The sequence below is a fragment of the Polypterus senegalus genome, chromosome 3 (assembly GCF_016835505.1).
Source record: "Polypterus senegalus isolate Bchr_013 chromosome 3, ASM1683550v1, whole genome shotgun sequence".
Taxonomy (NCBI): domain Eukaryota; kingdom Metazoa; phylum Chordata; class Cladistia; order Polypteriformes; family Polypteridae; genus Polypterus; species Polypterus senegalus.
Genome location: NC_053156.1, coordinates 238,213,453 through 238,285,541, shown reverse-complemented (window position 1 = coordinate 238,285,541; position 72,089 = coordinate 238,213,453).

Sequence of the window (72,089 nt, the reverse complement as noted above, 5' to 3'; positions counted from 1 at the left end):
CATCCACTGAACAGTATCATCTCCAGACAGAGGAGCAGCATCAGCGACAGACAGCTGTCACTGTCCTGCTCCAATGACAAACTAAGGAGATTGTTCCTCCTCCACACTATGCGACTCTTCAATTCCACCCAGGGGTGGGGGTAAAGCGTTAACATTATACAAAGTTATTGTCTGTTTTTACCTGCATTTTTATTACTCTTTAATTTAATATTGTTTTTTGTATCAGTATACTGCTGCTGGATTATGTGAATTCCCCCTTGGGATTAATAAAGTATCTATCTATCTATCTATCTATCTATCTATCTATCTATCTATCTATCTATCTATCTATCTATCTATCAGTATTTGTCCCTATTTGATATTCAGCCTGTCATCAGTGAGCTAACATTAAATACAAATAACTCAATATTTTAATTCTGATTTTAATATATGGTAATAGGGAGGCAGATATTATTCTGACATCATCATTTTCATCATTTTCATCATTCTCATCATCATCATGGCAGACACCAATAATGAATATGTTAACAATCAGTACAAGGCACACATATACACTTACTTTTCCTGTTTTTAAGCAAATGTGATATTTCCAAACTAAGTAAAGAAAAAGCCCTACTTGGACAGGATTAATTTTAAACCAGGAGGTGGGATAAAGTAACACTGCACAACAAAGTTTTTGCTTCTTGGACACTATTGGGTGTTTGTTATAGATTTTTGGGTGCTGATCACGAATATCAATTCAAAATTTACCCATCACGTACCGTTTCTGATTTTTTCTTATATTTGTATCCAAACATTTTCGCTCCCGTAAGTGACTTATCAACAATGGTTTGTGAAGCCTGGGCATGTCCAGGCATGGAATCAGGCAAGGTTGGAAGCTGTTCTGTGGAAGCTGACATCCTGGGCATCCAGGCTGTGAACGAGCTTGACGCTGTCTCAGCATGCTATAAAGGTGGCTTGCATACATGGATCCTGCTCATTTGGTTTATATCGATAGTCAGTGTGTATGTATAGTATCAGTATAGTAAAGTATAGTATCTATAGCAATATAACAGTAAGTAAGCTTGATGCTATAGGCGTTTTGGTGTCGGACGATATGTCTCATCAATGTCATAACAGCCACAATTCATTCTGCTATATCTGTAGCGAATACACACTTGCGTCTCAGAGACGTTGGATGACCTCTATTGTGATTTATCCAGGCGAAGATTCAACTTGTGAACATTGCAGTCTACCTCCACTCTCACTGGGCCACGTGTTTCGGGCATGCACCAAATTAACATTATTCTGGACAAAAATCTTTGAATGCCTACCAGACAGTATTGGTGTTACAATCACTCCTAACCCATTAAGAGCTGTGTTCAGTGTAGCGCCAGATGGGCTTAAAATGAAGAAGGACAAATTGATTGTAATTACTTATACCAAACTAGAATAAGGTATTATGGTGGGGTGATGAGACAGAAGCCACTCTTAAGTAAAAGTCATATGACCACCTGATTGGTGTTTGCCTAATGCCATTTTAAAGAACGCAACAAGCACAAGGAAAAAGATGCTCTAACCTAATGAGATAAAAAGTGAACTCTTTGGGCAGAACTCCAAACAATATGTCTGGTGAAGGCCTGGCACTGCTTATCACCTGCCAAATACCATCCCTACAATGAAGCATGGTGATGGATTTAGGAAGCTCATGTTTTTTTTGCCTGTCGCTACTGAAACCTTGGCAACTTAGAAGCATATTTTGGGCTTTTAACAACAAGTGTGCTGTTTGTTATTTGTCTATGTGTGTGTCAGAGTGACCATTAAAAAATGTTAACCATGTAACTATTTAGTTTACCTTTTTTCTTTTCATTGACTTTTCAATTTCCATTCCCTTGTGCTGAAGTGACAACATCCAGTTATTTCTGAATTTGCTCTACCATAAATGAGCCTCAAGGACAAACATTTGAACGGGTAATTCATCTTAGCACTTTTGTAGTCAAGATAACCATAAAATACTAGAGTTTACATTAATCAAAGTGGCTCATAAGATTACTTGATAAGTCATGAAGAGATTCTAGACCTACGCAAAATAGTAAAAAATCATTTATTTGTAAAAGTGCTTTGTTTATTTTTGTGTACTTTAGAGTTGTTACTCAAGGGGCTACGAGTTGACATTAAATAATAATGGCCAAGGCCATTCTCCTCTTTTTCCAGCTCTAAAATGTACTCCCTCTTTATTTTTTCTCTGTATAGTTTTAACTTGTATTTGCAGTAGCCCTGCAGTTGTCTCCGGCACATTTGTTAAAGTTAATAATCTCTGCAGTAATCCAAATATTTATGTTTGCATTAATGGATACAGAGTGCTTTAAAACATCTATGTTTAAAAAAATACTTTCATTACCATTTTTGTGAGTTTTATGAAAATCTTAATGTGGTGTATCAATGCTATTGTTTATTGTCATTAAATCCCAAGTCATCACAGTAGAGATCAGTCACAAATTATTAGTTACAGTGTTTCACTGTTCCTGGATACAACACATTTGTGATAACATATTTAATTTACTGTACTTTACATAACTACTGGTACCTGTACTATCCTGAAGACTGGAGATACTATTTTAAAAGAGAGAGGACCAGAAGATGAATCGGAGAAAAGACGTGTGCCAATTTTACTAAAGGGAGGTCAAAATTATCTTTTAGCCAGAACCAAAACCGAAGAAAGTCAGAGCAAACAAAGCAAAAGTCAAAAACCCAGGAATCAAAGAAATCTGTTATCAGAATCAAAACATGATCAAAAATTCAGAGTCAAAATACAAGAACAAGTATTCATTAATCAGGAAATAATCCAAATGAAAGTCTTTGAAGCAATATTTCAATGGTTTATCTGTCAAACTCGGAAAACACCTGGCAGCCAAAAGTGACGTTTTAACTGTTGACCTAACAAATGTCATTACCATGACCTCTCTGAACATGAACCTAGCAACTCTGTCACTCATCATAGCAATGATTGACCATTCAACACAATGAAAAGCAGGGCTGTGGAGTCGGAGACAATTTTGGAGTCGGGGTCGGAGTTGGCAAAAATGTACTGACTCCGCCTCCTAATAAATTTAAATTGTAATGAAAAAAAAACCCAGCAAGTTCAAATATCCCATTTCACAAACAATAATTAAGTATTTCTCTGATGTAAGAATAAAGCCCAGTGCATAGTTGTTTTACTACTAGTGTGAAGTTCAGCTGAGCTATTATACAACCTGACATTCACATATTGTAATCTGCATTATGGTACATTACAAAAAGTGTTTTCATTTTATTTCAGATATAATGTGTTTAACAAGTTAATTTGAGTGTAAACATGTGTAACAATGTAGGTGGAGGTCTATTCCATGGCCTGATGTGTGTTCAGAGGTTCTTGTCTTTTGTTTAAACTGGCAAATATGGTAGAGATTCAGCTTCCTAGCCAGTAGTTCTGTGATTAAATGACGTGTATGTTGCCTTCCTTCAATCAACATGGAAAATATATTAGCATATTAAATACCAGGGAGTCGGAGTCAGAAGTACCGGAAAATAAGGAGTCAGAGTCGAAGGATTTATCTGCCGACTCCACAGCCCTGATGAAAACTCAGCTTTGGGATATAAATTTACTGGGGTATGACACAGACTTTACAAATGGAATAAACATCCAGAAGTTGTTGAGAAAAAATTATTTCACCTCTGCCACCATCATCTAACAGTGAGCTGCTCAGCTCAGATTCAAGATTCAGTAAGGACCATTGAGCTGTTCCCATCAAAACCTTTCATAGTTGTCTGATTGCTACAGTACTTGTGCTAGTCTCAGTAGACTTTATATTTATTTATTGTTTAAAATAAGAAGAGCAGGGAGGATGGTTTATAAATATTTTAAATCCTTTTCATCATTTGTTATAATGGGATCACGCTTCATGTATTACACACCTAAATGGGCCTACCCATTAATGGTAACCAGAAACAGAAAACTAGTTGATAAACGGTAATATATACAGCATGTACTGTATTTTTCATCCTTTTTGTTAATAATGGAAGCATATATGGTTTGCCTTTTCTCCCTCATGAGATAGTGTTGTTAAGCTAAATCTTGGAGAATGCAAATGGGATTAGCTGTTGTGATTTGGAGTCTAAAGAGCAATACACAGCAACAAAGTGCCAATACAAATCCAGAAATCAAAAACTGTACACAGATGCAAAATTCAGAAATTCAGCAGAACAATACAAATGTCATATTTACAAAGTAAAACTCAAAACACTGCAAAAGGACATACAATAAATCCCAAGGATTTCACTTTCCTGGCCTTCCTTCAAAGGATGGGGGCAGTTCCTTAGAGGTGAGGTATGGGTGGTCCTGCCTCTTCAGGCTCCAGCCACAAACACAAGTAACATGCCCTATCTATGATTAATGTTTTACATTCTTCGGTGCCTGTGTTGTACTTTGTTGATGATACTTCTCTTGCACCATCAGTGAATTTCATAATTAGTCTTAGCTGAAGTTGAAAAGGCAATGTCATTCATGAAAACTCTAACAACAATGCTGTTTTAGAACCCCTCAGTATTAAACCTTACCCAATGCTCAACCCCACCTGCCTGCCTTGTATATATGATATTTTCTGCACATATACTAATGTTATTACTGCAGAAGTAAGCTGTGTGAGAAGGGCATCATCTGAAGGGAGTTAGCTGAACAGAGCAGAACAATATCAGGCACACTGACCATGTTATGTTGCTGCATTCACATGAAACAAACATAAGGAACAATATATGCCAGTGATAAAGATGGAAAATACACAAACAGCAATGAACACACTCATGTTGTCCAGAGAACACTACAGCATAAGTGCCCTGAATTGCCCCTGTGTTTAAGTGTCTGTTCTGCACTATACATACTGACAGACATATACTGTAAGTGCAATATATAATTCACCATGTCTAATTTTAATTGAATGGTACATGTTGGCTTTTTAACTAAAGCTCAAAATTTTATGTTAACAACGGCTTTAAAATGTCTCTTTTTATTGTAATTTTTTATTTCTCTACAAAAATCAAATAATCATACTGTATGTGCTGTAAAAAATAGAAAAATAATTGTTATTGTAATTTAAAGGAACACATTTTGATCTTCTAACCAGTTTACATGAACTGACTTGAACTTTTAATGATTTGTGTTTGGCCACGTACTTTAAGCTTTAATAATATTATCCATTTCTGGAGAATTTTTGTAAATACAGTAGACCCCTACGCAGTCGCAGTTCAGAGTTCGTGGCCTCAGCTGTTCGCAGATTTTTCCTTAGAACCTAACTAATAATTGTTAGCCCCAACCACAAATATCCTAATTTTTTTTACGGCTTTTTTTGTGGCAATACTATACTGTAGAGAGAGAACACAAAGAAACCGTAAAGGAAAAGCCGGCAAGGGATGGTAAAAGTAGCCAATCCGAGAGCGTAATTCATTTCTCCTTTCTACTGATTGGCTGCTACTCTGTGACGCATTTCTAGCAGATGCAGCCCAGCATTCCCGTATCATAACAGTTTACCACGTGTAGCTATTGCAAGTGTTTCGCTGAGTGTTCTCGTGTTTTTTGTTTTGTTCTCCTTAAAGCCCTAAGATGCCACCCACATGCCCTGCACCTTCTAAGACTTCTGGCAATGAACCTCAGCGCCAGAAAAAGTTAAAGACACTCCAGGCGAAGGTTGAACTACTGGATTTGCTCCCGGAACTTAAAAGTTATGCCACAGTAGCCACCTGAGGAGCTGTAAATCCTCTGTTCTTGCTGTGCAGTCATTATCTTCATTACATACCTTCATTGTACTGCACAGCAAATTCATCATCATCATTATCATCTTCAATCAATATCATTCATTATTGGTGAGTACCCGTACATTTTACTGTATTTTTATTAAATTAAATTATTACGTATTTACCCTCATTATACCAAAGAAAACACGCTTGCATGAATTACAGTACATATAGGGGTAACATCGGTATTTTACACAGTGGGAGACATAGCAGTACAGTTACTGTACAGTATACGGGTTTTCCTTTACATCCTTTTATTTAGGGTAATGTATTATGCTGAGTTTGAAATGAAATTAAAGTGTTTTGGGGGCATATTCAGGGTTTAAACTATAAAAAATAGCCATTTTTTTTTTACCACATCCAAAATTTGTAGTTTTTCACAGGAACGTAACCCCCACAAATTTCAGGGGTCATCTGTATTCCTTGTTGCTGCTGAGGCATCTCACTCCAAAAACGATCAAATGTATTTGTTTGTAGCTTTGGCAAGATGATTTTTGCTTATGTCAAAACAAACAAAATCCAATAAAGAAATTCATTTCCCATCAGCTGTTTTTGCATCTGTAAAGCTGAGTTTAAGAACCTGCAAAAACATATACTGTGCTTAGTCTGAGCAAGTATTTAAAATAATTAAGCCAAATGAAAGTAAAACCACAAATGTACATGAATGTAGTTTGTGGTGATTGAATCACAGCACTAGAATCTGGTGTCCACATTCATTCCATGGTCGTATATTTTGTTGTGTTACTATTTTGGTTTCCGATGACAAGATAAAGAAGAGTATGTTAATGGTCCTGTGTGAGAGAGGCAGCATGTCTGTCATGGACTGGCCTCCCATCCAGACTCCCAAGACCCAGAGCCCCTAACTAAACTGATGAGCTTTCAGAAATTGATAGATGAATGAATTCAAGTAAATAACACATTTGATATTAGTTATAAAATGTTCATTATATTATAGGCAACTTTGTCCTAATGTAGAGACTTGTAAGAATATCAATATTTAAACAGAGTGGTTGACAGTGCACAGAAATAAATAAAAAATACAGTTGCTGCCACTTAGATTTTATTCATGCTTCAAGTAACTTTATGTAACATTTTTTTCACAGACTACAATGTCACATGGTTCCATTAAAAATGCCAAAAGGAAAATGCATCTATAATCAAGGCATGATGCACTTAAGCATAAAGAAATGCAGCTGAATATGGGTCCTCTGCATTACTATGGAGCCTTGTCTCAGACTACATTTTGGTTCACCATTGTGAGCCATTTTTGTCATGTATAAAATTAGTGGACGTTTTAATGTTTATTTTTACATAAACCTTAAAGTCTGTTTTTGCTTATTTGTTAATTTATAATATTGTTATGCCACAAATTTAAGTGTAAAGAAAACATTCTATCCTTAAAAAATGCTTTTCTTGAATTAGTCATTAGAATATTGATATTGGTTATAAAAATATCTGCCTATATAATATAAACATAGATTCTGGTATACTGTAATTTAATTTAATTAGTCAAAAACACTTAAAAAGTGTTAATATCATTCAAAGGTAATGTTCAGAGAGCTAGGGCAACAGCTAGTCTTTTCACAGCAAGTATCTGGATCAAAAGGCCCAGCCCTGGAATGTTTTGATTCTTACAGTTTGAATTTTGTACTTATTTAATTTTGTCCCCAGCTCTTTTCTTTTCCTTAATGAAATGTGTCAGAGCTATATGTTTCTATTTCTTCTGCTTTCACTCCAAATATTTTAGTCATGTTAAGCTATTAGCTTGGCTATAGACAACATATAAAAAATGGAAAATAAAAATTAAATTTACTTCAAATGTCTTGCCACTTATCACTTGTCACACATATACACATATACATGTATACATGCTTTATTAAATGAAACACTTACACACTTACTATCTTTGAATATGCTGTAAGAATATCATGGCTGTTTTTCTTAATGTCAGTTTTGTTATACGCACCAAGTGACTTAGGAAAATTGGTTTATAGTGAGGCAGTTGACATAACAATAACAGTTCATATAGCAGCAAAGAATTTAGACAGAAAATATTATAGCAGTGAACGAATATATATATTAGCATTTGAGCAGATGATGAAAATTCTAAACTGGCATTTCTGATTTAAAAATGTGTGTGAGCAGAATGTGTTCCTGTATTTCCTATAATCCTAAACATACAGTATCTGAAATAGGACTGTCTTCAAGCTGATTAGGACTAATAAACAGAATTAGGCAAACATTAATGACCATGGCTTCCCCCTCCTGACTACACGGGCTGCGGCTTTTTTCTTCTTTAGGCATCTTTCATTGTTGAGTTACTGCTTCTTTTTATTTATGTGCCTCTTTCTTTATGGCTCCTGTGCAGAGCAGAGCTCTAAATGTCTTCTCAGGGCATATTGATTTTGGTCATCTAGTTTTGCCATTTTGGACCTCATTATTTGCTTAACTTACTATTTTCGAAACCCTCTTCCTTTATTGAAAATGCTACCTAATTCTCTTTCTCCTTCAACGAAAGGTAAAAATACTTAAGACTATTCTGTTTTTGACATCAGTATGTACATTTTTACACAACCATTTTAATATTTAAATTGCCATGAAGGTTAAGCACTGTCAATAACATCAACTGAACTTTTTCTTCTTTCAGCTGCTCCCGTTAGGGGTTGCCACAGCAGATCATCTTCTTTCATATCTTTCTGTCCTCTGCGTCTTGCTCCGTCACACCCATCACCTGCATGTCCTCTCTCACCACATCCATAAACCTTCGCTAAGTCCTTCCTCTTTTCCTCTTCCCTGGCAGCTCTATCCTTAGCATCCTTCTCCCAATATACCCAGCATCGCTCCTCTCCACATGTCCAAACCAACACAATCTCGCCTCTCTGACTTTGTCTCCTAACCGTCCAACTTGAGCTGACCCTCTAATGTACTGAACAAAAAGCAATATTGGGGCACATTTCAGTCCTGGAATTATTGATGTGCATAGAGCTATTTACAGTGATCTAAAAAGTCCCCAGCACAATGAACGACAATTAAATGTTAAACAGAATTCTTTTTTACTGATATTTTAATCAACTGTCTGATTTTAATGTGGGGGGTTATGGTGTCTCATTGCTTACCAGTGTTCCCTCACATCATTGTGTGTGTGTACTGTTTCTCCAGGTGATTTGCTTTCCTTCTATACCCTAAAACACTGCAGGAAAACATTTATACATCCATTTAAAATTCAACCACACAGTTCAGTATGAAGAGTACCGTTAATTACCTGTTTGTGTTAACATGTATCTGTATACAGAAGGCAATCAAAAGTAAAAGCAGATAACAGTTGTTATCATATTTTGTTAATCAAAAGACAAGGGTCTGAATAAAACTGTGTGCAATAAAGTTTCAAAAAAATGTTCAACAGTCAGGGTAAAATAAGTCATCCCCTCCTGCGATTATTCTTCCGAAGTCACTTTGCATTGGCTGTATTCCAAATAACAGAGAAAAATCAAAATGGAACTTAAAACAAATAGCAATTCACGCATCTACAAGCAATTTGAGGTTAAGTAGAACTACGAAAGCCTGCATGAGTGTAATGTTTCATTATATTGATCAGGAATGTACTCTGAATAGCAGATACTTGCAATGCTGCTTCTCTTACTGAGTGCACCTTCCATTATGAGACTTCCAACAAGAATCAGAACGCCGCTGCTCAAGGACAGTGTGACGGCCACAGGTAACAGTGTGTTATTATGTAAATACGTCTGAAGCACATTATTAATTAATATTGCTACATTTAATTCTTCTACGGTTTATACCAGTACACCAGACCATCAGGTTGTGTTTACATTGAGTTTTTTTTTTTATCACATGTTGCTACCATTTAAGATTTTATCATGTACTTTAATTTTTACATACACAGGCAGCATTTGTTTTTCTTGCAGCTGAACCCCAATTTAACTGTCCTATGTTTAATGTTAAAGGAGGAATATTTGTGTTATAGTTAAATTTTATAAGATAAATATTTGTACATCAGTAATTTACTGTATTTACTGTGTTAAAAGAGTGCCACATAATTTATAAGTGTGTTGTATCTTTATTGTAGTAAACAAAAAAGGGGCATTATTAAACACTTTTATTTTTACTTTTCAACTAATCCAGCATTTTTCAGCTTTCTGTACATTGATGGTTGTATTGAACTGTACACAAAGACAATACAAGATATGCATTTGGGAAGATAAGGGACATTTTTCACTGTACTGTTAATTGAAATTAATACTTACAATTATAATACCATTGGCAATTTTTTCATAATCACACCTCTATTAAAACATTCAAATTCAGTGCATGTGCCATGTAAATATGAATCCTGAAAAAGTACAAAAATTAAAGTAAACCACGAATCAATGCATATGGTATTGCTTTTGATCTAAACCCTCCAAAACGTGGTAACAGTTGTCATGAATCCAGATCACCCACTAGCAAAAGTCTGGCCTAAAAACAAGATCAGCCAGAGATGGGCTGCAGAGACTCAAATAAACAAATCCTAAGATTGGCTTGTGATGATATAAATGCCAATTTAAATTTAAAAGGGGAGTAGTTTTCTGAACATGAGGGTTTCAGTGTCAGACCACAGCTGTTTGTGAACTAAGGCACAAGGAACTGAACTTTTGAACTGTTATTTTTGAGTAAGTGACTTCAGGGAAATTGTATACCAGTGCAGAAGGGAAAGTCGGTAGGACAAAAATTAATCAATGAATGGAGGATCTGGGCAAAATATTTCTTATATAAGCAGAATGGAATTTCTAATAGAGTAGGTCATCATAAGTATAAACAGGAAACTCTGAATCTTCGTCATTGATACTAAACTGCTGTAAGAATTTTTTTCTATTATTTACATTTTTGCATTTTTAATCTTCTAAATGTGTATTTTATTTTTGTGCTTTAATAAATATGCTAAGCACTTTTAATATTAATTCTGGCCTCATAGTTTCAGGTGGGGGGTTGGCACCTTAGCGGCCTCATTGAAAGGCTAAGCAACGTTAGAGATGTTAACTACAGGTCTGTGAGACAATGGCCTGCAACAATTAACCAAACTTTAAAAGACTCGACACCAGGTGCTAGGACCAGAGATCTGGTGAACCTTGAAGGGCCCTAAGGTCATCATTGCCTCCACATGTCTTACCCCTTAGCCTGGGAAAGAGATAACCTGGGCATCTCTCCAGGCCCGGTTTTAGACAGGATTACAGAAAGCTGCCACTTTTAAAGGATCTGCTACATGATAAAATTACATTTATACCCAAAATTCCTACTGTTCCTACTAATTTTCAGTTTTGATTTCAATTTCAACTCAAAACAATACCTTTGCAATGACCATTAACAAAAGCCAAGGTCAGTCACTAAGAAAGGAATGAATTGATCTGTAACAGGAATGTTTTAGTTATGGCAAAATGTATCTAGAATACTCCAGAGTGAGGAGCTCCAGTGAACTAATAATATATGACCCTGGTGAAAAAAGGAATAAAAAAAAATCAAATGTTATACACAGAAACAGGCCCATTATCTCTGGAAACACAGATAGTTTTTTTTAATAAATGCAGAACATGCTTGTTCTATTCCAGTTTTGACTTCAACCTACCTCTGAACGTTCTTCCCATGTTCCCAGACATTTGCATTTGTGAATGTGCTCGATTCAAGTGTTGTCAATTCTACTATTGATCTTAATCCTTTTTTGATTTAAAACCATGGCCTTTGCTTTCCGCGCATTTAAATTAAGATACATTCAGATGCTTGCATCTGCTACTGCGTCCAACAGACCTTACAGCTCTTTTTCAGCACTGGCTAATGTCACAGTATTGTCTGTATAGCTGATGTTGCTGAGAAGTGATCCATTCATTTTATTCCTTCTGTTTTCATCCATGATTCTTGTATAATTTTTTTCTGAGTAAATGTGAAACACAGTATACAGTTTAGAAAGGATATTTGTGTAGAACTTAAATAGTACAGCATACTGCTATTGTCAAACAGAGCAGAACTAAAGATGACAATACAAGTTATGTCCATTCAAAATGTTTTCTTCTATACTGACAATTTCAAAGGCTAAAAAAAGTTTTTATGAAAACTGAGAGAAAATTATCCCAAGGTTACAATTAAAAAGTGTAATATTCAAGCCACTGTCTCATTATGTGGTAGTTTCCATGTAATAAATAAAATATTTCATATAAATCTGAATTTGTAGTTATTTGATTTTTTTTATGGAGACTTTCTCATCAACATTGGACAAATTTGTATCCTATATACTATATATCAGCATTTTTTCAGAAATCCATTTTAGTGTGACTTGCTGAATGTCACACTACAGGACAGGCTGGAATGTAACTTGAATATTGTCATTTGTAACTGTAAGCTAAATGGCAATTACAGAACTTGCTGCACAGAACCTGCACCACAGAGATAAGACCAGCAAAAGTCCGTAGTTTGTGAAGCAAAACGAAATGCAATAGTGATCCTAGGATTCTTTAACATGTTGAGCCACTAATATGGTATACACTGGATGCAGAACTGCACTGTGTTTAAAATATATTCAATTTACATAATGCAGAAATATTATACAGCATACTATCTAAAGAACTCAGCTTGGTTGGAAAATATGATATCTTATAATTAATATACAAGAAAATGTTCAAGATGAAGTTGGTAAATTTTGCAAAACAGATTGTGGAACATAATTCTATTGCAACAAGGAAGAAAATGTGAATATTGTTTATTTTACATTTAGAAACAAAACATGCAGTAACCACAATTTTCTTTTTGGTTTTTATTTAGAAGTCTTTTTATTGTAACTGACTTTCTCTATTTTGCTCCATATATTCTAATACCTGAATAATGCCATGGAGGCTAAAAGTATGCAAAAAGAATAAGCTGATCAAAATTACTTTTCATCATTAAGGTGACACAATAATGTGATTATTTCTGGTGAAATGTCTGGTTATCAAAAAGTTCAACTTTTTATTTATCTATTCTATTTGTTAATGTAATTAACATTAATCTTTACCAGCACAAAAACACAATGCAATGTGCCAGATTTTTTATTGAATATAAATGTGTGCTGTGACTTCCGTTCCTCTTTTATCTGCTCTCACTTTTTCACGTTCCACATCATTTTACAGCATCTCCCTAGGAGAATATACAGTATATTGTAGCAGGGGGGCTCATGTAACATCTGTGTGGTATGTAAATATACACACAAATGTGCTATTTTAATTAATAAACATGCAAGGTTTGGTGATGGGAGTGCTTAAAGTACATAAACACAAGATGAACAAAATCCCACTTCTCCTTTAGACCAACTTTCATAAGCTTTAAAATCCTGTCTACTAGTTGTCCACCACTCCAGTACCACCAAATAATTCTTTCCTTTCTAACCCTAACCCTTCCCCAAACTATTACTCCCTCCGTATTTGATACATATATATAGTATATAATAGGGAATCCATTCCCAGATGGGTTTATCCATTCCCGGGAATCCCGGCCTCCCGGGGGTTGACACAGTGCACGGGCATCTCACATGTGAACGGTTTTAGAACGACCAACACTTATTTTTAATAAAACTACTGCAATATGTTGACACCAATAAAATGCTAACCTTATCTACAAGCAGTTCATGCTGTCATATAAGTACATGTATCTAGTTCAGGGGTGCCCACACTTTTTCGGCTTGCGAGCTACTTTTAAAATGACAAGGTCGAAATGATCTACATACATTAAAAATGCTATATATATATATATATATTGCATAGTTTTACTGTCAAATAATGCAAAGAGTACGTGACACGTGTTTCTCCCTTTACACTGCGCCACGACGTGTGGTTCGTTTATTTGACAGCATGTAGATCGGGGTAATTACATTCATGGCATTCGTAGTCTGAATCACAATCTGATTGTATGGGTGGTTACCTACCAGGTAACGCTAGTGTCGGCAAACATTCGCCACAGTGCCCTCTTCAGTTGCAAGAAGCAGATCATAGAATGTTGCAAAGTTTTACTGTCAAATAAAGCAAAGAGTACACGACACGTGCTTCGCCCTAATTCTGGGCTCATCAGGCATATACACTCACTGCACATCAGCGTCAGAGGCAAAGCCATGGCATATGGTTCGTTTATTTGACAGCATGTCATGGCATTTGTAGTCTGAATCACAAAGTGATAGTATGGGTGCATGTGGGATGACCAGTGTGTTAGAAGGAAAGATCTCAGACTGGCCGCCCTGTATGTCAATCAAGTGGCAAATGCCATAGGGAGGATATATGATAGACTAACATTTAAAAAAAATTTTTTTGAATACAACGTGATCTACCTGATCAGATACTGATACACTTGTTCTAAACAACGCCCGCGCTTGCCGTTGCTCTGAAACACCGCCATTTCAGCTTTTACTGATGCATCCAGTTTCTTGTCATCATTCTGTGATGGCAAGTTTCTTGGCACAGATAATACGGATGCAACAGGCTGACGCATTGCAATTTTAGTTTGCTGTTCAAAGCTGTTGTCTGACATCAATGAAGTCTGCCCTGTCCCGGCATTTGTGAGCTGCCGAGTGCAGACTCCTCTCAGTCCACTATACTCAGTGGTGACTGACGACTGCTGTTGGTTGACTGAATCAATCTGCAAAACACTACACCGTGGGCCAAAAAAACGTGCCACTTAATTATTTTCAACTATAACTCTGTTATGTCTTGATCGATTTTTACACTTTTACACGCTATATATGCGAGCTTGGCCGTTCCTGGTTACCTGGGAATTACAGCAGTTTCATTCCCGGGAATGGATTCCCTAGTATATAAGTACATAGTATAATATTTGTTCTGTTAACAATATATAGTCAACGGCCACTTTATTAGGAACACCTTGCTAGTACTAGTTTGGACCCCCTTTTGCCTTCAGAACTGCCTTAATTCTTCATGGTATAGATTCAACAAGCTGCTGGAAATATTCCATAGGAATTTTGGTTCAAATTGACATGATAGCATCATGTGGTTGCTGCAGATTTGTATGCTACACATCCATGATGTGATTCTCCCATTCCACCACATCACAAAGGTCCTCTATTGGACTGACATCAGGTGACTGTGGAGGCCAATTGAGTACAATGAACTCAATGTCATATTCAAGAAACCTGTTTGAGATGATTAGAGCTTTTTGGCATGGTGTGTCATCCTGATGGAAGTAGCCATCACAAGATGAGTACACTGCAGTCATATAGAGATGGACATGGTCAGCAATAATACTCAAGTAGGCACTGTTATTTAAACGATGCTCATTTGGTAAGAAGGGACCCAACGTGTGCCAAGAAAATTTTCCCCACACAATTACACCACTACCACCTGCCTAAATTGTTTATAGAAAGCGGGATGGATACGTGCTTTCATGTTGTTGACGGAAAATTCTGTCCCTACCATAAAATATCGCAGCAGAAATCCATACTCATCAGACCATGCAATGTTTTCCAATCTTCTGTTATCCAATCTTGTTGAGCCTGAGTGAACTGTAGCTTCAGTTTCATGTTCTTAGCTGAAATGACTAGCACCTGGTGTGGTCTCCTGCTGCTGTAGCCCATCTGCTTCAAATACCTCGGTTGTAACAAGTGGTTATGTGAGTTGCTGTTACCTTTCGATCAGCTTGAACCAGTCTGGCCATTCTCCTCTGACCTCTGACATCAACAAGGCATTTTTGCCTAGAGAACCGCCGCCTTTTTGGACCATTCTCTGTAAACCCTGGAGATGGTTGTGTATGAAAATCAAAGTGAATCAGCAGTTATTGAAATACCAGACCAGCCCGTCTGAAAGCAACAACCACGTCAGGTTCAAAGTCACTTAAATCATCTTTCTTCCCAATTCTGATGCTTGGTTTTTACTTTGTCACACACGTGTGCATGGGGGGCAGCTGAAGGGCTTAGAAAATACTGATTATTCATCTGCCCAGGGGGGAGCGGGGTACGCTGACGCTCTTTCTGAGTTCTCTGCAGGTCTTACCCGGGAAATCCCACCAGGAGCCGCCATTTCCAGGAAGGACACATCACTTCCGGTTCCGGCCCCAAGGATAAGGTCATTTCCTGTTCCGGCCCCAAGGATGATGTCACTTCCAGCTCCGGCCCAGAGGACGACATCACTTCCGCCCTCTGTACTATAAAGCCCACTGCTTTTGCTCTGGCAGGCAGTTCTGTTTTGGACTCTGTTGTGTAAACTTGACTATGATGTCTCAAGTACGTTTGCAGCCAGGAAACCGAATTAAACGGGTGGCTGCCCAAAACCTTTTCACGCCTCAAGTCTCAACTTATTACAACTTCAAAAGGTTTTCTTGACAGTGTCTACATGCTAAAATGCATTGAGCTGCTGCCATGTGTTGGCGGAGGAGATATTTGTGTTAACAAGCAGTTGAACAAGTGCACCTAATAAAGTGACCAGTGAATGTGTATATATATATATATATATATATATTGTTTTCACAGCATACTTAATTAAATATCAATAATTGAATAATTTGCTTGAATTTAAGATAAGCAAAACAGTTTTTTTCTACTTTTTTTAAACAGTTATTAAGTACAATGACCACCGTTGGCTCATATGTGCGGACCTGAATATTCTGTGTGCTTTCCTGTGTCAGCAGTCAGGGCATACAAAATTCCCACTTTTCCCTGTGACTGGGACAGCGGGAACATTGGGTTCAGAAGGAATTGTCAGCTACAAAAAAGCTACAGCTTGGTGCCAAAAACATTGTCAGACCTAGCTTGGTGGTTCCACATAAAGCTCTCCTGCAACCCCTCCCATTTTGAGCTTGGTTTAATGAAGCAGTTTGTCAAAGCAATACCAATAGAAGGAGCCCGTCTGATGTATTCGTGCCTAATGTTTTTGGGTTTGCCAGCTAAATTTAAAGAGGGCATTTTTGCCAAACCTAAAATTGGAAGACTGATTTCTAACGCTGAGTCTTATGGTGCATTGCTGAGTCTAATGGTGAACGAGCCTGGAAAGAGAAGCTGGAATATCATTCAAACAAATAATTTGAAAGTCTTTCATTAACAGTGAAGATCCAAACAGGAATTAAACTGCGAAAAAATACATTGTTAATTTGAGGAATTGGGTTGTTACACGAATGTCAAAGTTTATTTTGTGGATTCGCATTTGGAATGATATCTGGAAAATTTTTACAGTGATGAATGAAGGGCAGGGTGAAATATCAAGTACATGGGAGGAAGGTACCAGGGACATTGCGATTTAAGTTAAATGGGGAAACTGCTGCAGGGTGATTTGTACGGACGCTACAGAAAAAGTGAGCAAAGACAGGCAGACAAATCAATTTTTGGTTTATGAAAACAATAACACAAACTCATTGGCTTACTTGTAACTTATGTAGTTTTTGTCAATTCTTAGTTTTCCTGATGCCAAACTTCAGTTGTTACTATTGAAACAACAGGATGCTCAAAGGAAGTCTGCCCTTGGACCTTCTCTGCTACAAAATCACATCACTTTGTATACTGTGGAAGACTTTGCCAGAACAATGCCATAGGGGAACCATTTTTGGCTTTTGCTGCCCTAAATCCAATAACATAGTCTATTAAAAACATATAGACATATTAGAAAGTTTTTCAAAGTACAAAAAAAACAACTTCATATGCAAAGAACCATACCCAGAATGAAATGGTTCTTTGCCAAGAAATGGTTTCTATGAGGAACCACACAATCCAGTAAATAATCATATAGTGCCATTAAAGAAGCATTATTTTTTGGAATGTACCACAAAGTCACACATGCTTTCAGATATGGCTTTCTGGAAGCTCGTCCCTGACAGAACAACATTGGTCAAGTATGTTTATGATGATTATAACAAAGTTGAACACAAGCTAAAATTACTTTTGAGTAGGTTTATTTGTACTACTGCAGACATTTGGACGATTCTAAGCTAGAGCACAAAAAAACTGCCACTGTTTGCAGGTGTATTTGGGGCCAATACATCTATGATGTGATTGCTAGTGAAATTCGTAAGGCACATACTTTATATGAAAATTGCAACCAGTGTGGAATGTCTTTATCAATTTCTAAGAAGTATGTATTTTCTTACAATACAAGACAAACCTCTCATCTGGTGCTACTGTTTAGTTATGGAAGTCTTAGGATCAGCTCAGACCAAAGAGAATCGTCTTTCAGAGTTTCATTCTGAAAGTATTCTTCTTATGACATAAGGTAGAAGACTTCAAGTGTTTCAAAGAATAAATATGAACACATACGTCCCTGATATTTTGGGGAACCTGGAAGAACCCTTGGGAAAGGCAGTTCAAAGAAAGACCCCTTTCCAGGTAGGTTGGGCGTGCAGTGGGTGTCAAAAAGAAGGGGGTCAATACAATACAGTACAATACACAGAACAGAACAAATCCTCAATACAGTATAAAAAATAAACATTTTAGAAGTATGGAGTAGAACTTAACAGTAGATGATATCACATAACATGATTTGGATTTGTTTAGAGTCCTGGAGACCTCATCTATCAAGCTGCCTCCCCATTTGGCCATTCCACAGCTGAAACAGCGCTAATCCAATGAAAGGACCCCTCTTTTCCACGATTCCTGCGATCCTCCATTAGGGATGACTTTACCTTAGGCAGGCAAAACAACTTGGCACCAAGTGCCACATTTGAGTATCGAGAAGAGAAACAGAATAGGTGAGGGTTAGTATCCAATTATAACTATCATGTTACTTATGTTTTAGTGCTAATGACTAAACATATGTAATATTTAATGTATTACTACTTCACTCATTATGGGCTATAGAGTGTAGACTGTAGACTGACAGACAAACCTTGCGCAAATGTATCCATTTCAAATTAAATCTAGAACACCATAAAGTGTGCAAAAATTGAAGAGGTCTGAATACTTTCTGAATCTTCTATATTTAAGATTTGATAACAAACTTGTTTGTATACTCCTTTGAAAATATACAGCACATTCCTGTGTATACCATAAAACAAAGAGATGCATTGTATATCTTTAAACTCTATTCATCTGGTTTATTTGCATGTATTTTTGCAATGTTTTAAGCTACTGCATTTCTGCAATATGTGCACAAAGTTATAATTTAGAGATATTTACTGTATACCTTGCTTTTTGGAGAATAACTGCCTTATGTTCTTGGAAAAGCAGGCTAAAGGAAAAAAATAAACTGTTAAAAAATTCATTTTCATTCGCTCTTTCCCGATACTATGTACCTAGTAAACTTAAAATGTTTAGCAGGCATACCACAAGGCACATAGCAATGAAAGCAGTAATTAGCCGTTGATACGTGCAGTCTTTGGCTAACCCCGTTGAAGGGAATCTTGCCTTACCAGCCTAACTAGAAGTGGGTGGTGTTTGGCTTTTAACTATTTTGAAACATAAGCACTTTTTTCAATAGGTAGCTAAAGTGTAAATTAAAAAAGTAAGTTAAAAATTCATCAGTCAAAGGTAATGTGATCATTGAAATGGTAGTTCTACTTTAAATCACTGCAGATCTTTTGTAACTGGAATCTACAAATTAGGGTTAAAATGGAATACTTGGTGAATTATCAACACAAAAACTCTGTGATATCAAAATGAAAATGTCTTTAGGACATAGTTTTTACTTGCATATGTATTAAGGAACTGTAGGATTTCCCAGATTTTGAAGATTTGAGCTAAACATACAAAACATTTGAGTTTTATTCACTAATTATGAAACAGAAGTTTATTTATGTGGGATAGAACAAAGAGGCCAAGGCAATAATGGAATCAGCCATGTATTTTTTTTAGTTCATAGTTCATTTAGTGCTTACTTAAAATGGAGTTTTGTTGTGCTGACTATAAGAACATATCCCGCCTACATACTAGTTTGGATGCCATGGAATATAACAAAATTTAAATATTTTGATCATATTTTCATAATGGACACATTCCATCAAGGAGTATCTTTGTTAACATTCTTATGACAAAAGGTTTTTACTGTACTACATACACAGTAAAACTGATTTTCTTTCTATTTGTTTTTCATTATTATTCTAATACAGAGTTGTAGGGAATCTGAGCCTGTCCTGACAGCGTCAACCAATCCAAATCAAATGGATGAACACCTCTAAATTGCCATGGTGTGAGTAAAAGTGTGTTTATGTGTGTGTGTGCCCGTGCATGCATGTGTGTATGTGTGTGTATGATGGACTGATTCCCTCATCCACAGTCCCTGGATTGCACCTTCTTGTCTATATAAAATTAAAAGCACATCTATCTATAAAGATTTAACTTAGTCTATTACTTGTAGTTCTATGTCATGCAAGTGCATATTGAAGTATTCTGATCTATCATTTGTGGTATTTATTCATTCTTTTTTATCTATTTCTAATTTGTTTTCCTTTCACTTTTTCTTTGACATTCTGTAATGCACTTTGAGCCACATCCAATATATGAAAATGTGCTATAGAAATAAATGCTGTTGTTAATCCTGTATTTGTAATGAATGGATTGACAGTCTACACTTTTAATGTGCTAGGAACCTTTGGTAGTCAGTAGAGAGCTATTGATAATGTGAAGAATGGGTACTGATTTTCACCCAGAGATAGTGGATTCCATTTTAGACATTATGGTTTTCATTTCCTACTCTGTTAAGTCACTAATGTAATGATTTTGCATGGTACTTAAAATGACTTTTAATCAGTTTAACAACTGTCATAAACAGTGCATGAATATTACTACTGTTTCCTCTATTAAAACACTGATGCCCACAGTGTTTGCAAGACCTGTCATTTCATTGTTCTGTATCTACATGCTACTGGTAAACTAAGACACACTTCTTCACATATTACTCACCTTTGGTGGAGAAGCTACAGTATGTCAAGTCTCTCTCAGAAACACATTACACAATAGGTGTATCTCACTTGTTTTGTATTTTCTATTTTCGATTTCCAATTTTATAAATTTTCAAAAACATTAACCAGTGCAATACTCAATAAAATTAATTTATTAAATAAAAATGTAAAAAAATAAAATAAAATAAAGGTTAAAACACCAATATACTCACACATCAATAATTTCATATTCGGAAGTTAATTTCATAATTTAAGAAATGAAAGATTAACTAATCAAGAAAAGCTATAAATTGAAGAAAAATCTATAAGTAGTAAGCAGGAAAATAACATGAAAGAACTTCTCAAAAATTGAAATAAGTAATAATAAAAAGTATACCAGAATACCAAGCCCATGTGAAAAATCTGAAATCTAATAATCATAATAAGAAGGTATAATATAATCAAAAGTTAGAGAATCCGTCTTGACCAGCTACATCACCGTGTGGTATGGCAGCACTACTGCTATGGACTGCAAACACCTGCAGAGTGTGGTAAAGACTGCTGAGAAGATCACCAGGACCCCACTGTCCTCTCTGCAGAGCATCTACAACTGTAGAGTCTGAGGATCCTGCCTTGATCCTCAGGGACCCCACCCACCCCCAACACGAACTGTTCACACTTCTACCCTCAGGCAGGAAGTATAGAAGTATGAAATGCAAGACTGCCAGGCTAAAGAACTCTGTCTTTCCCAAAGCCATTAGACTCCTAAATAACTGACTGGAGTTTATAACCATGGTTCATCTCATTCTAATAACCTCACACAACTGTATTTGAATTGTTCATCCATCTCACACCTACCTGCACAATTACACTTTATACTTCTATTCTGTTTTTATACTTTATGCTGCCTCTGTTACTTATTATCTATCTGCTACTTATTATTTATGTTTATCTTTATACTGTACGTTGGTTTTGTCATTTGATGTGGACAGCAAAGAAAGAATTTCATTGTACAGGGAAATGTGTTTCCTTACTGTGCACATGACAATAAACTTTGAACTTGAACTTGAAAAGCTTAAGACAGTGAACCTTTATAAAAGGATTCCAAAAACACAGTTACCAAGACAGGTGCCTTATATGGCCTTCTCAGTTAATTAAAGTTTGAATTAAAGCAGCACCTGCAAGTTATTATTCATTTATTTAGCAGATGCCTTTCTGAAAGGCAACTTAAAAAGCAAGTTATCTATACTAATAAAAGGCAAAGCCCTCACTCACTCACTCACTGACTCACTCACTGACTCACTCACTGACTCATCACTAATTCTCCAACTTCCCGTGTGGGTGGAAGGCTGAAATTTGGCAGGTTCATTCCTTACAGCTTCCTTACAAAAGTTGGTCAGGTTTTATATCGAAATTCTACGCGTAATGGTCATAACTTGAAGCAGTTTTTCTCCATTTACTGTAATGGAGATGAGCTTCAACGCCGTGGGGGCGGAGTTTCGTGTGACATCATCACGCCTCCCACGTAATCACGCAGTACATAGAAAATCAGGAAGACCTCAAAAAAGCGCTGAAGAAAACATGCATTATATAATTGAGAAGGCAGCGAAACAATAAGAAGCGAGCGAGTGACATATACAACCATATTCATGAGTTCTGCTACTTCGGAAACAAAGCACGATGTAAACCTACACTTTAAATTAAGTTCATAGACAGGCTGCGCTGGCGTTTGTAATTTAGTGCCTGCCCATATAAGGCCGTCCGTCAGCGGCAATCCAATAGCAAACTGCCACGGGTAAATATTCACGGGTGAAGGACTGTGCTTATGGAGAGGAAGATGAGATGGTCAGGGTGGTGTTTGACACAAACTCAGCGAAACTGCGAGAGAAAGTTTTAAGTGCCAGGACTAAGGTAACATTAAATAAAGCTATGGACATAGCACGAGATGGCACCAGCACAGCTGGGAACCTTCGATGCAAGTACACCGAGTGGCTCACGTGAACTGACGCAGTGCACAGATAAAAGCAACAGTTCCAAAGAGCTGAACAAAACCGAATTACACAATTGAAAAGGCAGCAAAAATATGAAGCGTCTGATAAGCATATTCATAAATGCAGCTACTGTGGAAACAAAGCACACGGTGGAAAAAGTCAATGTCCCGCTAAAGGAAGACAGTGTAAAAAACCCGTGCATGCAGTGTGTCAGGTCTCAGATAAAGAAGAAGACGAGCTGTTTATTGATGCAGTAAGAAACGAATCGATGAATGAAACCTGTCATCTTTACAACGATTGACAAACACGGAATGTAACTTGAACACAACACATCCTACAAATACGAACCTGATTGAAAGAAATAATGATAATCAAATCCTTGATGACAGCAACACTCAGTAACACTCACAAAACAAATACTGTATATTGACAGTCATGTTACGTTATTTTTAAAATGTTCCCTTTTCTTTTTCTAGCTTTTTTAACACACTACTTCTCCGCTGCGATACGCAGGTATATATATATGTATATATATATATCCCGCTCTACATACTCGAATAATGGATACTTTATTCACCATCAATGATTGTTTTGGTAAAGCCATACTCAGTGTATTCATTAGATGAACGGTAAAAAAGTAAGAGCGAGGGGAGGATGACTCATTGAGGCATGCAGGCTGTAGTCGCGTCAACTCTATCTGAATTGCGATCACATTTGAAAAATATATCTTTTCAAGTTCTATTTAGTCCATATGTGTCAAACTCAAGGGCAGGGCCACATCCGCCCGGCGTAATTATATCCGCCCGAGATCATTTTATATACTGTATTATTGTTATTAAAGCCCGGGTATATGAAGCGCTGGTAACACAATAAACTACAGATCCCATAATGCAATGCAACGCTTCAGCTGCCTTGCCGAACACTTACTGCGTTAATCAAGTCTACCTTATGATGCTGCAAGTTATTGCGAAGCTAGAGTTATTGCACACTGAGTTTGCACGGCGCTTTGGTGACTTTGAAGAACAAAAAAAGTCCGTCTACATGCGGCTCGAACCTTGTGCATGTTTGGTAGCACATATCTGTGTGAGAAGCTCTTCTCAGTGATAAAGACTAACAAAACAGCACACAGGAGTCGCCTCACTGATGAGCACCTGCAATCCATCCTAAGAATCTCCACAACACAGAACCTCACACCAAACAGAAACGAACTTGTGGCCAAAAAAAGATGCCAGGCGTCCAGCTCTAAAATGACATATGAGCAAAGACAACTGAATGATTTGATTTTTTATTGCACGTAAGAGCGGGAGTCAACTGTTTTAACAAACAGCGTATTGCACTGATACGAAATAGCTGTGTGTGTATATATGTAGATATGTATGTATATGTATATATATGTTTATATATGTGTGTGTGTATGTATGTATATGTGTGTATATATGTGTGTGTATATATGTAGATATATATGTATGTATATATGTGTATATGTATAGATATGTATATATATATATATGTTTATGTGTGTGTGTGTATATATATATATATATATATATATATATATATATATATATATATATATATATATATATATGACAACAACACTCATCACTCACAACAGTGACAAAACAATTACATTGACAATCAGGTTACGTTATTTTCAAAATGTTTCCTTTTCTTTTCATTGCTTCTTTAACACACTACTTCTCCGCTGCGAAGCGCGGGTATTTTGCTAGTAATTCATAAAAGAATGAAGGTCAGTCAGTCATTTTCTAACCTGCTTAGCCCTGAACAGGGTCGCTAGGGGTGCCGGAGTCTATCCCAGCTAGCACAGAACACAAGGGAGAAACAAACCCTGGACAGGGCACCAGTCCATTGCAGGCTGACCACACACACACATACAAAAAGCGAACATAAGAGAGTAGAACTGCTACATAATTATTACAACTAGACTAAGACAAAAACAGTATCCTAAACTCTGTAAGTACAACGGCAGCTATCCTGTGGGAGAGAAGCTAAGCAGATCCAAATTATTTAATGAAAAGGTGTGTTTACAAAAGATGCCTAAACACAAGTAAATTGGGTGTAGATGAAATAGCCAAAAGGAGATCACTCCAAAAGTGTGGGGCTAAAACAGAGAAACATTCTCTAGTCTAGGACATATCGCAAGAGGAGAGATGGTCAATATTCAGGCAGAGGAAGAACAGAGACATGTTGAAGGAACATATGGAGAGACCAAGGATTGGAGATATTGAGAAGAAGACCTGATCAAAGAACTAGAGGTGAAGACATAAGTTTTGAATCACTGCAGCAGCAGGAAGCCAGTGAAAAGAATTTCTAGATATTGTGAAGAAGAAATGACATGAAATGGTCATTAAAGATGTGTTCAATGAATGAATGAATGAGATGGGTCCACAGTCACAACAAGATTCATGAACATGACAGATGGTGAAAGGGTGACATCTTCAAGGGCAATGCTTAGAGACAAATCTGAGGAAGAAGAATCAAAGGGCAAGGGCAAGTACAAGATATCTGACTTTGAATGGTTAAGTTTAAAGTGATGATCATTTATCCAAGATAAGATGGTTGGAGATCTGGGCTAAAACTTGTGGGTTATAAGAAGAAAATGAGACAACTATTTGTGTGTTATCAGCATAAAGTTCCAATTAACAAAGGATAGTGATAATATACTTTTCCTGAAGGAACAGTATGCCAGCAGTGTTTTGGAGGTGAAAGGAGTGTCGAACAGAGTAAAAATGCTGAAGCTGGTTAGGGTAATAAAGGATAATGATGGAAACATTCTCACAATGAGAGGCTGATGAATAAAAAGAAAGAGAGTGAGAGTAGGTTGGATGATGTGGAGATAGTGAATCAGGAAGTGCAACGGATTAGCAAGGAGGAATTAAGGACAGCTATGAAGAGGATGAAGAACGGGAAGACTATTGGTCCAGATGGCATACCTGTGGAAGCATAGAGGTTTTTAGGAGGAATGGCAGTGGAGTTTTTAACCAGATTGTTTAATGCAAACTTGGAAAGTGAGAGGATACCTAAGGAGTGGAGAAGAAGTGTACTGGTACCGATTTTTAAGAATAATGGGGAGGTGCACAACTGTATTAACTATCCATCCATCCATAGTCTAACCCGCTGAATCCGAATAGGGTCACGGGGGTCTGCTGGAGCCAATCCCAGCCAACACAGGGCACGTGCCGCCCTGTATTAACTATAGAGGGATAAAACTGATGAGGCACATGATGAAGTTATGAGAAAGAGTAGTGAAAGCTAGGTTAAGAAGGAAGGCGATAATTAGCAAGCAGCAGTACAGATGAGTACAGCACTACAGATGAAATGTTTGCTTTGAGGGTGTGGATGGTAAAGTATAGAGAAGGACAGAAGGAGTTACACTGTCTTTGTGGACTAAGAGAAAGCATATGACAGAGAGCCTAGAGAGGACTTGTTGTAATGTACTGTATGAGGAAGTCAGTAGTGTCAGTGAAGTAAGTAAGAGTGGTACAGGATATGTACAAGGGAAATGTGACAGTGGTGAGGTCTGCGGTAGGAGTGACAGATGCATTCAAGGTAGAGGTGGAATTACATCAAAGTTTGGCTCCGAGTCATTTCTTATTTGCAATGGTGATGGACAGGTTGACAAACGAGATTAGACAGGAGTCCCCGTGGTCTATGATGTTTGTAGATAACATTGTGATTTGTAGTGAGAGTAGGGAGCAGGTTGAGGAGACCCTGGAGAGGTGGAGATACAGTATGCTCTAGAGAGGAGAGGAATGTAGGTAAGTAGGAACAAGACAGAATACATGTGTGTGAATGAGAGGGAGGTCGGAGGAATGGTGTGGATGCAGGGAGTAGAGTTGGAGAAGGTGGATGAGTTTAAATACCTGGGATCAACAGCACAGAGTAAAAGGAGGTGTGGAATAGAGGTGAAGAAGAGAGTGCAGACAGGGTGAAGTGGATGGAAAAGAGGGTCAGGAATGATTTGTGACAGATACCAACAAAAGTGAAAGGAAAGGTCTACAAGACGGTAGCGTGACCCACTAGGTTATATGGGTTAGAGATGGTGGCACTGACCACAAAACAAGAGACAGAGCTAGAGGTGGCAAAATTAAAGATGTTAAGCTTTGCACTGGGTGTGATAAGGATGGACAGGATTAGAAATGAGTACATTAGAGGGTCAGCGCAGGTTGGACAGTTGGGAGACAACGTCAGAAAGATGAGATTGGATGGGTTTGGACATGGGCAGAGGAGAGATACTGGATATATTGAGAGAAGTATGTTAAGAATGGAGCCGCCAGGTAAGAGGAAAAAAGGAAGGCCTATGAGGAAGCTTATGAATGTGGTGAGAAAGGACATGCAAGTAGTGGGTGTAATAGAGCAAGATGCAAAGGATAGAAAGATATGGAAAAATATGATCAGCTGTAATGGGAGCAGTCAAAAGATGAAGATGTGTGTGTATTTCCATACTGATTTAAGAACTAAGTAATCCAGATGTTATACTAAACAGTAACTCAAACACTACTTAACAGCAGATAGTCCAACAACTCAATCCAAGTAAATGAAGTGCCCTTTTAAGGCTGCTAACAATAAAGGTACACACTGTCATGTTGAATGTTAGGAAGGCACTTATTGGCTGAAATTATTTATAGCAATTTGTCCTAAAAGGGAAGTGCCATATAGCGATCAGAAATGAAAACACAGTATTGTGTGTTATATTTTTCTACAATATAAATTCAGTAGGGTACCAGCGTCTCGAAACACTCAAATATGAAGTTTAATGTTTTACAGTGAAACTCTTAATATATGTTTATAATATAAAATAATATATCTTAGACACTATGTATCAGACAAAGTAAATCACTGCAAGCCATAGCAATCATGAATTTTCAGCAACTACCTGAGTTTCAGTCTGTCACTGAACTTTATCAACTGAAGTGTGTAATGTCAATACAAATTACAAAATATCACTAGAGGGTTAAGTGTTAAATGTTTGGTATCCTTGCAGCAATGTACAGCATAATGGCTTTGAATGTGTCAATGCTTCACAACGTGTCCAATGAACTGTGTATATCAGCTCAGTCCTTTGAACCGCACTTCACTCTTCATTCCCAATGTGCAAGTCTGCTCAATGTTTTGAACAGCGCTCCATGGTTCATTCCCAGTGTGCATATCTGCTCAGTGTTCCAAACCGTGCTCCACATTTCATTTGCAATGCGCATGTCTGCTCAGTGCTTTGAACCGCATTTCATTCCCTGCCCACATGTCTGCTCAGTGTTTCAAACTGCTTCATACCCAGCACATGCTGTTATTATGCTGTGCTGTGACTAAGGCGACTTTGTACTGATCGCCTATGTGGACCTTGGAGAATGTTGGAGAATGTGTTCATGAGGGATGACTTTTGCTGGTAAAGTCAGATGGTCTTTGTTGCCGTAGCACTCAAGTGGATCTTTAATGCTGACCTCCATAGGTTTCGTCAAGTTCTCCTTTTACCACAATGGTGTCTACAGTGGCTGCTGTTGATGTCCATGGCACTATTTCTGTTTAATTAGTTTTAATTTTAATTAGTCATGTAGCATGTACTTTTATTCACATTACACTTTACATATAAATTAGATTTACAGATCACTTGAAACTAACAGCGCTCACCTTGGAGTATCCTGTGCATATGTGAGACAGTGTGCTGTGTCTCTCAGCCTCTCTTGATGTGCTCTGGATTGACACATTTGAATTCTGGGTCCAGCAGAACAAATTCAACCTTATCTGCCACAGTGGGTTTCTTATAATACTTTTCAATGTCGTGATTCATAGTCATCAAGTGGTAATGAATACAGGATGGATTATGGTAAATATGTGAGCTGTCTTCTGCCAATTAGTCATCACAGTTTTGATGGCGATTCTAAGTGGCAATGATTCCAGAACAGATCTTTTATGCGATCCTTCCACAGTATCTCTCAAAATTATTTTGTCAGTTCAGATTATAAATATATCACACCTGATCATTTGTTTGTTTCTTTTTCATTTAGATGACTCTTTAATTTGACTTGACCCTGGGTTTGCACTACACGCAGAATACGAAAAGCACCCATCTTAGTCAGTTGAGCCACAGGATGGCATAATCAGGGTTTGTGATAAATTTGACGGTGACTGCCTCCTTTCTTCATAGCAATTTCACTAATTTTGAGTTCCACAAAATATTCTAAAGTATTAATACTTGAAATATCCAATTATTTGATAGAATAATAACGTCTGTTAATTTTATTTTCTTCCTCAAATGTGCTCGCCTATAGCATCGCAAAGCAGATTCTTAAACCTTTATTTTCCATTTACTCAGTTTTAAATAAGTCAGAACAAAGAAAACATTTAAGGACAAATGACAAGGCTCGTTTTCAATTTATTTAGTTATTTTTTTTAAACCTACAACATTAGGGCTGTGGAATCCCAAATGGCAGTCAATTAAATTTGATCTCAAGAGAAGCGGTGGGCTAATAATAATATTAATAACATGAGCAATAATAATCATACGATGTTAAAGGGGAATAAAAGAACCAGGTCATCTTTTATTTAAACCCTCCTTGTTTGTTGTATAGTATATTCCATCTATCTGCATTAGTTTTATCTTTTTAGACATCAGAAGCCGCTGACTGACCCTTCTCTGCGTTGAAAATCTATAGCAGATAAACATAAAACAATTAAAACTTTAACATACATCATTGAACTGTTTTATGTAATAAGTTTGTTCAACATTAATGCATATGGCCAAGAGATGTAACTAGATAGGTAAGCATCAAATTGGAAGCTGCAACACAATTTTTTCCAATTTTTCGGTGCTTTGTGAGGCTTCACATATCATTATGTCCTTGTCAGTTAAGCCTTTTCTTATTAATTAGTTTACAAGTGAATTTTATACCAAAACAGCTGCTTCCCTTTAGTATTCAGTGCCTTTTGCACCTTCATCTGTACTGCTCATCTCTAATCATCAGTAGTTGGATGCAATTAAGGGAGTACACTCCATGAGAAGAGGTGAATATAGTAAAAGAAAGGTAACCTTTAAAGATATGGCAAACATTATACATTTCTGAATTTTGTTTGCATGTAAATATTCTAGTACATATTTCACATATTTCTGAATGCAAAATAAGAGAAGAAAATGACTAATTAAACAATTAATTAACTAGTTCCACAGGACTGAACATGGGAAGCCCTGCTCTAGACTGTTTGTATGGTACTTTTTAAAATGACTCGTTGAGAAAGATGGCACTCTAACAATCCTCATAAAATACCGCTGCTGACTTGTGCCTGCTTTAAATGTTCATCCAAACATCTGTTTTCTAATTGTGTTTTCACTTCTGGATCACTGAGTGGCTGGGGCCCATTCTGGCAGCATTTGGGTACAAAGCAGGAACCAGTACAGGACATTCTATGAAGTGATTTGCTGCAGAATTTCTCTAAGACTTTTTTACAGTGTGATTTATTCTATTTACATTAAAGACTGAAATAATTTTAAACTTAACAGCCTCCTGTCACACCTACTTACAAACTGGTAATCGTAAAGTGAGTTAACATACAGTAGGGTTTTAATGGATATCTTATAATGTTACTCAAGAGCACATTTAAGGACAAGTTCTTTTCAAGTGTGATTTTTTTTTTAGTCTCTTAACACTGCAGTGTCTTGTTGCATACTGCAATGTCAGCTTTTCCGTCTTCACATAATTCAACAGTCATTCTTTGCCCTTTAAGCAATATGCTATAGTAAGCCATTTCACAATGGAAGGGTGGTCTTATAATGCAAACAGTCAGAAGAAAAGTACAATGACCCTGTGTCAGAGTAGCTATGCCATAATGCCCGTTGTGGCAGTCAAGTGTCATAAATCAATGTATTTCAATGTATGGATTTACTAGTAAACTTTGAAACTCATGCTTTTTCCTTTATATTACAGATAATATTAAAGCTTAATATCAGTGAGTACATTTTTATATGCTGAATGGTAATCATAGCAAAAGCTTAAGAAGACGGTGCACTTAAACAAATATTTGTAATGTGTTATTTAAACTACAGAATGTTCTAGTTAAAAAGAACAATGGGGGCTGACATAATAATTAAATTGTACTCAACCAGATTCTGTAGGGTTGTGATTTTTGTACAATTTTGAATCTCTGCCAGTAGCAATGCTGAGAATTAAAGCCATGCAGCAAACATTTTATTTCCTAGTCGGGTCAACAGTGTAGATCTTCAGTGTTTTACAACGACAAGTGTTCATGCAATCAAAGTATATTGTTCTATGCATACTTACCATAGGTTTCTTTTCAGTACAGATGCTGCTATGAATATGTAATCATAACTGGACTGCAATAAACAGGCCTCGATATTGTCACATACTGTATATACTATTAACACACTATTGCTAAAAGTTTTACTAGTATCAATTGTTAAGTAATCTTTGTACATAGACATAAATGTGTTTACTGTATATCAATCAGTGACAGAAGATATAACATTCTCATCTCCACATCATACCAGGATCATGGGGCTTGAGAATTAACAAGGAAACAGATCCATTGCTGTGAACACTCATGCATACACCCACAAAGCAAATTTGGAATCAGGAATTAACACGCACAGCTTTTGTGTGTTGAAGCAAAGTTCGGCATAACATGCAGACTCTACACAGGCAGCAAACAGGCTTCTTATCTAAATCCCATACCCACTGGATCTGTGAGGTTGCAGCACTAATCATTGTGTCAGCATGCTGCGCATCAGTCCATTCTCATTGTTTTAAAGTGAATTACACAAAGCACATTGTAATTCACTTTTGGAGAAAATATTGAAATTATCCTTTCCTTAATGCTTAAGTGACTGTCTTTAAATATCGTAAAAAAATGTATTAAAGGAAATAGTTCAATCATTAAATGCAATCTAAAAAGACAGAGACTGCCATTCTCATTGGTCTTATTACAAGGGTGAAGGTACGTCATGGTGTATCATGAACAGGGCACCACACAAAGCTTATCTAGCTGGTGAAGGATGACACACTGTGAGTGTAGCAACAGACAGTCAACAAACAGTGGAGTACAACTGGATCACCAAAAGAGGTATTTTAATAAACACAACTATATTTATATTATTAAATATGGGATCTGAAAGCCATTGAGTTCAATTTCTGTCAATGAAGTTCAAAAAAGCATGACTAGAGCAAGCAAGGAAACACACTGGGCAAAGAAGTATTGGAAAACAAATGGCCAGGACTAAAGAATATCAAAGAATCTCCATGAGTTTACCCTGAAGATGCTCTCTGCTGATGTGTAGTTTACTAGTCGAAGTATAATAATGTGGGATGGGTTTTCACCTCACACATTGGATCTCTTGATTGCCCTCCATGGCAGTGATCTACCCATATTCAGAAAAATAATGCAGGCCATAAGGCAAGGAAAATCAAACAATTACCCATGATAGAAAATTCTGTAGAATAACTCGGAGACCAACCCAAATCATTCTTACTGAGCATGAAATGGAATGAGCTAAAGGTCAGAGCAGATAAATAATTGTAGACATCTGAGATATTGTCTTATTAACATCTATACTTGTTTAACAAGTTACACAATGTATACATTCAGTTGCATTGGAGGGCTGTGCAGGCAGTGTAGCCTCAATGGACTGAGTTCAGTAGGTTGGTTCTGGAACTTTTCCAATCCATTTCACGGACGAGGGGGGCCGAGGCCACCAGGACACGGCAAATAGTTGAAAATATGCCTGGGCAGATCTGTAGTCCGTCACTGGGACCACTCTCACTAATACACAATGGCAATTTGCAAGTGGTAATTAATATAATTTAAATAAATAAATAAATACTACCTTTTTGTATGCTTGAGCACTTCTGGCCATAGTAACTTTTATGAAGTGGAACTTGCAAAGCTGCTCAGTTATGACAAATGTTAAGGAATAACAGAAATGAAAGACAGACATTATTACAGTCAGTCTGCCACTGACCATTATGTATATTATATGAAAGTGTTACTCTGATGGTAAATTAAGAGATAACCAGATTTTCAAAGTCCCAGACCTCGACACTTGTATAGCATGTGTGCCAACGCATAAAGCCCATCCTCGTGGGCTGCTTCATCTCATCGTCCTTGGGGACTGGGCCATGAAAAAAAAAGCACATTCACAAATAAACACTTAGTAGCCCACACTGCGCTTGAAGTGTGAAGAAGTACATGGAAGTGCAGTCTGTTTTTGTCTGCTTCTTCGTCGTCCTCGCGGAACTGTTTCAAATCAACATAAGTTCTTAACGAAGCTTTCCCTGTCAGGGTTTTGATCGCTTTATTATCCGTTTACTAAAAAAGGCAGTTTCGTAAAAAGTAAGATAAATATATTGGATGGGTGTTTGTGTCTGCAGAGCAATGTTTTACCAAATGGGTTGCCTATTGAAACCGGAGCCGTTGGATATTTTTCAGCTATTTATTTGGTCGCAAATTGGGCCTGAAATCGGGACGGGATGTTTGGTCACCCCAGTTATAGTTTCAGTAAAATAGTGAATCATTATACACTGCAGATAATCGAGCTGCGAAGTTGGTTTAGTGTAAGGTAAATACACTAAGGTAAATACTGAGTAAATGTTTATTTCCTTTGTACACCATAGCTTACATGCTAGAGGGTACTACATTCATATCTACAACAAAAATTTGTTTGTTTGTACTTCTACAGTTAGGAAAATTGTTTAACTTGCCTGTTATAACATGAAATATCCGGTGGAGCAAGATGGTGATGCACTGCTTCTTTTCTGTTTGAGCCCCCGGTGAAGACTTCATAAAGCTCGTTGAAGTGTTGGTTTCCCAGCTCGCGCCTTTCTGGACAAGCACCCAGTGACAGCGACATTGTACGCGTGCACAATGTGTGGCTATTGGAGGTGAAAACGAGGAAAATATTGTGACAAATAGACACACTCAATTGATTATTAAAAAAAATGGATTATTAAAAAAACCACATTTTCTTTTAAAACTGGTAAAGTTGTACATTCAAGTAACGCAATTGCTGCAAAACTACAATATTTAACTTCAGCCTTCCTATTCAGTCCCTATACCCAGACTCATACACCAGGCAGCATCGGTTAGTGGTGGTAGGCAAACTCCAACCCCGCTTTAAAACTTTACTAAAAAACTTCCGTTGCCAGAAGCTATAACCCAACTGTCTGAAATCCAACATTAAATAAATCATAGCAGTTTAATTTAGTTGCAGTGCCGCAGAACAAAGTAACATTGACACATTAAACTAAGTTGCATGGAACGTCTCTCAGTTTCAAGATAGAAGAGATCGCAAATTTGCCAAAGCTTTTCAATTGGAGATTTTTTTTTTTATTATTAATTGTATTGCATTTCATACAAATCAATCAAGTTTTACATAAAGAAAATTTGAGTTAAGAACAAATCGATCTCCACCCCTGAGAGAGAAAGCAAGTCAAACAGCATGAAATTTAAGACCTATAAACATACCTAAATTAATAGATTCTCTGTGCTTTATGAGATTATTTTAAAATATTACTGATTAGATCCTGCCATGTTTTGAAAAAAGTCTGTACGGATCCTCTAACTGAGTATTTGATTTTTTTCAATTTCAAATAGTATAACACATCGGTTTCCCACTGACTTAAAAGAGGAGAGTTTGGGTTCTTCCAATTTATCAGAATAAGTCTGCGTGCCAAAAGTGTAGTGAATGCAATCACAATTTGTTTGTCTTTCTCCACTTTAAACCCATCTGGAAGAACCCCAAACACAGCTGTTAATGGGTTAGGGGGGATTGTGAGTCCAAGACTGTCTGAGAGGTAATTAAAAATTTTGTCCAGAATAATGTTAATTTGGTGCAGGCCCAGAACATGTGACCCAGTGAGGCTGGGGCTTGGTTGCAACGTTCGCAGGTTGGATCATGACCTGGAAACATTTTGGAGAGTTTTAGTCGAGACAGATGTGCTCGATATTTAATTTTGAGTTGTATAATTGTATGCTTTGCGCATATGGAGCTCGAGTGAATTCTCTGCATTGCTACTTTCCACTCCTTTTCTGACATATTAATTGAGAGATCTTTTTCCCAGTGTACTCTTGGATCTTTGAAAGGGAGGGATTGTAAAATGATTTTATATATTATAGAGATGGAGTCTAAGTCCTTGAGATCGAGCAATATTTTTTCCAGCATGGATGAGGGTGCAAGATGAGTAAAATCTGGGAGGTTCTGTTTAACAAAGTTCCTGATTTGAAGATAGTGAAAGAAACGTGTAGCTGGAATGTTAAATTTGGAATGTAATTGTTCATAGGATGCAAAGACGTTGTCTATATAAAGATCTCTAAGCAAGTTAATTCCAAATTTTTTTCAGATATTAAAAACTGCATATGTTTGTGAAGGTTGAAAGACGTGGTTCTCTTGCAGAGGTACCACAGATAGAAGCTTCTCTGTCTTAAAATGCTTTCTACATTGGTTCCAGATTCTAAGTGAGTGGAGCACAATTGGGTTATTTGTATATTGCCGATAACGTGTATTTATTGGAGCGCAGAGCAGGGAATACAAACAAGTACTGCAGGATTTTACTTCTATTGCGGTCCAAGCCTGTGTATGTTCTTCTATTTGTGTCCAGGTTCTTATCGACTGTATATTTGCTGCCCAGTAATAAAACTGGAAGTTAGGTAGAGCCATGCCGCCTTCTGCCTTTTGTCTTTGTAGGGTCGCTCTTTTGATGCGTGGATGTTTTGAATTCCAAATAAATGAGGTTATTGTTGAATCTAATTGCTTAAAGAATGATTTATTAATGTATATTGGGATGTTTTGAAATAAAAAAAGGAGCTTAGGAAGAATATTCATCTTAACAATCTTAATTCTTCCAGCTAGTGTGAGATGAAGGGTTGACCATCTGTGCAAGTCTTGCTTGATTTTTTCCATGTAGACGGCGAAATTTTGCTGATATAGAGCGTTATGTTTACTTGTAATGTTTACCCCTAGGTATTTAAACTGTTCTGCAATGATAAAAGGTAGAGTATCTAATCTAATATTATATGCTTGAGAATTCACTGGAAAGAGTACACTTTTATTCAGATTAATTCTGAGGCCAGAGATCTTTTGAAATTCTGTGAGTGCTGTAAGGTTCAATTGGAGATTTTGCATGGAAAGCCAAACTGTCTCTGCAAATTTCCTTAAAGAATAAGTGGACCACGTTTCAACAAAATTGGTCCAAGCGGCTTGCGAATTGTTTTATGCGAACAGGCTGATGGAAAGGCCAGGGTGCCTGCGAGGTGCGCCAGGCCAAATCTCTCAATCAAAAGACAATTTCAGTTTGTTTTATACACAAACTAATTTAAAGGACGGACTGTGCATTTGAAAAACGAGGAATAATTTTTGATTAGGAGGTCTGGCAGATAGAATGTACCGAAAATGACAGCAACTCTGGAAAAGACCATTGAATTTTGTAGGGGACACGTTTTTCCTAAAAAATGGTATTTTTTTAACCCAACAAACAGCCTAAACAGTTTTCAGACAAACATAATGCTTGCATATTAGAGACACAGTATTTAGCTTGTTTTTAATGCAGGTTATCATTTTAAAAGAAATACATCTTGATCCACCGGAAGGCAGGACATAATCAGTAGACTAAGGCCAGGTTTATACTTCACGCGACGAGACTAAACACATGCTGCAGCTGACGCTACTGCTACGCAAGCTTACTGTTCATACTTGTGCGTATACTTTAGGTAAACCTGGAAGATTCAACATGGTGACAGTAAGAGATATCATCATTGTGAGAAAACGTTTGGCTTTGCTGTGTTATGAATTGCCTGAGTAATTCATTAAATTCCGAGGACACCTTGCCGCAATATCCCTGAAAAGGATGTTTAGATAGATAGATAGATAGATAGATAGATAGATAGATAGATAGATAGATAGATAGATAGATAGATAGATAGATAGATAGATAGATAGATAGATAGATAATGATTAAATCCATCAATCCAGGGATGTGCCCATTCCAGCTAGCATTGGCACGACGTGGAAACAATCCCTGGGCAGGGAATCAGCTCATCGCAGGGTGAATACAAGGACTCACATACACTCACGTCATTTTAGGGTCACCACATCCCCAAATCTGCATATCGTTGGAAGGAAACCGGAGCACACTGTTGAAACCCAGCAGAAAAAGGTAAACTCCAGGCAGGGAATACCAGCGATGTGACTCCCTGCGCGACAGCAGTGCTACCGCTCCACCACCGTGTCACCCCCATGTGTGTAATTATTAACAGTATTCATTATTTAAATGAAGGCAAAATGTAACATACACTCTTTAATGCATTTCATCATGAAAGTGATATCAATTATTAATCTAAGGATTCTAAATTTGCAGAGAGTTGGAGTATCATGCATGTAATATGTTCTCTGTGTGTTCTACTGCTGCTTGCCGCTGCTGTCAGGTTGGGAGGAAGCCCCAGAAGCACATAGCGATTAACAACTGAGTCAGTTTTAAGATAACGTTTATGACAGTCTACTTTAATGATAAAGTAAACTACGAGATTAAAGTGAAAATTTGAGATTAAAGCTGAAATTTCCACTTTAATCACAAAATACACATTTTCACTGTGTCCTTAATTTTTTTTTCTCTGTTGCTCAAATACAGTGCTGTACATTCTGTTGCTGTTGTGAAGGTGCAAAAAATGTTAAAAAAAGACGGTGCAGAAAATGGTACGTGAGACTTTTAAAATGTATCGTGTCATTACCATGAGGAATATGTGACGCTTGAATAGAAAAACACCACGACGGCATTTGTGTATTGGCATTTTGCTTCACCACATCGAACCATTCATCAAACATCGAACCAGGCACATTGATTCTGTAGAATCCTCAAAGTGGCTTTCTGTCACATGTAGATAGTAAACAGAGATTCTGACGTCACATTCCGACTTTTATCACACTGTGCCCCCGACTTTTTTGCCTTTAGTGGTTGCAAGAACCCGGCTCAGAATGCACACTCCTAGGCTTTTTTAGGTGGCTCAAGGTGGCTTGGAAGAAAAGGGCCAAATGGCTGAATGGTAATGTTTATTTCTATATGGCAGTAGGAAGGTCATACACCATGGTGAAGGACAGCAGCACAGTGTAATGTCTGCTCTTTTCATCATCTTATTCAAACAGTTTTTACAAAGATGTTCCCAGTAAACAGTGTACTTTTCAGTCCTTGCTTTCCTTTGTAACTGGTTATTTTTTAATATGTATGTTAAACGAAAATAACATCTTGTACCTGACCTTCAGTGTTATCTGTTTTCCTGTACAGTAATTGGTCTTTGTTCAGATGTTCACCTAGTCTTACAGTATAAAAAGTATGAGATATGTTGCAGTCCCTGACTCCAAGCAGGAAGCTTTTTTTGTATAAGCTAAATATCTTTATGTATGTATAAAACTGGGTGGCATGGTGGCGCAGTGGTAGCGCTGCTGCCTCGCAGTTAGGAGACCCAGGTTCGCTTCCCGGGTCCTCCCTGCGTGGAGTTAGCATGTTCTCCCCATGTCTGCATGGGGGTACTCCGGTTTCCTCCCACATTCCAAAGACATGCAGGTTAGGTGGATTGCCGATTCTAAATTGTCCCTGGTGTGTGTCCTGTGGTGGGTTGGCCCCCTGCCTGGGATTGGTTCTTGCCTTGTGCCCTGTGTTGGCTGGGATTGGCTCCAGCAGACCCCCGTGACCCTCTGTTTGGATTCAACGGGTTACAAAATGGATGGATGGATGTATAAAACTATAAGGTACATCTTGATATATTAATTATTTTCCCAGCTTGCTGAAATCTCCTGGAAGAGGAAATGATCTAAGTAGAAGTAATGCAACTAATTATAGGCAAGACAGTGAATGAGCATCCTGACTCTGGACACCCCAGACAAAGCCAGCAGCTGCACAGATAAAGATGACAGCAATGTCATTTCTGAACACTGTATCTTATAAAGCCTATGACTGTGACAGCATGTTCCGAGAGTTTATGCATTCAAATTGCCGGAAGAAAGACTGTTCACACTGTACTAACATATATTTCAATATATTAAACCCCTTTCAATAGGGAGAAAATGAAGAGGCTTTCTTCATCCCTATAGACTTTTGTGACACTAGGTCCTTCCTGGTCTATGGCTGTGTGGGTCATCATCATGAATATATTCTGAGAGACAGAATCCGTAGAGGAAGACATAAGGTGGAGTTTTAGAAGGGTTTCAAAGCTATCTGTTCCTCCCATTGTGCCTGTGCTATGAAAACTATAGGTGTACTAAAGTCATTCCTGTTCTATTTTGGGTTCAAAGTCTTGTTTTATCCCCTTTTTGTTCTTTGTTGAGATATTTATTTTAATGTTACTTTTGTTAATTATCTACTGTATTTTTTACCTGTGTATTGTTCCCTGTGTCCCAAGAGATGTGGCCACCTGTCAGTCACCACCAGGAACTGCCGCCTGCCCTATAAATCCAGAGGGCCTCTCACAGTTCCTGGCGGTTCAATTCAAATGTACTAAGGAGTTGTGCATTCTTATTCTTTGTGTTTCTACTGTTCTTTTTTGACTCACTGGATTTTTTGACTTAATGCTCTGTTTTGACTTCATTTTTGGCTTACTGTATTGGGACTTTGGTTGCATCGGATTGCCTTACTGTTTTGGGTAAATGTTTGTGCCTTTCTGCTGCATGGATCGTCATTGTTATTAAAGGGCATTTTTTATCAACACTTTTAAAATATACTATGAGGCCCTTTTTATGTCTAGCCAGGGTTTTTGATGGGATTTCCCCCTGTAGTTGGCATTTTTGGAAGTACGCTGACAAACTGTAGTCTGAGATACTCTGCACTTTCATTATGTCCATAGTTGTTTAGCTTGTGTTCTTTAGGTTTTTACATTTCTAATTTAAATAGTGTCACTGTTACAAAATATGTTACTTATAACAACATGTCTTTGTTTTATATGGCACGTTTGACAAATATGGGTGATACAACTTTTGTAAGAATGTATTCCAAACTTTTTATATGCCTTTACATTACAGATTCAAATTAACTAGTCATTTCTTTTGAACTTACACATTGATAGTAAAAAGTATACATACATGTATGCTTTTTACTGAGATACACATGTTTGAGTTACAAGTTTCCTCATTTACAAGGAGAGTGCTTGAATGTCTGTTTTCTGACTTACAGTTCAATTTCTCCACAGTTATGAGAATCAGTGTGGCATTCTCCATTGATTATACTACAGACAGCTTTATGAGAGAAAGGTATGAGAAGCAGAGAAGATCAGCATCCTATTTTCCGACTAATTGCTATTTTTCATTTAAATGATTCAATAATGATTCTTAAAGTCTCAGGATCGATCTCATGTGTGTTGCAGCACCCACCACATGAGAAAACAGCTCAAGATTCTGGTTGGCATCCTCCCAGGCAGACACACAATCCAGTTCCCATTAAACAGCTCCTCAACAATGAGGATCCTGTGAGGCAGATCACCCTCACGGAACCGTGCCACATGGCCATAGTGCTGTAACTGACACTCCCTCACAATGCAGATAATGTGCCTCATTTGGGACTCTATGAGCAACCATTCATTCGACACAAATTTAAACCATCGTAACCCAAGGATTCTCCTTGAAGAGACACAGTACCGAAGGATTCCAGTCTTCGTCTCAGGTCACTGGATAGCATCCATGTCTCGCAACCATATAGCAAAAGAGGAAGCACCAGGACTCTAAAGACTTGGGCCTTTGTCCTTTTGAAAAGATATCATGAGCAGCACACACACCTTTCCAGCGACCTCATGACTCCCCATGCTCTCCCAATCCATCTCCTGACTTCAGAGGAAGAGTCACCAGAGACATGAATGTTGCTGCTGAGGCAAGTAAACCTCTTGATGAGGTCGAAACTCTCTCTGCAGACAGACACATTACTGATGGCTGTGCCCAAGAGGTCATTAAAGGCCTGGGTCTTGGTTTTTATCCAGGAAACCTGCAAGTCCAGACACTCAGACTCTTCACTCATTCCTTACTCAGTGTTTTGAGTGTCCTGATCAGAGCCTTCATTGACTCTGCAACGATCACAGCATCAAGTGAATCTTCCTTCAGAAATAGATGCCCCACCGGCCCTGGACCCCATGACCCTGCCCAACACCCAGTCCATGCAAGCATTTAACAGAGCAGGAGCAAGAACACACCTCTGAAGAACCCCAGAATCAACTGGGAAAAATGCAGAGGTTCTGTCTCCACTCGGCACAGCACTTAGGTGATGATTTCCAGCAACTTTGGGGGGTTCCCATAAAGTCTCAGTTCATCCCACAGGGAAGCTCAATCAACTGAGTCGAACACTTTACAAAAATTGACAAAGGCTGCAAAGAAACTCTGTCGATATTCACATTTGTGCTCCATGAGAACCCTCAGTGCCAGGGTGCAGTCAATGTTAGACTTCTTATGCATAAAATCAGTCTGCTCCGGATGCTGGTAGGTGAGCAGGTGATGACGGATCCTACTGAAGATGACACTAGCAAGGACTTTACCAAGCATCGAGAGCAGTGTTATACCCCTGTACAGGAGTTGCCGCAATCCAGGCGATCACTCTTCCCTTTCCAGATGGAGATGACAAGTCCTGTTTTCCAGTCAGTTGGGATGATGCCTGTCTCCCAAATGGAAGGAAAGATTGCTTGCAATGCAAGCAGGACAGCTTTACCACCAGCCCGGAAAAATTCACCCAGGATACCACAGATCCCTGCAGCCTTCCATGCCCTCAGCTGGTTTACCACCTGTGTAATCTGAGTAAGACTTGGTGGTTCACAGCTAATTGGAGGATCAGCCCCCATAACCGTGGACCCAGAGATGTCCAGCATCCTAGCCAGAGGATCAGCTTTAAACAGCTGCTCAAAACATCCAGGCCAGCAGGTCATAATTGCAGCATCGTCCATAAGGACCATTTCATTACCCACCCTGACTGTAAATCTCTGAAGCAATATTTGATTATTTCATAATAATATTATTCTCAAGATGATATAGATGTTTCATAAAGTAGATGGCACTGCATTGTATTAAACCAAGGAGCACCTCATAATATGTGTGGACTCTAATGTGGCAATACATATGTTAGTTAAATTATGATGAATTTTGAATGAGTGCAGCGCTGTGAAATATTTTTTGTTTATGTTAACTGTTTATTATTAATCAAGTATTTCTTCTTAATTATGCATATGTTATCACTATCACTATGTAGCCACCCTTCAAATACAGTGTTACTGAAATTTGTCACATTTTTATTTATTTATATTATATTAATTTACATTATATTAATGTTCTCTATGCAAGGATGCATAATTTGTAAAAAAAAAACACCACTTCAAATATATCAGTGCACACTAATTTAGACAAGATAAAATTGATTTTGAATCGAATTGGGGCATTGTGAATTGGAATCAGATTGAATCAGGACATCAGTGTGGATACCCAGCCCTAGAGCTAATCCACCTGTTGCTGCCATTCCTGCATCTGGGCCCTCAGCTTCAGCTTCTGGCCACCCTTATCCTCCTGTAGCAATGGAAAAGAAATAGACAGAGGATGAGGACATATGTTGAAGAACTCAGTGCCTCTTCCTTTCCTGTTTTTCCATCATCATCTCACTCAGTGCTGGAGTCACCAGTCAGCCCATTGATGCCACCACCAACCCTGCCTCTCTCTTCGTTGTGAATTTGTTACAGTATGTGATGTGGATGACATATTTTCTTTGGTGTGCAGTTACTGTTTTGCTTTTTTAATTAAAGTACAAATTCTTTGAGAATTGTGTTTTCTTTGCAGGTGTAAGTGTAAATTATGAAATACGTTAACCTGTGAATGAACTTAATAGGAGCCACTAAATAGCCTTATTGCCGACTCATTAATAAAGAGAAGAGAGCTCTTTACTATCTTTTAGTAACTATTTTTGAAGTGATTATGTTCATTTTAATAGAATTTGGTGATAGGAAAAAACAGTGTGTCCTGAGCATGTATACATTTTTTTCCCATTTGAAATTAATGGTGATTAAGCTTTCAAATGATGAGATTTCATCTTGCAAGGGGTTTTTCAGGAACTCATTATGCTTTGAAAGACTAGTAGTAATTAACGTATTTGACAAGCCATTTCATTTTACTTGTGCAATGACTAACACAATTATTATGATACTGCATATAGGAAATAGAGATTTATAGATTACTAATGACACTAGTCAAATCCATAGCACACACAAAGACTCAAATTGCAGAGGCATCAACTAAATCGAAAGAAGCATCCAGGGCAGGGGACATAGAAACAACATAGTTTGGAAAAACTGTTGTTTCTTACAAAATCCATTGTTGTGGTGTGTTTATAATTGACTACTGAGTGACCGTTGTCAGCTGTGCTCTTTGCCAGTAGCCAAGATGACTTAATTTGATTGAGTTCCTCTAGAGTGACATTGCATGCACATGAATAATGCATTCACTTGTACAGAGCTTTCTTTACGTGAATGCATACATTGAGGCATGATGCAAGATCCAGCGTGAATAATTCAGCACCTCAAACAACCCATAATAGGAATTAACCATTAATGAAAAATGCTTAAGCAAGCATGTAATAAGTTGTCAGTATACAGAATCAGAACAAATAGAAGCCCCTGAAGACTATAACTGACATATGTGGTTCCGGACATACATAATTATCTATTCAATAAAACTGTAGTAAACAAATATGAATTGGAATGATCTTTGTACACTCCCTGCAAAATAATTAGAATGATGTGTGACCAAATAATGAACAATGCCGGATAAAAGATATAAAGAAGGGCAGCTGCCACTGACTTGCAATTGAGCATAATACCATCTGCACTATTCTGCAACTGCCCTATTTTCACATTAGGCTTCTGAGTGTTTGCTTATTTTTTGTTGAATAAAAATGAAAAAAATGAAATCGGTTTTGTATCATTTTTCACTTAAGTTACTGATATGCAGCTTTAGGTTTTGGTGAGAACTAGATGACTAAAAGAAGGTGTCTTTTCTTTTTCATACTGTATATTACATACTGTGGAGGGTGCTCCCCGGGAACCTTACCCAGCTGGAACACCCACAGTGTGGAAGGACAGGAGGAGACAACTTGCACACGGCTTTGTCTCTCTCAGGATGCTAGATGGCAGCCCCCCTGAGTTGTAGCATCACCACGGGTTCCCACAGGGCATCTTGGGACTTGGTTGTATGTCTGCTCAGCCCAGTTGGGTTCCATGGGTGCTGCCAGAGGGGCTCCAACATAACCCAGAGTGCTCCCGGGTGAAGTCTTGGAAACATTGAAGGTACTTCCGGACATAATATAAAAGAAGCTGCTTGCCATAGCCCAAGGAGACATAGTTGAGAGGAAGGAGGCAAAGCTTGCAGTGAGAACAGGGGCAGCTCTAGGCTCGTTGCGGCCCTGGGCAGAGAAAGATTCGGTGGCCCCTTCGCCCCCAATGTCAATATGGTATCTTATGCATGGCAGATGGCCACATCCGTTGTGGACACTGCATAGCCACCATGTGCTCATGACACAAGCGTTTAACTTATGATAAAGTTCAGGATTGCTCCTTCCTGTGACGAAATGAAAACCTCCTGAGCCGCCTTTCTCTTTCATTTCGAATAACCAGATTCGTGTACTCGAAATCTCCTCATTTTGCTTAGAATGGGTATACGAATGTCTTGTGTCCCCTATCCGACCAGATATTCACTATGACTATTGTGCTAACACTAATACTTTATTAAAACTAGATGAAACATTAACTTGCAAGATGACTCGCCATCTTGCACTAGCTTCACTTCAACTGTCAGCTGTGTCGTTATTTTCTCTTTCTGTTTTATATTCAATATATATTGGTGTGTCGGCCAATGGGATTTGGCAGCCCTGTGCAGGTGCACAGTTTGCACATGCCTAAGGCCACCTCTGGTGAGAAGTGCAGGATGCAGCAACTGAGAGACAAAAAAGAGAAGAAGACAGAGTTTTGCTAGTTGTGTGCTGGTGCTTATTTCTTTACTTGTGATTGTGGTGTGTTGAACACTTTCAAAGAAGAGTTTCCCATAATAAAACTCTTTGTGCTGTTATTTTTGTGTCAGAGCCTGTCTGTGTTGGATGTTTGGGTTAGCTGGAGCACCCCCTGGTGACCACAATGCTTATTCACAAATCCTACCGTTGGTTGAGAGTTATGGACAATGTATGAAAGTGGACACACAAAGAGGCAGTCTTATATTAAAGTCTCATTTCCTCCCCAGCAAAAAAGGTTACTACCTCAAAGAACCCAGAGCTTTGCTCCCACTTCTGCCTAGACTAAAATTCTGCCTAAAATCATCTAACCATGACTGTCTGCTGATCCAGGAGATAAACTACAAGAGAGAGAAAATATAAGATCAGTCTAATGAGGATGCAATGTAGGTACATTCTTCTATCTTTGCTCAATATAGGGAGAATTCCAGCCTCTATTATCAAAAGTAAGTAGGAAGCTGGTTAATACACTAAAACTTCTTTCTTGGATGACTCCAGGTACTTATAATGTAGATAGGATGCTGCCAATATAGTGTTTTCTCCTACTCAGCCTTATAGTGGTTAAATTGGATGTAAGAAATGGATCAATATTATATATGCATGTGGTTGTGCAGTCTTAGACAAGAGGGGGAAATGTGCTAGTCTTTTATTTTAACAAGCTTTTTGCTTTCAAAGAAGAATACCGTAGACAGGAGAATTTTAACTGTTTTAATAGTGATTGACAGAATTAGAAGTCAACAAGTATATATGTGAGTCCATCTACTGCTTCTTAAACAGGTGAGTGTCCTAGCACAACACTATGCCAATATGGTATGTGCTGACAACATCTCTTTTTTGAATGCAGTATTAGACTGTTCAGGCCCTTTGGAAGATTCACTTTAAAATCACTAGCATCAGAAGTCACACACTACATTCCAATACTCAGCTATGGCACACTTTTCATACACCATGAGATATGGTGAAGCACCTGCAACAAGTTCTCTGTTGTGTATCAAATAAGGCAGGAGCAAAGCAGTACTTAGCTGCCCAGGGGCCTCATGTATAAACGGTGCGTACACACAAAAATGTTGCGTAAGACCGTTTCCACGCTCTGCGATCAGTTTTGCAGACTGGTGGCACCCAGCGTCAAAGCAGTGCTACTGTTCCTGTGTGGTTACCCTTTCTTTATTAGATCCACATCCCTGAAGCGGCTTTATAAATACACTGAAATTAACCGCATACTGTTTATTAGTTTAATGCATCTGATTGTAATTAACCTGCAACAATATAATGGTCCACAGAATGATCAAACTATTTCAAATATCATAGCTGCTTTAGCATTGTTACTCGCACTGCAGCTTCTTCTTCTTCTTTCAGCTCCTCCCGTTAAGTGTTGCCACACCGGATCATCTTTTTCCATATTACTCTCACTGCACCACTCAGAGTATTTATGTTACTATATCTGAGTGGGGAATCACAGCTGTAAAGCAGCTGATTGGAAAGAGAATTATCAGTATACAGCATCAAGCACACGCTGCCTCAGCCATGCTGTCTATTGAACTGCTCTCATAAAGCAAATGCTTCAGAGCCTTTCCTAGAAACAGTTTCATCCCAAGAACTATAAATGCACTCAATCAGTCCATCAAGTGCTCCTTGTAGAACTGTTTGTACTTATAAGTACAATTGCCTCACTGTAAACTTGCGATACAGTTATAATATTGCACAACCTTCACTACATTAGAGAAATTTGGGTTTGTCTCCAACATTTGTACATGGATCAAACGACTGTATACCAACCCATAAGCTTAAGTTTGTATTAACAACATTTGTTCAGACTATTTTAAACTAGAATGTGATACCAGACAAGGATGTCCCTTGTCACCACTGCTATTTGCAATTGCCATTGAACCACTGGCGGTTCTCTGTTGAAACTCTTATCAGATAAACGGGTTTTCACAGACGGACTGGAACAGAAAATTTCTGTATATGCAGTGTCACAGGCGGCTGAGGGTGGAGACCAGCCAGGATGCCCGAGGGGACTGGAGGAGGGCTGGTGTCTCCTCCCGAACACGAGGGGGCGACCACCCTGGTTTTGTTGGTGGCCTTGGGTAGGGGGCTTGGAAGCCCAACCCTGTAGGGACCCATGGCCACCACCAGGCGGTGCTCCGGTGCCTGTAGAACCCTGGAGCCCAGCACTTCCGCCACACCAGGAAGTGCTGGGGGGAAGAAGACAGGGGACATCCGGAGGGCTTCCGGGTGCGCAGCCGGCACTTCAGCCACACTGGGGCATGTCCGCAGAGGAATGCTGAGAAGCAGCTGAAGCCCATCCGGGGTGTGATAAAAGGGGCTGCCTCCCAACAGTCGAGAGCAGAAGTCGGGTGGAAGAGGACGGAGCTGGAGAGAGGACTGGAGGTGGCCAGAAAGTCACAAAGGACTGTGAGGCCTGGACTAAGGGGGATCGGTGCTGGAGGCACTGGGACGTGCACTGACTTTGAACTGTAAATATTGTACAGAATAAACGTGTGTTGGGTGAAACAACAATGTCCGTCTGTCTGTGTCCGGGTCCCGCTCCACAGCAGATGATATGGTACTGTATATATCAGACCCACAAAATTCTGTGCCTGCAGTCTTAACAGCACTTACAGAATTTCAAAAGATCTCTGGTCTCAGAATTAATCTGAATAAATGTGTGCTCTTTCCAGTGAATTCTCAAGCACACAATATTAGATTGGGTACCATCCCTTTTATCATCGCAGATCAGTTTAAATACCTAGGGGTAAACATCACAAGTAAAGATAAAACTCTTTATCAACAAAATGTTGCCGTCTGTATGGAAAAAATTAAGCAAGACTTGCATAGATGGTCAACCCTTCATCTCACTCTAGCTGGGAGAATTAACATTGTTAAGATGAATTTCCTTCCTAAGCTTAATTTTTTTATTTCAAAACATTCCGATATACATCAATAAATCATTTTCTAAGCAATTAGATTCAACAATAAACTCATTTATTTGGAACTCAAAAGATCCACATATCCAAAGAGCGACCCTACAAAGACCAAAGGTAGAAGGTGGCATGGCTCTACCGACCTTCCAGTTTTATTACTGGGCAGCAAACATACAAGCTATAAAAACCTGGACACAAATAGATGAACATACACAGACTTGGTCCGCAATAGAAATAAAATCCTGCAGTACTTTATATTCCCTGCTTTGTGCCCCAATAAATACAAGCTATCGGCGATATACTAATAACCCAATTGTGCTTCACTCACTCAGAATATGGAACCAATGTAGAAAGCATTTTAAGATGGAGAATCTTTTATCTGTGGTACCTCTGCAAGAGAACCACCTCTTTCAACCCTCACAAAAATATGCAGTTTTTAATATCAGGAAAAGATTTGGGATTAAATTGCTTAGAGATCTTTATATAGACAACATCTTTGCATCCTATGAACAATTACACTCCAAATTTAACTTTCCAGCCACACATTTCTTTCACTATCTTCAAATTAGGAACTTTGTTAAACAGAACCTGCCCGATTTTCCTCATCTTGCACCCTCCTCCATGCCAGAAAAATATTGCTCAATTTCAAGGACTTACAGTAGATACCATCTCTGCAATATATAACATTATTTTGCTGTCCCTCCCTTTCAAAGATTCAAGAGGACAATGGGAAAAAGATCTTTCAATTAATATATCAGAAAAGGAGTGGAAAATAGCATTGCAGAGACTTCATTCGAGCTCCATATGCACAAAGCATACAGTTATTCAATTCGAAAAAGATCTAATCAATAATATTTTAGAATAAGCTCTTAATGCACCGAGGAAGCAATTATCTCCACATTTCTTTTTCTTCTCCATTCATCTCTATTGCTCTATTAAACTCATCAATTTATAGTAGGTATGTTTACAAGCCTTAAGTTTTACTCCGTTGGCCATACTCTCTCTCTCAGGGGTGTTTTCAATTCTATTTTTTTTAAAAATTGATCTATTTGTATGAAATGACTACAATAAAATTAATAAAATTTTAAAAATATATATATATATTTATAATATTCCACAACCTGAGCCACTTTATGAAACACGTATTTACACATGATGACGATATCATTTTTAAGGTGAAATGCAGCAAAATATGTTTATTATATTATACAGATACAACTTTAACTTCATTTAAATAATCTATATTATTAATAATTAAACATGTGAGGACACGGTGCCATAGCGCTTGCGAGCTGCTGGCGCGCCGTTCACAGATTATTCCTGCCTCCCGCTGTATTCTTGCTGGTGCTGACATGACACTCGAAGGATAGATGGATAGAATGATTAAACGCGCACTACGAAGATATTTAAATATTCCTTAAAAGTTTTGAAGAATCTGCGTTCTAAGCTTACAGATGGCTTAACGTCTATTACAGAGCTGATTGTGTGGCGATTGGTTACTTGGAGAAAAAAAAGTAAAGACAGGAATTGGAGGTTAGTACGTTTGAAAGAGACAGTACTGCTACAATAAAGTATTTTATCGAAGGTCGCGCATGGCACACCAAGCATCTTGCATGAGGCATGAACAATCACTGCGCCACTGTGTTCCCATGTTTAATAACATGCTTTAACTCCTGTCATCATGAAAATGATCTCACATATACATCTCAGTATTTTAATTATTCAGAGAGCTGTAATATTACGAATATAATGGATTCTGTGTCCTGTCGGAGAAAGAGAAAGAATGGAAGCACGTAGTGATTCACATACATAGAGCACATAGAAGATCAAATACAAAACACAGCATTTAATGTGCTACTTTAGTTACGATGGGATTAAAGAAACTAGTAAATTAAACAATTTTAAGATGAAGTTTATGATGTTCTATTTTAATGACAAAATAAACTACATGATTAAAGTGGAAATTTCGAGATTAAAGTTTTTTTGCCCACTGTGTGCCTTTTTTTTTCTCTGTACCCTAATAAGTTTTCATATGACACTCAGACGGTGGGCTACAACTCACCTTTTCACAGTGACTTTGATATCTGACAACTTCTTGCTTATTTCAGGCACTGTGCAACTTTGTGAACTTGAGCTTTCGAGTTTCTCCTACAAACTATGTCACTTGATCAACTTCCTTTTGTTGTTTATACCACTGTTTTTCCCATTGCCTTTTCACAGAACACTGAGCTTAAGGTCTATTTATATTGATTTGCATATTCAAAGAGGCGTAATTCTGGGAGAAGTTGGGGTGGGGCAGCAGGCGCATGCACATGCGTTAATTTTCACACTGACCGGGATTTATGTAGCAGAAGACCGTGGAAGCTGGAGTTCGCACAGATTTATGCATTTGGATTTTTTTGTGCATAAGCCCATTTCCGCTTTTGTGCTTACATCATGTTATAGTGCGAATTCTACACATGGTGTTATGCATGAGGCCCCTGGTCTTTACTTTAAATTAGCATTCGAGTTTGACTTTCTCCTAAAGTCACAATCTATAAGGACATATTGCATCCCTTTTTAATCCGTCTAAAAAACATTGCGGCATTACCAAAGCTTTCAGTACATTACTTACATTACAGTAGGGGTCCTCAAGTCTGATATGCAGGTTTTTCTTCCAACTTAATTTCTTAATTAGAAGTCAATCATTGCTGCCAGCAGACCTCATTTAATTTTATGGCTTTTAAGAATTTTAATTGTGCCAAGTCATGTTATTTTTATTTGATAGATTTTTTTAATTTCCAAGAATATTGTCCAAATGATTTGTGTTAGACAGCAGATTTATGATTCCCAGCCCTTTACTTTTTCTTTTCTATTTCTTTTTCCAAATATACTATTATAACATACTCCATGCAGAATGTAGACAGGTATAAATTGGACCATGTTAAATGGTCAGCCACAAAGTCCTTTGTCATTTACATTTGTTAAATTGCAGCTGATTAAGACAATGTGAAGCAATTAATAAAGTGAAAGAACCTGTTTAAGGTTAAAAGAATGACTGGGAACTTAACAAATGACTTCACTAAAATAAAATACATAAATGGTGCTTGAGCCATAACTGCTTTGGCAGCAACAACTGGCTTCAGACTTTGAGTCTTCAAGACTGGTTGATATTTCTTCTGGAACAGAGGTGGGTGGAAGATCTGGAAAATTGGGTAGGTTTCTTTTAGCAAAATTTCTGACTTGAAAGTAGTGGAAAAATTGTGTTGCTGAGTACATTTTTCATAAGATGTAAAAACATCTATATACGGTTCTCTAAGTGTTTTAATCCCAGATGTTTTCCAAAGATTTAATACTGTGCTGGTTTGAGAAGGCTGAAAAAGGTAATTGCTGTGTAGAGAAGCAACAGATAAAACGTTAGTACATCCTGCATTGGTTCATATTCTAAGTGACTGATGGACAGCTGGAGCATTGGTATATTGATGATAAGTAACATTTACTGGGGCACAAAGCTTTTATAACTATTGCAGACCAAGCTTGTGTATACTCATTAATATGTGTTCATTTCCAGGTCTTTATAACTTATATATTTGCCACCCAGTAATAAATCTGAAAGTTAGGTAGTGCCATACCATCTTCTGCTTTAGGTCTTTGAAGAGTCATTTTTTGAATGTGTTGACATCTCAAATTCCAGATAAATGAGGTTATAATTGAGTCTATTTATTTAAACAATGATATATGTATGTTGTCGTGAATAAAGACTTTCCACAATACAAAAAAAGAGTTGGGGAATGTCCCTAAACAATGTCTAGCAGATTAGCAACAAAAAGTGAAAAAGTGATCAAAAAGCAAGGCAATTTATAAACAGAAACAGTGACATGGCGTTTATATAGAAAAATATGGTTGATGGAAGTAATGTGGCAGGAGATGACGTCAGAACGGGTGGACGGAAATGACGTCATTAACGTGAGCTGAATGTGACATCATTATTGGGAGACCAGACGTGATGTCATCATCGGGAGCTGGAAGTTGACGTGTCGTTGGGTGACCATTTTGTGAATCTAGTAGTTGGAGTGGTGATTACAAGGAATTATTTTTCTTCTTTTGGTCTGATGAAAAAGAGAGAGGTGTTAGTACCACAGATCAACCCTTCATCGCGCGATGATTCACTCACCTCAGGGCTTGTTGGCTGCCTCCTAAGCGCATGTGTGTGACAATGTATATAGGGATTCTCTGAAATAGAAAAAGAAGCTTTGGAAGGATGATCATCTTCACAGCATTGATTCTTACTGATAATGTGAGATGGAGGGCTCACCATCTGTTCACATCTTTTTTGATTTCTTTGTAAAATTGTGTTGAACAACTGGCTTCAAATTGAGAATTTGGGTTAAAACAAAAACCTACAGTTACACGTGAACGGACTGTCAACGCAGTACGTAGCAAACAAGGAAGAGCTCCAAAAAGCGCTGAAGAAAACATGCATTATATAATTGAGAAGGCAGCGAAACAATAAGAAGCGAGCGACTGACACATACAAGCATATTCATGAGTGCAGCTACTTTGGAAACAAAGCACGGTGTAAACCTAAAGTTTAAATGAAGTTCATAGACAGGCTGCCGCTGGCGTTTGTCATGCCCACGGCTAATGCGGGATACAAGTTTAATGAGAGGACACAGGATATAAACGAGAGTTTTGATCACTTTGTAACTAAGTTAAAATTGCTGGTGAAGGGCTGTGCTTATACAAATTCTGAGAGACTGTCTTTGTGGGGGGATTGACAGTTAAGGCGGGTGGGGGAGTCACATCATCAACTCCCCTCCCATTCACCTCATTTTGCTCTGAGCTGAGCTCCGCGGCTAACGCGGTCTTGAGGAAGCAACTTCGTCACGCTGCCACCAAATACTCAGAGAAAAATCCACAAGTTAATACACACGCTGTCTCTAGAGTTTCTCCACACTCAATGCATTCCTCGCGTCCCCTTTATACCCCCTGATCTCCCATTTCAATTCAGTTGCCTCCAATTTCCAGTAAGGCTCTGCAGTGCGATGACAAGTAATAAGTCTCAGGCACAGACCCTACAAAACGATGCCATTGATTTCAGGCAAGATTGCTTTTCTCCTGGACAACTATACGTTGCATTCTCAAGAGTGAGCTTGCGCAGCTTCGTCATATTACAACCAGAGTGCAGCCAGAAACTTTTAAGTGCCGGGTCTTAGCTAACATTAAATTAAGCCGTGGACATTGCAACATCACACAAGAGAGCAGCTCACGTGAACTGACTGAACGCAGTACGAGTGATCACTTCCATGCATCAAACCTGTTCAAAAAACGCATTACACAATTGACAAGGTGATGGCTTTATATGTCGTTCGTTTATAAAAGAGAGGAGAAGCTGTATAAAGGCTGTTTCACAAAAAAACATATAAACTCATATGAGCAGGCAGTCAGCTAAAGAAGGGAATCAATAAATATCTATATAATCGTAATAAACGAGCAAAAAATAACGTACAAGCTACGGATTAAATAAAGGAAATGGGTACCTGAACAGTAAAGTAAGTCTTGAATAGCTACACAATAACTATAAGAATCGTAATAAATTAACAATAAAACAGTACAGAACCGCGAAGCAAGGAGAAACGATGGCCTTATATGATGTTTGTTTATAAAGCAGCGGAGAAGCTGTGTGAAGGCAGCTACACAAAAAAACAGCAGAGGGCCACACTCTGAATGTATTCCTGGCATCACCGTTATACCCTCTATTCTCCCATTTCAATTGAAATGCCTCAAATTTCCAGTAAGGCTCTGCTTCGCGATGACAATTAATAAGTCTCAGGGACACACCCTACAAAAGGTTGCCATTGATTTGAGGCAACATTGCTTTCCTCCTGGACAAAACTATATGTTGCATTCTCAAAAGTAATATATATATATATATATATATATATACACACATATCCCGATCTACATACTGACAAATAAACGAACCACACACCCTGGCGCTGACGTCCGAGGTTCGCTTCCCGAGAGGGGGTACTGTCTGATGAGCCCAGAATTAGGGCAAAACACGTGCCACGTACTGTTTGCATTATTTGACAATAAAACTATTTCAATATATATATATCAGCACTTCCCGATTCATTTTACCCTCGCACCCCCTTGGTTTGAGAAGAAGTATGAAAAAATATGAGGTTAACGCAGAAAAACAGATCACCAATTGAAGCTTTATGAATAATGGATACTTTATTCGCCATCAATAATTGTTTGGGTAAAGCCATACTCAGTGTAATCCTTCTTCCATGTTATAATTTTTACGCGACTAGCCATGATTAAATGAACGGTAAAAAAGTAAGAGCGAAGCGTGGGTGACTTATTCAGGCAGGCAGGTGACAGCTCAATAGCTCGAATTTGGATATAAGTAGGTTCTATTTAGTCACCAGAAATATCCTTGGTAGGAATGGAAGTTGAATTTAGTCTTTAAATTTCTATGGTGAGGAAAAATTTATGCAATGATGACTACATTTAACTTACATTCCTACTAAACATATTTCTGTCAACCAAATAAAAATTACTTATATTTAAAATTTAAATAGAACTTGAACAGATACGATAGTTCATAATACCCATGCAGCACTAAGTGCACGTAAGAGCAGGAGTCATCCGTTTTAACAAACAGTGTATTGCATTTAATTATTTACGAATGGATAGATAAATTAAGATTTTGTAAAAATAATGTTTTTAATTTTTCTTCCTCGATAGATTCTGTCACCCCCAGCAACAGCTGCTCACACCCCAAAGGAGATATATATATATATATATTGGGAGCTGGAGGGTTAATCGCACCCCAAATAGATACAGACGCCCCTGGGAAAACCACAAACCCCGAAACACTGACTACCACCCTCACATTGTTCCTTATCCTTGCACTATAACGCGTAATACAAGCCTCGCGCGGTACTCCACCAACTTATAAGCCTTGCGCAGCGCCTGTCAGTTTTGGAACTGATTGTTTGCTTTTATCTCTCTCCGCTCCTAGCGGAACTGTCATCTCTGACTTGTCATGGAGCACATTTAAGCTCATGTGTTTGCAGTGTTTGAATAAAAATCCTTCTTGTTTCTACGACCTCCTGTGTCTCTGTGCAAATCTGTGACCCAAGCGTGACAATATATATATATTGTCAGGGATGCCAGGGGCCATGACCCAGCCGGGACATCATGAGGGACTGGATGTGAGTCTGTGCCCACCCTGGATCACGTGGGGCTTGCCTTCCGGGTTGCTTTGGGGGCCACGGGTACAGGGCATGGAAGCTCCACCCTGTAGGGGCACGTGGTCACCGCCAGGAAGCGCCCCAATGCCTTGGGGACCTCTTACCCCAGCACTTCCGCCACACCAGGAAGTGCTGGGGAGAAGATTTATGACGGCACCCGGAGAGCAGCCGGGAGGACAGCCGGCACTTCCGCCACGCTGGGGCGTGGCCAGAGGAGGAATGCCGGGAACACCTGGTGCTCATCCGGGAACCATATAAAAGGGGCCGTCTCCATTCATTCGAAGCTGGAGTCGGGAGGCAGAAGGACAAAGCTCAGGAGAGCTGTGGAGGCGGCCCGAAGAGAAGGCATTGAGTGGCCAGGACTTTGTTTGGGGTTTGTGCACGTGACTGGGTCTGTGTGACCATTTAACTGGGTCTGAGTGACCAATTATTGTAAATATATATTGTGAATAAACGTGTTTGTGGGTGACATGAACGTGTCTGCCTGTGTGTGTCCAGGTCAGCTTCCACAATATATATATATATATATATAGATAGATATATAGATTATATGGATAGATAGATATATAGAGATATAGATAGATATATAGAGATATAGATAGATAGATATATGTGTATGTATATGTGTGTGTATATGTGTGTGTAAATATGTAGATATGTATGTATATATATATATATATATATGCCAGCAACACTCATGACAATGACAAAACAATTACATTGTCAATCATGTTACGTTATTATTAAAATATTTCCTTTTCTTTTTCATTACTTTTTTAATACACTACTTCTCCGCTGCGAAGCGCGGGTATTTTGCTAGTTAGAAATAAACGTGATGCATTAGGATTAAAAGTCAAGAAGGAGGTAAAAAACCTGGGGGTAACTGTTCACTGTGACCTGAATTTTAAATTTCATAATAATCAGATCACTAGGACAGTATTTTTTCACTGAAGAAATATAGCAAAAGTAAGACCTCTTATATCATTGAAAGATGCTGAGAAACAAGTTCATGCTTTTGTTTTCAGTCGACTATCCATCCATCCATTGTCTAACCCGCTGAATCCGAATACAGGGTCACGACTAGATTACTGTAATGCACTCCTCTCAGGACTAAAAAAGACATAAATCATTTGCAACTAGTGCAGAATGCAGCTGCTAGAATTCTAACTAGGAAAAGAAAATCAGAGCACATTACCCCAGTTTTGATGTCACTACACTGGTTACCTGTGTCATTCAGAATTTAATTTAAAATACTGCTTATGGTTTATAAAGCCTTAAATAATCTGCTCCATCTTATATGTCTGAATGTCTGACACCTTATATTCCAAATCGTAACCTTAGATCTTCAAATGAGTGTCTGGTTAGAATTCCAAGAGCTAAACTTAAAAGAAGTGGTGAGGCGGCCTTCTGCTGTTATGCAGCTAAAATCTGGAACAGCCTCCCAATAGGAATTCGCCAGGCTAATAGAGCAGAGCACTTTAAAAAACTGCTAAAAATACATTAAATGACTTTCTCATAACTTCATTTTAGTTTAAACCTGAAGATCTTTATATTCAATTAATTATCAAAACTATTCATGGTGGCTCCAAAATCCGTACTAACCCCTACTGTCTTTTCTGTTTTTTTTCCCAGATCTGTGCAACCACCACCAAATCAAAGCACCATGATGTTCCTACATAGATGGATTAAAAGCCAGAAGTCTACATGACCATCATCATCAAGTCCTTCCATGAGAACCCTAAATACAAAGAGGGCTGTTTCATTTATGTTAGGTAGAATGCTCAGAGGGGACTGGGCAGTTTAATGGTCTGGAACCCCCGCAGATTTTTTTTTTCCAGTCGTCTGGAGTTTTTTTTTTGTTTTTCTGTCCTCCCTGGCCATCAAAACTTACTTTGTATGAAAATGTGCCATATAAATAAATGTTGTTGTTGTTGTTGTAGTAGAGTATGTTGTTAAATTCACTGTTTTTTAAAGGAAACAAAAAGTACCTTAATAATCTCTATGTAACTTTAAATGAAACTGGGTTGCTAGTTTAAATGTGGGCTGTGAAGCCTTAGATTCATGTTTAAAACCAAACCTGTCAAAGTAATTACTTATACTACGGACCCACAGTTAAGTCTGAGTGATTAAAGCAGCCCTTTAGCTGCTGCAAAAACTCCCCAGTACATCCTCTGTGAACGCTAATTCAGCTTTGTTTTGGCACATTTTCTGTAATTTTCTGTCTATATTTATCACTGATATTTTGGTTTATTTTTGGACATTTTCCATCCATCCACGCTCACGCATACACCCACACTCACTCTTGCTAGACTCATTTAAAGTTGCCAGTTAACCTAACTGGCACAGTATGAAGAACTGCTGCCTCATACCTTCAAGGACCTGGGTGTGACTCCTGGCTCAGTTACTGCTTATGTGGACTTTGCATGGATGCTGGTTTTCTTTTTTAGGCTAATTGGTGAGTCTATATTGGCTCTGTATGAGTAAGTGTGTGTTTGTGATTGCGGCCCTGTGTGGGATGGCATCCTGTCCAAATCTGGCTTCCACTGCCTACTGCACTGAAATGGAGAATGAAGTTTAAAAATACAAGGATGATGGGTTATAAAAGGTAACTGAAGAACGCTGAGAAAACACAAACACTGAACAAATGTACACACACTTCTCAGATAGTGGCTGTGCTCAAAATTAAGCTCAATCTCCTGAAGCCAAGAGGTTGCTGAACTAACCATTGCTCTACCATGCATTTCAGTAAACAACAGACATTTAGAGAAACCATTTAGGAGCAGGAAGTGACAGGTATGTCTAATTTAATTAGCTACTAGATGAACAACAGTGTGTAATGACATTTTCTATTGGTTCTGTCTTTATTATAACTAGGTGATGGAAGGTAAAATATCTGCTATAAATGAATGACGGTTATGGAGTGCATTGTGTCATATCTAGCTGCTAGTACTATCCTACTTGGGATATTTATTGGACAGGATGGCAGTTGTGGGCTGAAATTAAAATTAACAGATTACCCCACATGCTAGAGAGCAAGAGATCCCTAAGGCTCCTCCATTTAAGTCTCCTACAAGGACCCGTGATAATTGCAGTCTGAGATCGCTGGAGCACTGTGGGGTGCACTCACGATTCAGCCTTACTACTTTCAACAAGGATTCTGCTGAGCCATAAGTACTTCTTAGGTACAGTATGTCTTTATGACACTGCAAACACTCCCAGCACTCAAACTTGGTCCTCAGTCAGAGTTTTTGGCATCATGGGTGAAGTAGTGACAAAAAGCTAGCCTGGCAAAGAGGAAGAATGGAGGTTGGAGGTGAGAAGCGGCTCTCGGACAGGAGAAGGTTAACTTAGGAGAGTACTGCTGTCCAGTCAGGTTCATGGGAGGCAGAGTTGCTTGTGTTAATGTTTGTGTGTTACCCACCCTCCATTATATCCCCCCATGTGTTCCTTTAATTAATCTTTTTTTTTTTTTTTTAAATTTGACACTGGTCTCATCTAGTTGTTTTCCTGCAGATTGCCCCAGAACTCCTACTTAGATGGCTTTTTCTGCTCTTGTTTGTGGCCCATCAGAAAATCCATTGATATGCATTTTCTTTTCTGAAAAAATCTACATATTTTCCTGTTAACTAAAGTGTATTAGTACCACTTGATACTTCAGCTTTTTCCATATCTTTCTTTTCCACACTTTTCATTCATGCTTTAGTGCAGCGTTAGCTACTCCCATTTTAACAAAAAATTTTGTTGTTCTTAGTTGGAAACCAAAAGAAAACAGAAGAACCAATTAGGTGGTTCAGATCTTCAAGGGAAGTAAAACTGAAAAACAATACCAAGATTAAAGTGATACTGTTCAGCTGCTGTAAAATGTATAACAGCAGTAATCATGTCTTAAATTCAAACAGAATAAAAGCCACACTGTTAGTAATTTATGAGTTTACACAGATTTAGAAACAAATGTGAGTTTACAAACAAATAGCAGGAACAATAGGCAGAACGTATCAACCTTCAAAAAATGTGTTGCCACTCTGGGTCATGTATGGAGAGTGTTAAGTTAATTACATGAACTTACTTGGGCGTTTTAGCGTTGAGTTATCCTTTGTTGGGTTGATAAACTGAAGGAGGTATGCCATGGCTATCAGGAATCATCGAGCAAGCAGAGGAAAAGTAAATAAATAATCATGCAATGTGTAGGGAAAACATCAAACTGGTGTCTCAGAGCATAACGATGAGTCTAGAAGAGGGAGGAGCTAAATCATTTTACTCTTATTTTAACTTTTTTATACTTCTAGATTAATATCTTTATTTATGGAGAGTCTGTTTTGTCCTTGTCCTTCCAAAGCAGACCTTTTTATAACCATTCTTCTTCCTCGAAGGGCATTTTTGATATTTTTGGGACAATAAAGTATTTTTTGAATCTATGTAGGTCAAAGCCAACTAGTAACGTTTGGGGTCAGGCATCCTGGGTATTTCTTGAGGCCACACAACCTTTCACTATTTTTATTTTTTATATGTGTTTTACTGTTGTTTTTGTTAATTATGAATGATTATTTATTATATCTTACTGTTACCTGTTATTTAGCTGAATGTACACTGTGTTTTTAAATGTCAGTATATTTTTTGGGTCGTCCACCATGGGATGGAGCCACCTGCCAATCGCCACCATGACCTGCTGTCAACCCTATAAATCTGGAGGGTCTCCCAATAATTCCTGCCATTTCATTTAGAATGTGCTTAGGAGTGTTTGGCGAGTGTTTTATGGTTATGATTTTTTTGGATATTTTTGAACCTGTGCTCAGTTTTTAACTATAATTTGGATTCTGTTTTGGGACTTTGATTGTTTGGGATTGCCTTACTGCTTTTATTACTTTGGGCAGTTATGTTATGTATTTGCACTCAATGGATCTTCATGTTATGTCAGAGCATTTTCATTTTAAAATAAAATAAGATTTATTCTCAAAGATTCAATGATTCCCTTTCGTGACTAGCTGGCTTTCTTAACATTTTTTCTCCCCAAGTGGGAACTATTGGGTGTTTGGAAACTGTTTAGTGCTTGGGACATCTAGTCCATAACAGAATGGACTCATGACATAGCAGCAAAAATTGTTTATCCGCTAATGTAAGAAACAATGAGACACACAGCCAGTTATACCAACAGTCCCAGTAACTTACCAACCCAGACATTGCAGTGTTGTCACCTATGAAAATAATACAGTAGACAAAACTAACTTTACCCCTTGTTATTTCAATCAAAACTATACAACAGCAATTAATTCCTAGAATGCTCAATCCCTGAATGAAACAAAAACAGCACATCTTAATAAATTCAGCAGAAAAACATACAAATACACTGTATGTTTATATGTATGTGTAAATTGTGCTGATATTGTTAGCATTTGCAATGGAATGCATGTAGTAATAAAATGATTTTTTTCATTCCAACAGGCGGTGCACCACAAAATTTAGCACTGCTGTTGTGACTCCTATACCAAATTGTGTAACTCTGACCCTATTGCTTTTAAAAGAATATTTTAATTGGAAAAAATACTGTATCTACAAGTAAATTTCTGTCCATCCAAAAGCTATAATTAATGCTTGCTTTCAGGTAAAAGAAGTTTTGCTGAAATTCAAGGAAAAGAGTTTTCAAATTAGAACTTTAACGAAATCATCAAGCATATTAAATTATATCAGATATTAATAAATTTGTGCAAATAGAAAACACTGCTGAAAGTATGTGTAAAGCTTTACAAAACTAATTGCCTGAACAGTAAAAGGAAAGATTAGAAAGAGAGGCTGCAGAAAAACAAAGAGAACAAATGAAATTGATGAAGAAGTGCCCAGCAGACAAGAAAGTGACATAGCAGCATCTGAATAATGACATGCAAATAAATCTGAAGAAATGAAATTTTCCAGACATGAGGCAGTTGACATGAGAAAAAGAAATAAAAGGCACGTGAAACTCTATATCAGTGTACAAAAAGGATGTCAGTTATTATTAACTGCAATCACAAATCTCACTCAATAAGCATCTGCAACCCTGACAAATCTAGTAGGATTAATTGAAGAAATGTTTTCAGATCATTACTGTGATGAATATTACATAAACTTTAGAGTAGAAGCCCACCAATGCTTCGGCACTTTGATTTAAATGCTAGACACAACTGGGTCATGTAGTCACTAATATAGTGTCAAGCAGTTTTGTAATAGGATCAGAAAATCTGACAGCCTTCTTGTCAGGAAAAGGAAAAGATGCCTGGAACATCATCAGATGCTAACCACAATTGAAGTGCACCCCGTCACCTGACAGGAGAACAAAACTCAACACAAATGAAGTAGACATCACAACATGGTGACAAACACAGAAGGGGCATCAGCAATGAACTGGCTCAGGAGCAAATGTGAAACCTCACATCAGGTGCGAATGCCAGGACAGAAGACAGAGGTCTTTGAACTTTACTTATAATGTTAAGTGTTCTCTTAAAATACAGAGTATCTGCTTTAATCTTTTTATGTTGAGAAGTTTCAGACTTTGCATCTCTCTATTCCCAGAATATTATGTAAGTAAAAAAAAAACTCACATTATGTCTATGACCATCAGTTTAAGATATGATGTTTTCTGGTGTGTGTTAGTTGTATGTATTACTAACAAAGCTATTTTATTTACATATTTACAAAAGTGGCTTGGATTATTCCTCTTGAAGTAAGATTAAATTGTATGTAAAGAATATGTTGTTCCTGCTTTGAATTATTAGGTTAAAACAGTCCTCAAAGATGATTTTTATTTTCTGGAAATGTATTCTATTATTATTATTATTTGTGTTTTTTTTTATATAGAGCTATTCTGTGTGTAATTATATTATAGTTTATAATTGCATTAGTTTCCCCCTCCTTTGGGAAGTACAGTTTCAATTATTAATGTGTAGAAAGAAAATGAATGGTCTCTGTTTCTGATTGCGGTGGTGTGTCTTGCAAAAATCAAGATCAATACTTGCCTTAGTGATTTACCCACTGTCTCCTTTCCAGCTGTGTTTCTGAGTCAGCATTAACTTTTCATGTTACATCCTCCACATATTCTGAGTAATGCCTCTCTCTCTTTTTAAATGTTCTTCATATGGCCTCTATTAAAATACTTAAATACTGCCTTTAGTTCTAATTGTCCTCCCCCTACACAATGGCTTGACACTGTCTGTTTAAGATACTTAATTTAAACAGATTCACGTTATTATTTGGAAAATTACAAATACATCCCATGCACATTTAGCACTGTTTTGCTGAATTTCTACATCATCTTCACTTTATTTACTGTGTTCAGTTGTTACCATCAGTTCTCAGATGCACTTTCATTATTATGCACTTTCATTTCAGATGTTAGACATGACTGGCAGATTAGGTCATTATTTATCTATATTTCTATCTAGGTGAAATGGATAAGATATCTGTACTAATCACAAAGCTGATTACAGATACAAATCTGTTCTGAATGACTACCACACGTACACTCCTTTCCCTTTGTAGTTACCACCACTATATTTAGACTTCTTCCCAAATTGGATCTTCATTCCTTTCTATAACATATAGCATCATATATTCACTCAATTTCCAACTCATAAAGATGCTCTGAATCTAATACATTTCTCAAAATATTCAGGTTTTCTCTTTTTCCCCTTCATTCACTATGACTATTGTTTGTATTTCTGCATAGTCTGCTCCTGCCATAAGACTCCTGTCTGACTCTCTGACTTTGACTACTGCCTATCCTGTTTAGTGCCATCTCCTGATTACACTCCAGACTTCAGTTTGCCCGAGATCACAACAACATTTAATCACCAGCCACATCAGTTCTTCAAAATAAGCAAGATCTGCTCATCAGATGTCTTTTGATTATCCCATGTCATTGTTCTCTTTGTCTGGGATAATTAGCCTTTACATTTTTTTTTGCATTTTTTCTGCCACACTATTAAATTAAAATAAATTGGTTAAGTAGAGTAACTACCCCTTCTTTAACCTTTCTTGCCACCCAAATGCAGGTCAGTTCCTCAGTTGGTAAGTAACAATTCTTTAAAACAGTGCCTTGTTTATTTTGTTAAGTGTTATATGCATTTATTTGCTTTCATCATTTATTTATATTGCAATACATGTCCATTCCAGTGCAGAAAAAAAAAGTTATTGTTACCCAAAACTAATAGTATCATTATGTTTACATTTGTACTGCAACTAAACACATGCATTAAGTAAGTAGTAATGGGTGTTTTAAATATTAGGCAGAAATCCTTGGTGGGCAGTTGTATGTGTTTAAGAGTGTCTTGGTGATATCTGGGAATGCATTTATAGGTCAGGTCAGGTTGGGGAGCGTGCACCGGTATAGCACATTGCTGCATCCACCACACGATGAAACAGCTTTGGATTCTGGTTGGCAACCCCCCATCAGACATGCAGTCCAGTACCACCCCCCAGTAATGACCCAGCCTGACGCAGCCTGGTGTTACGTGGGGATCCACTTGGCCTTGTCCAGTCACTCGGGTCCTCAACACTGGAGATCCTGTGAGCCGGATCACCCTTGGGGAATTGCGTCACATGGCCATAGTGCCATAACTAACGATCCGTCAAAATGCAGGCAAAGTTCCTCACTTGGGACTCTGTGAGCAACCGTCAAATCAGCAGTGCACAAGAATTAAAGAAATTAAATGTAAAGACACAGTACCAAAAGAGTCCACTCGTCATATCAGATCACTGGAGAGCATTCATGTCTCGTAATCATATAGCAAGACAGGAAGCACCAGGACACTAAAGACATGGACCTTTGTCCTTTTGCAAGTTTCACACACCCCTTCCTTTCCAGCAACCTCATGATCCTGCCATGCTCTCCCAATCTGTCTACTGACTTTGTAGAAAGAGTCATCCCTAGACAAGATCGACATTTTCTCTGCAGACAGAGACACTGTTGATCGCAATGTTCAAGAGGTCATTAAAGGCATGGATCTTGGTTTTTATCCAGAACACTCGCAAGTCCAGACACTCAGACTCCTTGCTTAGTCTTTTGAGATCTCCAATCAGAGCCTCCATTGACTCCATCAGTGAATGTTTCTTCAGCAACAGATGCCTCACAGCCACTGGATCCCACAACCCTGCCCAACACCCAGTCCATGCAAGCATTGAACAGAGTAGGAGCAAGAACACACCCCTGAAGAACCCCAGAATCAAATATGAAAAATGCAAAGGTTCTGCCTCCAATCTACACAGCACTTACAGTACCAGTGTACAGGCCGGGCATGATATCTGGCAACTTTGGCGGGACCCCACAAAGTCTCAGGAAGTCCCACAGGACAACTTGATAAACTGAGTCAAAGGCTTTATGAAAATCAACAAAGGCTGCATAAGAAACACTGCTGATATTTGCATTTGAGCTACATGAGAACCTTCACTGCCAGGATGCGGTTGATGGTAGACTTCTTAGGCATAGACCAGAGTTCCTATGAAGCCGTTAGCTGCGACTCTTCTGTATATCCAGGATGCTCTGTGAGATGAAACACCTCCTTCTGGGAACACCTGCATCACCAACACAACCCTCAGCAACCTTCAGGGTCACGGAAGATCTCCCACATCACATTAGGATCAGCAGCTGCACCCAAGTCTGTATGTTCCTCACTCAAACTGAGTCTGGCGAGGTACAGCCTCATTTTCCTAGCAGAGTAGCAACAACAGGTCTGCGATCAGAATTCATAAACTGGGCACTTCTTTAGACCCTGCAGTTCTATAGGTGCCTCCTGTCCATGAAGATGTCATCAATCTCCTATACCACACCAAGTCCAATGGTGCAGCTCAGGACACTGGAACCAGGATCCAGCAATCACCAGCCCCTAACCTTTTGCAAGGAACATGGAGTCACTTTCACCAGGTCGACACAAACCTCATAGCCAACCCTGTCAGTGCCAGTGGTCACAATGAAGTCACCAATGACCAGAAGAGTGTCACCTAACAACCACCCATCAACCACTGAGAAAAGTTAAAATTAAAATGTCTCCCTCACCAAGACATCACTCACTGTGGTCGGTGCATGCACTGAGAAAACAAACAAGGCACCCAGAGGATGCGTTAATCTGAATCCCATAAAACAGTCATTGAAAGGAGCAATATTGGACACCAACAAAAAAACCCACAGTTTCAAGTAGGCCTTATCAGAGCTACGCCATCAGCAATTAGCAGTATATCATAACATCTTGTCTTAACTGGCGGCTAGAGCTTCATACTGAAGTGCCAAATCGAAGAGTTCTTTGCATCTCTTAACATTGCATAAATTTAGCCAAGATGTGTCAAAATTCGTGGAGCAGTATTCTATTCTAATAGCAGTATTTTCAAGTTTTCCTTCAAACAATTTATTTTAACTGTAGCAACAAGAGAATTGCAAATGTTTGCAGAACATGTGGCATTTGTCTCATACAACCAGCCATATTGAATACAACATTAGCAGGCTTGCGTTAAGTTCTAAACGCTCTACGTGCCTTCTGATTTAGCTAAATTAGTGAGGAAATTTAACCCTTTTGTCAGGAAAGTGCTCTGCTGCAAGTGGGAAAGGGGGAAGCTGGCAGCACTGCTGGAAAAGTTCACCGGGCAGTGTTTTTACATTCATATGTGCAAGGGGCTTAAATATCAGGATGCACACCAGTTTTCTGTCCCTTGTGTGTTTGGACACTTTACTAGCCCAGTTAATACAGTAACTGATTTCTGAGGGCACTGAACTTTGCCCAAATGAATCCAGGCAGAATGACATACAGTAGATCAGCTAAGGTCACTAGCCGTTCTTGATCACTTTTTCGCATGTAAATGACAGACTGTGGACTTGCTGAAGTACATTTAGCTTTTTTGGAATTCGACAAGCTATTCTTATTGCTATAACATTACCTGTAACCGTTTTCAGAGTTTAAAATGTCATTAAATGCATTGAGAAATGTGAAAACGTGGCTAAGGATAAGCATGTTTGGTGCTTTTATCTGGGAGTGCTTAGTGTTCACCGATCTAAGATACTTCAGTGTGAGAATGAAGTAACTGACAAAGTTATTAACAAGTTCAAAAAAAATAAATGTGGACTACAACTGCTGTTTAAGCAACAGTGATTTAAATCTTATATTATAGTCCAATCTTGGGCTCTACCACTTTCTTGGTATTAAATATCACCAAATTACATAGCAAAAAAAAAAAAAAAGATTTTAGTCACAAGAAATTAGATGTTATTTAGGGTTAATTTTGTAATATTGCTGTCAGCCAAATATATTGTTTTATATTTACCACTCTTTCTTTTTACAACTGTTGGTCTCTGTGAATGTCCCCTAACTTTGCAATTTAAAGAAAATCTGACCACCCCCATAAAATATCCTGCAGGCGCCCATGTGTCTAATGCTAGTACTATTATAGTCTGAAACATTTGTAATTCTTTTTATTTTTAAGCACACCCTGCCAGAAACGTACTATCCCTAAAAAATATTTCTCAAAATCCTAAATTTTACTTAAGTTGCATTTTCATTATTTATGTAAAATTAGCTGCTCAATTTCTTTTTCTTTGCTTTCCTAATTAGAATTTTCATTTTCCTGTGACACAGCACTTTTCTCAGGCTCATCAAAAATAGCTGCATCTCTTCTCCAGCTGTTTAGCACATTCTATTATTATCAGCGGTCTGTTGATAAACTGATTAATGTTGTGTGTCTAAAGAACTTTTCCTAAAGACCTTTCTTCAGTTTTAGTGTTTTGAACACTCTGAAATTATTACAATTTGATTTTGTTGTACTTGCATTTGCCTTGTCCATTAAACTTTATTTTTGCCATATTTATATATTTATATATTCTTTTATTGGAAGAAAATAACATTCCATTCAATCAAATCAAGCTTAACAAAACAGAATTCAACCTCCATCCGAGAGAAAGAGAGGAGAGCTAACAGCATGGGCAAAAATTAAAAAACAACAAGAAGAAAGAAGAGAGCCTATTCTTATTCCTGATATAAATGAATATTTAAATTTTTTATTAATTAGATCTTGCCATATTTTAAGAAAAGTTTTGACCAGATTCTCTAAGTGAGAATTTGTTTTATTTTTTCCAGTTTCAAATAGTATAGAACATCATTTACCCATGATTCATAAAAGGTGGGCTGGGATTCTTCCAGTTAAGCAGGATAAGTCTATGTGATTGTGAAACCAAAGCATTGATGTTGTCCAAGATGATGAAATTTGGTTCACTCCCAAAATATATGGCCCAACAAGGCCTGTGCTAGATTGCAGTGCTCACGGGGTAGATCTTGCCTTGGAAACATTTTGGACAATTTTAAATGGGATAAATGTGATCAATGAAAGGTTTTAAGTTAAATTATGGAAAGCTTTGCACTTATGGAGCCAGAGTATATTCTAGGCATGGCTGCCTTCCGCTCCTTTTCTGCGATATTAAGTGAAAGGTCCTTTCCCCACCTGTACCCTAGGATCTTTAAAAGAGAGAGACTTTACGATGGTTTTACAAATTGTTGAGATGCTGTCTGAGTCTTCAAGACTGATCAGTATTTCTTCTGTAGTAGAAATTTGATAGATGTGTGGAAAATTGGGTAGGTTCTTTTGAGCAAAATCTTTGATTTGAAATTAGTGGAAAAATTGTGTTGCTGGGAAGTTAAATTTGAAGTGTTATTATTCATAAAATGCAAACACAGTATCTGTATATAGTATTTTAATCCTGAATTTTTTCCAAAGAATAAAGACTGTGTAGGTTTGAGAGGGATGAAAAGCTGCAACAGAGTAGAGCCGCCTTTTGAATGCATTGATGTCATATTCACAGATAAATGAGGTTATAATTAAGCCTAATTTCTTAAAGAACAATTTGTTAATACACGGTATATAGGAATGCTCTGGAATAGCAAAAAAGGTTTGGGAAGGATGTTCATCTTGACAGAATTGATTCTCCCTGCTATTGTGAGATGGATGGTAGATCATCTGTTCACATTTTGTTTGATTTTTTTCAAGCTGATGGCAAAATTGTGTTGAAAAAGATCTTTAAATATCTAGTGGTAAACATCACAAATAAATATAAACTGTTACATTATAATAAACAGAAAGATGATCGGTCTAGCATTCTGTGCTAGAGCATTCAAAGGAAAAAATCACATTTTTATTTCAAATTCATTTTGAGTCCAGATATCTTTTGAAATTCTGCCAGTGCATTGAAGACTAATGGTAAACATGTTTGTGGGTCTGATATTTACAGTATCATATCATCTGCGTATAGTAAAATTTTCTGTTGTTTTCAAGTCCTTCTTTGATAATGCCTAATACATTTTGAAAGTGAATGGCAATGGTGATAGAAGGTACCCTTGTCGAGTACCACATTCCAGTCTGAAGTAGTTTGAGATCATGTTGTTAATACAGACAGTAGCTTTTGGACTGGTGTAATGTAATTTTATCTATGCACATATATTTGGGCCAAATCCACATTTGTGCAATGTAGTAACCAGCTAGTTCCATTTAACTTTTTCTGGCGTGTTAGATTTTATGGTTGAGTATATTACATTGGTCTTGTGATATTATCGAAGGAAAAACTTTCTCAATCCTTCTAGCTAGAACTTTCGAGACTATTTTAACATTATTCAGAAATGAAATTGGTCTGTACGATGCATATTGTAATAAGTCTTTATCTGTCTTTGGAATGATAGTAATTAAAGCTTGGTGAAAAGTTTGAGGTAGGTTTTTGTTGTCTCTAGTTTCTATAAACATTGCTAATAATAGTGGCAGTAACTTAGCTGAATTTCTTTCTTTTCTATAACATTCTGCTACGTGGCCATCAGGACCTGATGCTTTCCCACTTTGGAGTGAGTTTTTAGCACCCAGTACTTGTGAGAATGTCAGTAGTTTGTCCAGTTCCTCTGCACTAAGAGTTTCTAACTGTGATATTTTTATTGTGTCAAAAAACTCCTTAGATTGTGTCTCTTCGTCTTTAAACTGAGTAAAATATATGGACTCACAGTACTCCCTAAATGTGTGGGTTATAATTTTATGATCAATGACTTTGTCTGTGTTGGTAAGTTCTGTTATTGTGTTGCAAACTTCCTGCTTGTGCATTTGTTGAGCTAAGGACGTAGTGGCTTTCTTTATATATTCATAGAATTATGTTATGATTAAGAGATGAGTTGTTCCGTTTCTTTTGTTGTCAAGAGGTTGAATTCTGATTGTAGAACCTGTGTTTTCCTATAAGTGCCTCATTTGGAGATCTGGCTTATTCTTGATCTATTCTGGCAATTTCGCTGATTAACTCAGGCATCTTCTTAGCCTCCATATTATTTTTATGACAAATACATTAAATAATCTGTCCTCTTAAAACACCTTCAGAATTTCCCAGATTATTCCTACAGAAACCTCACAGGATGCATTTGTCTCTAAAGACTAATCAATTTATTTGGAGGTGAATTCTACAAATTTCGGACTCATTACAAACTGTGCGATTGTCTTTGCAGTGTTAGATGTTATCAAAACTGTAGTTGACAATCTATCCAGGTCTAGATTTAAAATTCAATTAAAGTGATGTTTCTGATTTTTGTTGAGTTTAACCTATGCTTTGTATATGTGCACTTTAACCTAGTAGTATCAAGCATCAGCTTTGGTACAGTTTTAGCTTATTTATGGTGAAGTCTTTTGCTAGTTCCACTATTTTAGCAGCCTTGTTAGCTTGAATGAAACCTTAATCATCACTCAGGGAGTGCATACAAATTCTGCAAAAAGAAAGACTGGGCATTAGTTTCAAACTCAGGATGCTAGATCTGTAAAGCAGTGGTACTACCATGACTCCCTAAATAAGAGCTACTCATTTATATAGTGTTCATTTCACTAGTTAACAGCATTTCTATTTCTGGCATTACATGGCTCTATTTTTCACAATGCTTAGCAGCTACAGACACATGTGCAATTTCAAGCTGTTTTACTTCCTTATTTATATGGAAACTGCACACAAAGTTCTCTTTGAACAGATGACGGAAAGAGAATGTATCCTTAGTCTATCAAAAACAGTGTGACGATTCTATGTTAAAATATATTCCCTTTCGTTGTCATAAGCATATGTCAGAAATGCATATTTTTTGAAATTGAAATCTTTGTTTTTCCAATGTAAATGTATTCAGTAAGTTTTAAGGTTTTTGTTCATATTTGCATTTGTGCACCAAAGACTACATTTTAAACATCAAAAACAGTTATTAAAAAATGTTTCACTTGAGAAGACCATTTCCTCTGGCAAATTGATGCATGCCATGATTGTGGAAAAAAACATTAACTTGCCAAAAACTGAACATATCCTTTAACCAGCTGTGTATTTCTTTGGGATATGAGGGAAAACCTGGAATATCCAGAGGAAAACTTACCTAGACACAGAGAAAATGTATAAATTCCAAAAACGGCAACACCCAGCCAGTATATGTGCCCAGGACTTTAGGGCTATAAGGCAGCAGTGCTAAACAGCATGCTAGCGTGCATGAATAATGTTAATTCTAATACTTACAGCAGTTTGCAGACAGACTTGAATCACCATTTCATCATTTTTTGTTTAATATGTTTGGTTATTTATTATGCAAAAATGCAGGGCTTTGGTGTGAGTAAACCCTGACCAGTTAAGAAGGTCAAAAGCCCCCATGCCACTTCTGTGAAGTCCAAAGAATATGACAATAATTCCCATTCTGGAACTTTCTCAGGAGGAATAGGAAACATAGAATAGTCAAATGTATGCAAGTGCCTGTCTTCACTGTTGAATAAATAGATGTTACTTTGTAAGAGAAAATATCTAAATATGCAAACGGGAGCAAACATTTCAGTCCAGTAAGTTTCTTTTGTTATGTAATAGCTCATTTATCCTATATATTGTCTGCTAGCATTGAGAATGTCTAAATGATGACGAGGTGTTTTTGCTGTATGTTCAACAAAGACGTCTGTTACATTTGCTTCCTCATGTCTGTGCAGCCTCCTTCAGATAACCATTCTCTTTTTTAACAACAATCTCCTATCTTACTCCAAAGTGCTGTTTTCTTTCGTGCTACAGTATGTAATTTCAAAAGCTCTGTCTTTGGTCTCCTTGATGATTAATTACAGGATTTCTGCAAGACAGTAAGCTGTTGGAAGAAGTGAGTAGGAAAAGCACCCTTTGTTTTAAAACCCAATAGCGTAGGCATTTGAAACAAGCCAAAAAAGAAAGGAAATAATTTGAATCACAAGTGCCGACAGTAAATGCATTTGAAGACAGAGGCAGCAGTATTTTACAAAAGGTAGTTTCTTAATTAAAAGAAAAAGAAGAACTTGCGCTACAATAATTAGGACTTATTTTAAAATCACTTATCCTTAAATATAAATATGACATTATTTATAGGCTGTGAATTGTCTTGCGGTGTTTTGAGAAAAAAGGTAAACCAGTACATTAACATTCTTAAGAACTGCAGCATTATTAAGTAAAGGTGGCAGTTTTGTTTCGTAAAATTTTTGACGTACTTTGGACACAATGACTTGCAGCACCTGGTATGTCATAAAATATGAAGGAATGAAGAAGCTGAAGGTAATTCAAATCAATAAGGCTGCACTGATTTTCAGAACTAATATATTTCAACTGCCCATGGAAACTTTCTTGAAAATTCTACAATATAATGTTCTTTGATCCAAGAATTTGTTCATAATTGTCTTGGTGTCTGATATAGAGTTTCACATCTACATTGACAATATTCACAGCCCACCCGATAGGATCACAAGGCCTTTTACATTAAACAACCAATGCACGAACACCAATTATACATTGAGCTTCAAGTGAGCAAAAACAAAATGCCCTTTAAAAGTCTCTTAAAATTTCTAGTGGATTTTAACTTTCATTAAATCAGAGGGACTGCCAAGCAACACATATACATTTCAGAAGAATTCATATCCTATCATGTCTTCTTCTTTACTAAATTCAAGAGAAGAAATCATAAAGGACCCGCTATGTACTTACTTCAGGGTACTTTTAGGGATTTCGCTGTTTATCTTTTTATTTTAATGAACCTAGGTTCTCCTGTTGGCATCCTGCAGGTGGGTTGGTTTCTTGTGGCCAACTCCAACTTTTCTTTAGTGCTGTTAAAAAAAATCCTTTTCTCCTGATCCACCAATTCTCTTAACCGTTTTCTTCTTCTTGCATTTCTTATTAGCCCTCCGAGATATGTGCTCTCCTGTATGGAGTCCATAGGCTATCTGTCTTCCTAGATACAGTAAGTCTCTCACTTTACATTTAACATAAATATTAAAAGGTACAAACAGACAATGACC